Here is a 72,089-nt window from a genome sequence, read left to right as displayed (position 1 = left end):
ATACTCTGGTCACAATGAATGACCCTTGCCAATTTGGGGCGAACTTGCCTTTCGCTTCAACCTGGTGTGGAAGGATACATTTCAGCACATGCTGGCCTACTTCAAACTTTCTGGGACGTACCTTTTTGTAGTATGCTCTTGCCATTCTCTTTTGATACAACTGGCCATGACACACTGCTGCTAATCTTTTTTCATCAATCAAATTCAACTACTCCAAACGGGTCTTGACCCACTCATTATCATTGATTTTAGCCTCAACGACAATCCGAAGGGATGAGATTTCAACTTCCGCATGTATCACTACTTCAGTTCCATATACCAACAAATAAGGAGTCGCACCTACTGAAGTACAGACAGTAGTGCGATAGCCCAACAACGCAAACGGTAATTTTTCATGCCATTGCCTGGAACTTTCTACCATTTTCCGAAGTATCTTCTTTATGTTTTTGTTGACGGCCTCAACTGCTCCATTCGCCTTGGGGCGATATGGGGTAGAATTGCGATGTGTAATTTTAAACTATTGGCATACCTCTTCCATCAATTTACTATTAAGATTAGCACCATTATCCGTGATGATCACCTTTGGGATGCTGAATCGACAGATGATATTTGAGTGGACAAAATCGACCACTACTTTCTTGGTCACTAATTTGAAAGTTTTGGCCTCAACCCACTTGGTGAAATAATCAATGGCTACCAGAATGAATCTATGCCCGTTGTTGCTGTTGGCTCAATTGGTCCAATGATATCCATGCCCCAAGCAACGAAGGGCCATGGTGCCGACCTCGTGTGCAATTCCGATGGTGGAGAATGAATCAAATCTCTATGTATCTGGCATTGATGACATTTGCGCACAAAATTGATACAATCTCACTCCATGGTAAGCCAATAGTAGCCTGCTCGGAGAATTTTCTTTGCCAACACATACCCGCTCATATGTGGTCCGCAGACTCCCGAATGTACTTCGGACATGACAGTCGTAGCTTGTCTAGCATCTATGCATCTTAATAATCCAAGGTCTGGTGTTCTCTTATACAAAACTCCTCCACTTAAGAAGAATCCATTTGCCAACCATCGAATTGTTCTCTTTTGATCCCCCATGGCTTGCACTGGATATACCCACATTCTGATGTATTCCTTGATATCGTGGAACCATAGTTCGCCATCAAGTTCGTCTTCAATCATGTTACAGTAAGCATGCTGATCTCGGACTTGAATATGCAGAGGATCAACATAAGCTTTGTCCGGATGGTGCAACATTGATGCCAAGGTAGCCAAAGCATCGACGTTCTCATTATAGACCCTTGGAATATGCTTGAACTCCACTGATCGAAACCGTTGACAAAGATCATGTAAACATTATCGGTATGGTATGAGCTTCAAGTCTCGCGTTTCCCATTCTCCTTGAATTTGATGTACCAGAAGATCCGAGTATCCCAATACCAAGATTTCCTGGATATCCATGTCTGCAGCTAGCCTTAGACCCAAAATACAGGCTTCATATTGAGCCATATTGTTGGTGCAATAAAACTGAAGCTAGGCCGTAACGGGATAGTGATGCCCTGTTTTAGAAATAATCACAGCTCTTATCCCGACTCCTTTCATATTGGCAGCCCCATCAAAGAAAAGTTTCCAGCCTGGTTTTTCAATTTGCTCCAGTTCATCGATATGCATCACTTCTTCATCAGGAAAATAAGTTCTTAATGGTTCGTAATCTTCATCGACCGGGTTTTCAGCTAAATGATCGGCCAATGCTTGGGCTTTCATCGCAGTCCGAGTCACATAGATGATGTAAAACTCTGTGAGAAATATCTGCCACTTCGCAAGTCTCCCTGTCGGCATAGGCTTTTAAAAGATATAATTCAACGGATCCAAACGCGAAATGAGGTAAGTAGTGTAGGATGACAAATAATGTTTCAATTTCTGAGCCACCCAAGTTAGGGCACAACATGTCCTTTCCAGATGAGTGTACATAACCTCATAAGCCGTGAACTTCTTGCTAAGATAATAGATGGCCTGCTCCTTTCTGCCGATGATGTCATGCTGCCCCAGTACACAGCCAAATAAATTTTCCAGGACTGTTAAATAAAGAATCAAAGGTTTTCCTGGTTCTGGCGGAACTAGCACGGGTGGGTTTGACAAGTATCCTTTTATCTTATCAAATGCTACTTGACACTCATCAGTCCACTTGACCGCAACATCCTTCTTCAGCAATTTGAAAATAGGCTCATAAGTTGTCGTGAGCTGAGCAATAAACCTGCTGATGTAGTTGAACCTCCCTAACAGACTCATTACTTCAGTATTGTTCCTCGGAGGTGGCAATTCTTGGATGGCTTTGATCTTTGATGGGTCCAACTCGATGCCTCGCCGGCTGACTATGAATCCCAACAGCTTTCCCGATGGAACACCAAATGCGCACTTGGCAGGGTTAAGCTTGAGGTTGTACCTGCGAAGTCTCAGGAAGAATTTCCTCAAATCCCCAACGTGGTTGGCCTGATGGTTTGATTTTATGATCACATCATCCACATATACCTCAATCTCCTTATGTATCATGTCATGAAACACTATAGTCATTGCTCTCATGTAAGTTGCCCCAGCTTTCTTCAAACCAAATGGCATCACCCGGTAGCAATAAGTTCCCCACAGCATGATGAATGCCATCTTTTCTGCATCTTCTTCGTCCATTAGAATCTGATGATACCCAGCATAGCAATCCACAAAAGATCCTATCTCATGCTTGGCACAATTATCGATCAAAATATGGATATTGGGTAATGGGAAGTTGTCTTTCGAACTAGCTTTGTTAAGATTGCAGTAATCGATGCATACTCTGATCTTGCCGTCTTTCTTTGGTACAGGCACGACATTAGCCAACCAAACAGGATATCAAGTGACCTGAATAACCTTCGCATCTAACTGCTTGGTAACTTCTTCTTTAATCTTCACACTCATATCAGTTTTGAATTTCCTCAACTTTTGCTTGACGGGAGGGAACGCCGGATCAGTGGGCAATTTGTGGACCACTAAATTAGTGCTTAAACCTGGCATGTCGTCAAATGACCACGCAAAAACATCTTTGTACTTGATGAGTGCTTTGATTAACTCCTCCCGGATTTTTGGCTCGAGGTGGACACTTATTTTAGTCTCTCGAACATTGTCTGTGTCCCCTAAATTGACGGCTTCTGTGTCATTCAGGTTGGGTTTGGGTTTTTCTTCGAAGTGAATTAACTCCTTACTAATTTCTTTGAAGGCTTCATCCTCATCATCGTATTCTGATTCGTAATCACAATCTACTTCTTGAACTAACATTTCAGAATCAGATTGATTTTTACGACTAGGCTGAGGAATCCTTATGCATACCGCGTCATTAGAACCATCGTAAAAAGAACTGTATAGAAAAGAAAGCAAAAAAAGGAAAACCATCAGGAATGATGAAGAAAGGGAAATTGTATTTTATTGAATGATAAAAGATAACAAGGTTTGCACACTCAAACAGACTAAAAAAATAAATCCGGATTACAACCCTGGAATAATCCGTACAAACTTAAAGGAAAATCAAAGCAAACTACCAAGACTCCTTCCGAGTAGGGAGAAGAGTAGCCTTCCAATTATTAAGCTTTGTTGTTGGCCCGACAAATTGCACTTCCGCGTTGCTAGAACCTTCTCCAATTTCCACCATGTTCACACTGTCGAACAACTTCTCAAATATTTCCATTAACTCCTTGTCTGGATCAATCACAGAACTAGGAATTGATGTCACTGGGCGACTCCTCGTACCGGACTTGACAAATGATTTGGAAAGACGTGGGACCGATTTTGGAAGGACCCATGTCCTCTATTTCAATTTCCTGGCTCTTTTTATGTATGCGGTTGTGGGCTTGAATCCCAGACCAAATGTTCCCAAGTTTTCAGGAAGAGACACGGGTTGTATGATGCCTTGCAGATCTGACCCCAAACCCTTTCCTGGTACAAAATCATTCTTCAGCATTTCATACGCTACCATGACTGATGCGGCGGTTATCTTTGGATTTGGGATACACTTCCCCTCTGGAACTTTCTCGACTGACATTGTGTCAGAAACTTGGTAGACACATGGTCCCTTGTCATCTTCCACCTCAATAAATGGCACAATGGTGTTGTTGTGAGCGCACAAAGTATCTTCGCCGTGCACAACTATTTCCTGTCTGTCCCATTCGAACTTGACCATCTGATGGAGTGTTGATGGTACTGCTTTAGCGGCATGGATCCATGGTCGTCCTAATAGCAAATTGTAGGAAACAGCTATATCCAGCACTTGAAATTCCATTGTGAATTCTACTGGACCTATAGTCAGCTCCAACATTATATCCCCGACTGAGTCTTTACCTTCGCCATCAAATCCTCGCACACAGATACTGTTCTTATGGATCCTCTCATCTTCTAATTTCAGCTTGCTTAGAGTGGAGAGAGGACAGATGTTTGCGCTTGACCCGTTGTCAACCAATACCCAGGTAACTACGGAATCCTCGCATTTTACTGTCAGGTAAAGGGCTTTGTTGTGCTCAGTACCCTCTATGGGCAATTCATCATCGGAAAAAGTGACTCTGTTTACTTCAAAAATCTTGCTGGCTATCTTTTCCAGATGGTTCACCGAGATATTGTCGGGAACATGGGCCTCATTTAGGATTTTTATCAATGATCGACGGTGCTCATCTGAATGGATTAGCAATGAGAGCAATGAGATCTGAGCGGGCGTTTTCCTCAACTGCTCTACAACAGAATAGTCATGCACTTTCATTTTCCTCAAAAATTCCTCTGCCTCTTCTTTAGTTACAGCTTTCTTCACCGGCGTTGGATCATCCTTAGTTCTTCTTAACTCCTCGGGAGTAAAACACCTTCCTGGGCGAGTCAAACCTTGTGCTTCACAAACTTCTTCCTTGATTTCTTTTCCTTTGTAAATCACCGTCACCCGTTTATAATTCCAAGGAACAGCTTTGCTGTTGATCACTGGAAGCTGAGTTACTGGTTTTATAATGACAGGCTCTGTGCGAGCCCCCTTCACGACCACAACAGGTTCACTTGTAACCCCTGGTACTACCACTTTAGCTTTCTCGAGTTTCACTTTAACAATGCTTGACGTCCCTTTCTCGGCTACCACAGCTGGCTTATTGTCTACCCCTTTCAACTAGACCATTGGTTTACCATTAGTTACCTTTTCCTTTGAGCTAGTTTCACTGGAACGGACCATCATTACCGTCTGCGAGGGCTTCTTGGGATCCCCTCATTTGTGTATCAACTCAATCATATGGGTCTCATGGTGAGCTGGCAGTGGATTCTGATTGATATTTGGTGCTTCTGGGGCCTGAACCTCGATCCGATGAGTATCAATAAGCTCTTGCACAACTATTTTCAGTTTCCAACATTTCTCTGTATCATGCCCCGGGGCTCCTGAACAGTACTCACAACTCACCGAGTGGTCAAGATTTCTAGGAGGAGGATTTGGCATTTTAGGCTCAATTGGATTCAGCATGCCCAACTGCCTCAACCTGTGGAAAAGACTGGTGTATGATTCCCCCAGTGGAGTGAAAGTCTTTTGCTTCTGTAACCTTTCGTTCTTGAAGGCTTGGTTTGGTCGAAAACCCGTTCCGGGCGGATTTCTGTAGGCTCTTGGGGGTGGATATGTATTTTGTGGAGCTGGGTATGGATTTGGTGGAGTCGGCGCACACCATTGTGCGTGTGCCGGAGTTTGGGTATAGGTGTGCATGATGGACGGAAAAATGGGGATCTGGTGATGGGTAGTAATGTTATGGAGGGCTATATGGAGTGTGGGGGTAATTTTGGTAGTAGGGTCATGGTTGGCTATAGTAGGGTGACGGGCCTCTAGATCCGAACCAGGCACCAGATTCAACAGTCGTGACATCTTCTTTCTTCTTCTTCCCAAGTACACCCCCAGTGCCGCTTTGAATGGCCTCAGTGGTTGCCTTGATCGCTGAATAACTCATGATTTTGTTGGACTTAAGCCCCTCCTCGACCATGCCTCCCATTTTTACAACCTCATTAAAAGACTTGCCAATTGCAGACACCAAATGACCAAAGTAAGTTGGCTCCAAAGCCTGCAAAAAGTAATCAACCATCTCGCTCTCTTTCATTGGGGGATCTACCCTTGCTGCTTGCTCCCTCCACCGGAAACCATATTCTCTAAAGCTTTCACTGTGCTTCTTCTCTAGTTTAGTCAAAGATAGTCGGTCTGGAATGATCTCAAGATTATACTGAAAGTGACAAGCGAATGCTTGTGCCAGATCATCCCATGTGTACCATCTTTCGTGATCTTGGCGGGTGTACCACTCCAATGCTGCTCCGCTCAAACTCTGACTGAAGTAAGCCATTAGCAATTCATCCTTTCCTCCGTCTCCCCTCATCTTACTGCAAAAACCTCTCAAATGAGACACCGGATCACCGTGTCCATTGTACAAGTCGAATTTGGGCATTTTGAACCCTGCCGGTAGTTGTACATTTGGGAATAAACATAGGTCTTTGTAAGCCACGCTTACCTGACCTCCTAGCCCTCTCATATAACTGAAGGATTGTTCTATGCTTTTCATTTTTCTGAACATCTCCTCATGTTTGGGATTTTTGGTTGGTCTCTCAACTTCTCTCGGGAGATCAGAACGTGGATCGCAGGGGTAGGTTTCGGGAGCTTTGAAGGTTGGTTCCGGGGGATAATACTGGTTGTCCTGAGCTTGGAACATGGGTTCACTCAGGGATCTATAGAGTGCAGCTGGTGGAGATGCCGCAAAGACAGGGGTGACTGGCGGAGGAGGGCATGGAATCGATTTTGGTAGTGGAACTTGCGGCATATGAGAAGTAGTGCCAGGGTAGTATTGATAAATGGGAAAACCTGGATTGGTGGCGGGATGATCCTGAGACTGAGCTAATGGTGGGGTAAAAACCGGGTTGGCTGGGTAAGACAGTGGTGATTGCCCTTGGGACCAGGCCTGGTACATTTCGACCATTTGTTGCTTAAGCTTGAACATCTCCTCTTTCATTTTATTGACGTCCAACTACTCTACCTCAACACTAGTGTCGACCTCCGGGATAGACATGATTTCTGGTATTGGTCCCTTTGATCTGGTTTGGTAATGATAATGTGTCAGTATCCTCTAAATAAACAAACTGCTTGAACTTTCTGGAAAACAACAAACTTGTTAGTTCTTAGAGTTTAACACATATGTAATTACACGTTGGGATGCAATGCACCTAGGCAATTAACCATTTTCTATCATGCATTTGCTTCAGTTGCGTGCGTCATCCCGGCCTCTCACAATTATGCCCCTTCTTTTAAGCTTCTTTTATTCTATTCTTCTTTATTTCCCCTTTTTCTTTTTAGTGGTTGTCAAATCCTATAGAGATTGCCTACGTATCATGTCCCCGCATGAATCAGACCGTGCGTAGTACTATCAAAATAAGTGCGAAAAGCAAAGAGACAATTTTTTGGAAATTTTCGATTTTTCATTAATAAACATTCTATTACAAACTAGACGCTTTCGGAAAGGAAAATAACAGACTCGAAACCAAACCAAGTACGAACTTAAGAACTTCTGACAGACTCTGATGCGAAAGGAAAAACAGACTCTAACAGACAACAGACTCTAAGGAAAAAGAAAATGCAGACTCGAACTACGAATACATTAAAGTTTTAAATTTGGGTGCCCGCAGGGCGTCATTCGGCCTTGCCGCTTAGGTGTAAGGCCCCTTTTCCAGCTGTTCCAATTCATACATGATTTGCTTCACAAATATCATCACTGCCAAGAAGAAAGTAGTGCGGGTCATGTTTTCACAAACCCGACATTTCCTGGTAATAGCATGAGCAATAGTCAAAATCTTTTCCCTGGTTCGGTCTTTCTCTAGGAGTAGGTGTTCTATCTGATTCCCTCTAGCCTTCAAAACCCAAGAATCATGCAGATGTTGTTTCTGTAACTGCTGTATTTCATCTTCTATCAAGGCTATTAGATCATAGCAGTGTTTACTTTCGGTTTCAAAAGCCTTGGCTTGTTTAACCGCCTTGCTCTCTAGGGTGGTCACCTTCCTTTTTAGACTGGCAATGGTCTTTTCATAATCCTTCCTCGCCTGCTGTAAGTACTGTGTGTGCTCTTTTGTTCTTTTTGCCCATTGTGCCTGGAGTTGTGCTATGGTACCCTCAGATTTCTTCAAATCATCCTGGCACTCACTGATTTCCTTTTTCAACCCTTTTATTAACCGCTCATCCGACCGACTCCTTTGTTGGTTGTCAGCATCTATCCTTATTTGTCGGATTTAGGCTTTTAGCGCCTCATTTTCTTGGGCCAATTTGTTCTTTTCTCCCTGATCGACATCAACTTGCAGACTATTTTCAAATTCCAGGTCTCTAATCTGTTGCTTCAGCTTGCCTATTTCTGCCCTCTAACTCTCTTCTTTTGCTAACCAACCCCATTGCTCTTGTGAATCATTAGTAAACTGTTGGACATGGGCTCTTTTGGCGGGCCTTTGGAGAATCTGGAACCTTTTCCCAAACCACGCATTATACTTCGGGTCCACCTCACCTTTAGCCAGATCTCGGACCATAGTCTTAGGCTCGAGGAACCGGCATTTATTCCACAATTTGCGAATTTTATCTTCCGGGAATGTGGCTCTCGGACTTAACTCAATGACGTGCTTGCTCAAATCTTCATCTTTGGGGATGACTTGAAACCTTCCCAGTTGGCATAGTACCCAATGGGGAGCATACACGGTTGGATACTTCGAACACCTATTAAAAGAATATGACACTCTCCTGCTGACATATATAGCACCTCGGTAACGGGAAACCACCCAAATGCCCATTCAATTTGATCGGCAGTCAATGACCTCAGTCGTATGAGCCAAGCTTCGGTACCCTCAGGAAATGCAATACCCCTTACCTGCTTTTCAAATTCTTCGATACAGCTTAACCCAGTCAGCCCATAGTTCATGTACCCCGCCCGGTGGCACAGATGTTCTTGCATCCACAATTGAAGTAATAAATTGCAACCTTGGAAAAAATGTCCACCCTCCCTGCAAACAGTCAATGCTCGGTAAATTTCTGACAAAATCAGGGGAACTATAGTTCTATCTGCCCTTTTAATTGCAACATCAACCATCCCTACGAGACCTGCCTCTATTTCTTATCTACTCGTGGACAAATCACGATTCCCAAGAATGCCATTATGAACGCCAAGGTTCGTCTTGCTTCCCATTTACTTCTGTTCCCAGCATGGGTTAGTCCCAGATTTGGTTCTTCGAAACCCCGAGGATTACTATAACGCTGATACAGGAACTGAAGAGTGCAATATCCTCCCGACAAATCATCATTCTAAACACTCCCGCTGATGTTTAGCAAATCCAAAAATTTGTGCGGAGATACCGGTCTTGGTGACAGCAAATATTGACCCCTCAGATTTCCATTCAGACCCGCATAACCCGCGACTTCCTCCAGCGTGGGCGTAATCTCAAAACACCTAAAGCGAAACACATTGTGGGTCGGGTCCCAAAATGATATTAAGGCCTCGATAACATCCGACTTTGCACTACTAAAAAAACCAGGGTTTAGCGACGGACGAAATCTGTAGCTAAACAGAAAAATCCGTCGCTAATCTCATTTAGCGACGGATTAGCGATGGATTATCAAAAGATTCTTCTAGCAACGAGCATTTTAGCGACAGATTAGCGACAACGTTCGTAGCTAAATCCAATTTTTTTTGTAGTGTTGGCTTGACATTTAGTAGACCGACAAAACCTCCCAGGATTCTAGCCACTATTTCTATGTTGCCTTCTCCCAGATTATTCCACCACATGTGGAGCTGGAGGGGGACCTCATTAAGTATGGTGAAAGATTCATTTGCATTTGTGCTCATCCTGCACATTTATTAAGGTGATTAAGAAAAAGGTAAATTTATTTGATTCAAAACAAAACTACTATTTTTTTTTTCAAACTAAAATGAAATACCCGGTTTTTCAAACACGGCCTTTCAGCACTTCGGAGACGAAGATTTTAAGGCTGTGTGGATTAACCGATCAAAATCTTAAAATTGACCAAAGGTGGTTCTTCATGCAAAATCGGCCTTCCGGCGTCCCTTTTGGGGACATTCGGCTATTTTTGACAAAAACAGCATCACCTGACTTATTTATGACGAAAATTAAAATTTAACATTTTTGGCTATTTTTGCAAAAGGGGAAGTTGGACCCGATGAGGGTTGCCTACGTATCTCACATCCGGTGAGAATCAAACCTGCGTAGTTCGGGCAGAGAAACTAGCTATTTTTGAAAACAAGATTCTTTTTCCTTTGTCCCTTTTATAACAAACAAACAAACTATTTTTCTTCTCCGTTTTTGAAAACAAGACAAACTAAAATAAAAGACTCTTTTTCACGTATTTTTGCTTTTTGAGTAAAACAACCAATTTTAAAAACATAAAATATTTTCTTTTTATTTTCTTAAAATTTCGGCAGAGTTTCGACAATATTTGGGCATTGGTTTTATTCCAAAAATAGGTAATTAACTCTCTACACTGCTATTTCCTCTCTCTCCTTTTTCTTTTTCTCAAATTTCTGATATTCCCGAGATTCAGAAGCCGGTCAGCATGCGAGTCCGAACAAATAAATACACAGAAAACAAGTAGGATGCATCAGGATGGTCTTTTTCATTTTAGGTTGTTTGTCCTAGACGGACCCAACCCCTGTGTTGAGTCCCCTAAGTCAAATGCACATGATGCAAATAAGCGTTCCTACTAGGGATTCGACATGAGGTTGAGTTATTCTAGGTTCAGAACCTGGGTGTTTTTTCTAGACCTGGCTTACCCGAGCGGACAGCTCGAGCCGGGGGGGGGCAATGTACCGGGAATACAGAAGCTTCACCGGCTTTGCAACTTATCCGAACCTCGTTCTAAAATTGGATAAGACTCTAGACAGAAGAGAAGTCACACGAAGTGCACACTCCTCTATGATTTAGAAGACTCAGAAAGAAGAAGGGTTTTGTAGCAGTTCATATATATTTCACAGAATATCAAAGTGGTAAAAGCAACACTTAGCACATTAGGCCCAAACATGTAACAAAATCAGATAATAAATAAATCCAACTATAACAATTCATCTAAGCTCGAATTTTGAACCCTGAACCAAAGATTCTGGGTTCGGTTCCCCAGCAGAGTCGCCAGAGCTGTCACACCTCCTTTTTCACTACACCCGCGAGGGCATAAAAGAGTTTTTCCTGGAAATGAAGGAAGGAAGCAGAAAAATGAGGTATCAGCAGTAACCAACAACAGCAGTAGTATTCAACACCAGAATGTGAACCAGCAGACTAATTCTGAAACCAAGAGATATGATAAAATAGTCCAGACCCTAATTTCAGTCTTAATGAATCAACAGACCCCAAACCAGACTCGACTTAAACCCTTTTTATTATCAGCTAACCAGAAATTGCTTCCATACTAGAGGAAAACTTCAGAAAATACCAAATGACTCAATGAAACAATGTATTTTTCTGAAATTCTGCAATCGTTTCTGATTTTTTTTTTGATTTCTCTATCTATTTCTGTGTATCTCCCTTCCTATATCTCTCTCTGAATGTCCTTCTTCCAATCTCTCTCAGTGTATATTTCTCTATTTTCCAAGTACTAGCCTCTCTTCCTCTCCTGAAATTCAAATCCCTTAAATAGGCATTCAATTAGTGCATTTTCCACTACCAATTTAACTTTCATTTCTTTAATGCTCCACTCCATTGTTCACTCAATTATCCACTTAATTATTTAATCCATTAGTGCAAATACTACCCTACTATCCACTAGAAACTTCTTAAGTAGGTGAACACTTAAATAATTTCCACTATTATCTTAAAGTTTCTGTTTTTAAACTTGAAATTCATGGGCCAGACTGAACTCAATTCATATCATTTTAGGTTATTCAATCTTTATACAAATAAACTTTCCCAGCAGACTGCCTAATAGTTCTTAAAATGAAATAATTTCAATAAAATTAACAAGAATCAATTCAAGAACTACTGTGAGTTTAAACTACTGAGAAACAAAACAACACCAAACAAAATCAACAAACAATCTATTAACTAAAAACATAGAACAATAATGACCAAATAAATATTCTAATAACAGAAAGGAGTAGAAGAAGATAATAATAAAAAAAATAGAAAAAATTAAAATCAGGAAATCTACCTCCAAATATCTGAATACTGTCTCTAATTAGGCCTTTGATTTTCTTCGAATTTGTGGCTGGAATAGACCTTAATCGAGTGTTCTCGACTGAGAACACACAACTAAGGTCGATTTCGATTTCAAATTTTCAAGCATCTAACGATTTGGATTTTTGAGATTTGGGGTTCGTTTTTTTTCTTTCCAATCCAGATTCGAGGGGGCTTCAAGGGTATTCAAGGGAAACTGGTGATGTATTAGGTATGAGGGGGTTAAGGCGGTTGTGTGGTATTAATTTGGGAGGGATTGGAGTCGGCTAGGGTTCAGAGGTTTTGGGATTTGAAACTTAGATCTAAAATTCGAGAGGTTCATGCAAGATTCGAGGGGAACGAGTCATGGATTTGGAAAGAGGGGGTTGGGGTGGTTCTAGGGTGTGATTTTGGAGGGGAACGGAGCCGGCGCCGCCACCGGAAGGCGGTGAGGAATGGTGGCGGCTGGTCTCTAGGGTTTGGGGTGAGGGAGACGATAGACGAGATGGGGGGGGGGGTCTGAGGGGGACGGGGTTTGTTTGGATGTATATATACTGGGGTGGAATTGGATCCAGGCTGTTCGATCAAACGAGATCAACGACTTGGATCATTTGACTAAATAAAGCGACGTCGTTTGAGTGAGCTGAAGACCGGATCCGTCTTAGATTAAATGGGTCGGATATGGGTGATGGGCAAAGCTTTGGGTCGTTCGATCAAATAAAATTGACGGCCCTGATCAAAGCGTGTCCAAACGACGTTGTTTGGTTCTGGTAAGGGCGGACCGGGTTGGGACGGGTCTGGGCTGGTTTTTGGCTGGGTTTTGGTTTTGGGCTTCTTAAATCAACTTAAATTTGGCCCAATTCTGAAAACTTAAAACCAAAATCCTAAATTAAATTATAAAAACACCAAATTAACTTAAAAATACTAATTAACTCCAACTAATAATTATCACAAATAATTAAATGCCAAATTAAAAGAAAATCACAACAATTTGACTAAAATTACAAAAAATATGTTATTATTTTTTGAATTTTCATTTTTGTAAAACATCTAATTATTAATTAATTCCAAAAAATGTAAAAATCAAATCTTAAATGAAAATGCTATATTTTTGTATTTTTAATGCATTAATAAAATTAAACATGCACACAAATATATGCGAACAATCAGGGAAATCACACAATAATTCCTAAAAATAACACATAATTAAAGAAAAGACCTAATTTTGGGAATTATTTTGGAGTAATTCGTATGAGGCAAAAATCACGTGCTCACAGTATGTTTAATTCATTTTATTTTTATTAGCCAATTATTGAATAAAAATCTAGCTTTCGAATAAATATTTTTGTTGCTTCTAAAGTTTTAAGTTTTGTATGTTGTTTTATTAGATGGAATTTGTAAAAAAATTAATTTAAAAAGATTGATTTTCTGTTTGCTTTAGAAGTTAGTCAAATTGACCTTAACATAAAATTTATAAACTAAATATTTAAAATTAATGAATTAATAAGTTGATCCTTATGAAACTTTTAGTCTCATTATACATGTATTTGATAGAGTATAATATAGTTTTCTTCATTATAGTTTAGTGTTGAACTTATCTGGAAAAAAAATAGTATAATTATATTTCCAAGTATTTTTAGGTTATTAAGTCTTTATTGAATCTAAGCAGTTGTGGAACAGTAAATTTTATCAGAAAGAGATAGTTTAATATTGCATAATGATATGATAAAATTAGAAGTAAATGTTCTCTTATTATTTTTTATCAGCAAGTAGGTTAATTATAAATTTAATATGATAAGTAGAACATAAATTCCTTTTTCTATTTGAAATATTTACGCCATTTGTGGTTATTTAACAAAAAACTTGATGATTTTTTTTATTTAAAAAAACTAATTTATAAACTTTTCCAAAAAAAAATTAGTCACATTATTTACATATAATGGTAATTCAGTATATACTAATTACAGAACCAAAAGCTAACAGATCAATATAAGTGTATGCAATTAGTAAATAGTGACAATTGTAATAATATGAATGGTTGGAAAATGCAAATGGTGAGAGACGGTTTAGGTGGGGATTGGGCGTGGGGTCCACATGGGGAAGAACAGAGTAAAGCTACTATGAGAAGTGTGCAATGACAGACTATGACACAAACAAAGGTCAATTTCGTCAAGCTACTCAAAAGTTTACATAGCAGCTACAATAATATTCCTTTTTAGCCAACCATAATATTTTATTTTACCCAAAATGACCAAATTATCCTTACAACCCCAAGTAGACCTGGTCGTCCAGCTGTGTGCTAACTCACTCTTATTAGATAGTAGAATACATGAATTTTATACTAATTAAATTTAATTTTATACATTAATTATACATATACTATATATTTATTGGCCATTTTTAGTTCAAGCGGCCGGATAGACGGCTATTTAGGTTAATTCTTCTAAAATGTAAAATGTAGCAAGTAGTAAGTGTGTTTAAATAGAGAGATGTAACAAAGAGGGGAATTCGGAAAAAGAAACATAGTTTTTGGTCATTTACGATTCAAACTCTCTAATAAACCCCTCTCTAATAAATCCCTCAAAGTTCTTGCAACTACAAGCACTACAGGTGTTCATAATTAATTCATAAGAGTAAACTTCAGACTCATTTAACTGATTTTTATTCTTCAGGGATACAGAATGGCTATCAACCCGAAGACGGAATTGCCGGGTGATTTCCTCTATTTTTTAATTTAGCCTTAGATCTTTAGGATTAAGACGAACCTTATATCTGTTTGCTTAGTTAAAGCATCTCACATTATTTTTTTGTGCTCCATCCATTCTGTTTCAAGTGTTGAAAAATGAATTTTAAACTCCCTCTGGCCCAAAAAATTGACCAGGTTTGGGTAACGTGTGAGTTGCTCAATTCGGACCTCAATTCGAACATCATGTAAATCATGTTTGTAATTAGAGTTAAATTGACAGTTTTACAGTATGTGCAATGATTAAACATATACTTTAGGAAAATTTTCATTACCTACGCGAAATGTTAGATGATATGGTTCTAATTCAGTTCAGCGTGATGAGGATTTTATGTTAACCCTATGAAAGTTGTGAATCTCATTTTTTGAATAATGTTCGGGGTGAGCAAACATTTTCTGTTTCATTTTGGTGCCTTTTGTCGTAATGTATTAATTATTTAGAGTTAAGGCACTTTCACCTGCCTTCACAATATGGAGGCAGCACCACTGGGGATATCTCACAAAGTATTTGCAAAATTACTAAAGTTGATTGTAAGATCATCACCGTGCGCAAATTTGTATTCCAAATTTTTCTTGCTAAAAAGAGAGAAATATAGGGGTATACTTAGGTGCATACTAGTGTTGTGAAGAGCGTGAAGCGAGTAAAAGCGATAAGTCCATTTTCGCTTCTCGCTTTAAGCGAATCACTCACTTTTTTAAAGTGAAGCGGAATTTTAAAAAAATATTAAAATAAATACTGTATAGACAACACATGTAACCGTAAGCAAATGTTCAATACTTCAATGTAAAAACTAAAGAGTAGTATCAATTAGAGCACAAAATGAGTATCCTATTCTTCTACAAGATTGTCAAATTCTTGTGTTCCACTGTCATTATTATATTGCTAGTCATCTTCTTCAACTTCTTCTTCTTCATCAATTAGGGACAAAGTTGCTGCTTCTTTTCCCTTCCTGTGTGAACTTGAAGTTGAGGTACTCCCCCTCAAACCATAAATCCTCTCCCTAATTTCACGTGCCTCCGCAACATTACCCCAAGTGAAATCAGAAGTTTCCTTAAGTACTTCTTCATCTGCATAATCTTTCGGGACTCCAGTTAACCATTCATTAGCATCATCGATGTTGTCCAAACTAATTGGATCAATTATATTGCGAGCGTTCTAACAACGCCTCAATGTTCTATTGTACTTAATGAAGACTAGATCATTGATGAGACGCTTCAAGGTTAGTTTGTTCCTATTTTTTTGGTATGAATCTGCAAATAATAAGTAATTAGTAAGATTAGAACAATTGAGATATAATTTAATTATATCAATATACTAAATCTTTCTTCTTAATTCTTAAATGTTCAAACACGCTCCAATTCCTTTCACACCCGGATGAGCTACACGTTAGACTTAGAACCTTGATGGCATACTTTTGTAATTCTGGAGTGGAATGACAATATTGCTTCCACCATTCAGCTGTAGAAGTAGAACAAATATTCAAAACATAATATTTATAAAGAAATAACTTATTAACTTTAAAGCAACATATAAGCACTTGCTACCCTGGTGACTTCATCTTTCTTTGTCTAATAGCCATGTTTTTTCCAAATGTTGCTCAACATTCCTATAAGTACTAAATTGCTCTGTTGTTTTATCTTGCACGGATTCTTCCGGCATCAACTTCTCAGTAAATTCAATGTATCCATTCCACAATTCTTCATCTCCTATAATCCTATCCTCATTGTCATAAAATAGTTCCGGGTCCAAAACAAGTCCAGCTGCATGCACAGGGCGATGAATTTGATTCGTCCACCTTTTATCTATGATCTCAAAGACTCTTTTATATTTTTCTTATCACTAAAAGAGTCTCGAATAGCCTCCTTTGCCCTATCCATTGCTTCGTAAAGGTAGCCCATTGCTGGTCTTTGCTCTCCACCCACCAAATGAAACACTTTAACTAAAGGATCACCAATTTTCAATGCATGAACCACATTATTCTAGAATGAAGTGTAAAGCATAATATATGCAGATTCTCTCCCTCGAGCTTCCCTTCCATAGGTTTTGTTAGTGTATTCATCTGAAATAAACAATTTCTTCAAATTGCTTTTTTGCTCATACATCTTATGCAAAGTCAAGAAAGCGGAAGCAAATCTTGTCTTTGGAGGTTTAACCAAGCTTCTTTGTTTAGTGAATTTCTTCATCATATTCAATAATAAAGGCCTCTGAACAATATAGGAATGCACTCTAATTGCCTGATTAAAGGCTGAACTGAAGGGTCATTCCTTGAAAATGTTACCGAAGATCAAATTAATGTAATGTGCTGCACATGGAGTCCAATAAATATGCGGGTACGCTACAGACATCAAATCACCAGATTTAACATTTTCACTGGCGTTGTCCGTGACAACTTGAAGAACATTTTCTGCTCTAATAGAGTCTATTGTACTCTTGAACACGAAGTACATTTTGATTGAATCAATAGAAGAGTTGCTTGCATCAACGGACTCAAGAAACAAGCTTCCCTTAGGAGAATTCACCAAGATATTGATGATCATTTTTCCATTTCTTGCCATCCACTTATCCATCATAATGGAACAACCAAACTTGTTCCATTCTACTTTGTGCTCCTCCACGATTTCGTTAGTCTCTTCCACCTCTTTTTTTAGATATAGACCTCTAACTTCATGATAAGTTGGAGGCTTCATTCCTGGACCATATTGGCCTACGACCTCAATAAAAGCAGAAAAAATGTCAGTTTAATTAACACAATTAAAAGGAAGACCTGCATCATACATCCGCCGCGCAAACATTGCAACTGCACAATCCCTCAAAATCGCTTTGGCATCAATTTGACGATTACCACTTTTCCCTTCCATATCTCCTGGTTTTTGCAGGAAATAACAATCCATAGGACCTTTAGTCTTACCAGTAGATCCACAACTTGAAGACATTGTTTGTATCCTTCCTCGCTTTTGTGATTTTAATGGAAGCGACGAACCATCGTCACCTTCTATCGCATCATCGTCATCGTCAAGATTATGTAGTTGTTCTTGTTCATGATGCATTTGAGTCTTTGACTCTTTTTTTTAAGGTATGCTTTCATTTCTTCCTTCACAGGCGGCGGAACTTTAGGACAAGATGCGACGTTTGGATCACCACCGATTAGATGAAATTTTTGACGATAGATTCCCCCATTCGAAATCTTGTCATAAAAAAGACATCTAATTTCCATCTTGTTGGTCTCGCTAACTCTTACAAAATAAGCCCAAGCCGGCTCTTTCCTATCTTCTTTTTGTGCCACTAAAAGAACAACTGAATAACACATACAAAAGATAATAAGAACTAAGAATAAATAATATTAAAAAACTGGCAGTAAGTATACCGAAAAAATGGCAGTATAACTGAAACGAAAAAATGGGCAGCATTTCGCTGCAATTTATCACTGAAACAGTGAAAGAAAAAGAAGAAGAAGAAGAGAATGAGAAAAAGGCCTGAAGGGAAAAAAATTTGCCAGCATTTCGATGCTATTTTGAGACTGAAATAGTGAAAGAAAAAGAAAAAGAAGAAGAACAAGGAGGAGGAGGAGGAGGAAGAAGAAGAAGAAATCACATACCTGGGCTTGAACTTGATGATCTTGAAGTTAAAAAGTGCAGAAAACTTGAACCCTAGTCGCCTCTGTTGTTCTCTGCTGCTGCCTGCTCGATGGTCTTTTAGAAAAAGAGAGCCTTTTTAATTTAATAACGTTGGCAGCCAGTTATAAAGAGAAGCACTCGCTTCTGTCGCTTTTTCGCTTTCACGCTTCTCGCTTTTTTTGGAGAAACGATCGCTTTAGGTAACCTGATACGCTTCAGATCAGAGAAGCGCCAAAGGTCCGCTTCGCATCGCTCGCTTTTAACAACACTGGTGCATACAAGAAGGAAAAAGAACTCCATTGATGACCGAATATGAAAAGATATCCTTCTATCTATGCTTGTGCCACTGCCATCTACTTTGATAGTATTATGAAATTCACATATATAGTCTGTGTTGCTAGGAAGGTAGAAAACAAAGAAACGAACAAAAAGACATATTTCAAAGCGCACACGTAATGAGTTTGAACCCTGTCACAGACAAAAGCCTGGTATTTAAGTAGAAAAGGGTAGAGGGGCGGGCCATTATTCACTGAGTTACGAACCGTGCACCATGGCCATTGGGGATTTCTCGGTTATCAAAAAAATATATATTTCAAAGCATTGGAAAGTGCCTTTAGGTTGGCATGTGTGCTTTCCTTTTTCACTTGACTACATTGCTTGCATATTTAATTTTCCTTATACCTTCCACAGGTTTTGAAATGATTCCTTAGACCTGTACAAAAATTTAAATAAATCAGATAATTGATGTTCCCTTTTGCCACTTTTGATGATAAGAAAATACTTCTTGCAGGAGATAGACTGAATTCGAGAGCAGTCAACTTGCACAACATGTCAAAGAAACCCGTTGCATCAATCAGCAAACAACAGACACCACTTGATCTCTTACGCATACTATATGGTAAGTTATCTTAATTCTTTGGATTGATAGCCTGTGCAAGATGTTACCACAAAAATTCTTGGATTGATAGCCTGTGCAAGATGTTACCACTATAATTTCTGGAGTTTTACTGGTGAGCTCAAGCCTTTTAACTTTATAAAAGAGTGACTGAACCTTTTAATATGAAAATATCAGACTCAAGGGTAAAACTTTTTCCTATCCCTAGAGCAAATTAACATCATCTTTATTCTGCTTGCATTTGCATTCAGTTTTCACTTTCTTGTAAGATAACCACAATGATAGCAAGAATAGATACAAAATTATGAATTTTCAAGTGATACAGAATTTGTGATACTTGCAATGTCTGCAGTATCTGCACTATTTCACTGACATGTGCAAATGCATCATGCAAACACGTGCAGATCACATTGTGCTTGGGAAGCTAATTTGTGTCCTTTATTAATTGACCGGAATATGTTGGAGAGTATTTTGAAAGGACTAAGAAAAATAAAGGATGAAAAAGGATCCTATTTAAGAAGACTAAATTCATCTCAAAAGTAGGAAGACTATATATCCGGCATCATTTATGTCTTCTTTGTCATCTTATTTCCTCCTTAGGGAAAATGGTGATATTTTATGCTTCTCATCTAATGCTGTTGCACCATTTTTCCGATTCGGCTGGAAATAGCACTTCTTAAAGCTCTTGCTAATTTGTGCTACTGCTTGCCAGAACTAATATCCTCCATGTATAAGATTTCTACGTCTAAAGATTGACTCTAGTTACTTTATGAGTAAAAAGGCATCACCTGAATAAACTAGAAAATTCTTTGAAAGGACTAAGAAAATAAAGGATGAAAAAGGATCCTATTTAAGAAGACTAAATTCATCTCTAAAGTTGGAAGACTATATATCCGATATCTTTTATGTCTTCTCTGTCATCTTATTTCCTACTTAAGGAAGCTGGTGATATTTTATGCTTCTCATCTAATGCCGTTGCACCATTTTTCCGACTTGGCTCGAAATAGCACTTCTTAAAGCTCTTGCTAATTTGACCTACTGCTTGCCAGAACTAAAATCCTCCTTGTATATGATTTCTATGTCTAAAGATTGACTCTAGTTACTTTATGAGTAAAAAGGCATCACCTGAATAAACTATAAAGAATTTTCTGAAATCTGAAACGAAAAATAACAAAAGAACGGTAGTAAGAATCTTTCATTAGTGCTCTCATGCAGAGTTACCACATTCTATTGGATTAAGAAACTCAAAGTAACTTAAATAGGTGAACGTAGAACCAAACACATATTTGTCATCACTAAGCTGGGAATTAACCATCTGGTACATACTTTTGTTGGACATTCATGTGTGTTCTATATCACTACTATATTCCTTTCAATTGAAATTGCATCATTCTCCTTCCCTTTACAATTATATTAAAAGCCTAAAACTATGTCCACCTATTGAGAATTAGCACTTAGCTTCTCTCTGATATGATTTTGTTAGTCTGGTGTCTTTGTAAATTATGGACAGCATTACGTCTCTATTTTGTATGTTCAGTACTGAAATACAAAATGTGTCTTCTAGCGCCATTGTAATTAATGGTGTTGAATCCCATTACTAAATTGTCATCAATATGTTATATAGTCACACCGGGTTACCAACTCAAAGGGATGCAACTATTAATAATTATTGAAGTTTACAAGAACTGATCCCCATATCTGGCTTGAACAATTGCTCAAAATACATACTGAAAATGCTTTTTCTTATAATGTTAGAAATATAGTACAAACTTACTAATCAGCAATAGCTTGTAAATATTTTTGGTTTCTTTGTCTCAGTAATAATTGTGCACTTTTGGATTGTAGATCATGAACCTGGTTGACTCTATACCTTCTAAGCAGTGCAGTTGATAGTTATACAGCTTTGTGTTTCCGAAGCCTTCTGATGTGTTGATTTTGAGATTGTGTACATCAAATGATAAATTCAAAAAAATGTGCATGTACTCTCTTTTATTGTAAATGTTTTTGCAGAGGGAGCTATAACTGGAGCTGCTGCTGGTGTTGTTGTAGAAGCTGTTCTGTATCCAATTGATACAATTAAAACTCGACTACAAGCAGGTTTAGACTGTGTAACATTTCATGAATATCACCTATAGTTGCTCTTCTTCCTTCCTACTACTTTCTCCAGTAGCACATACTGACTGTTTATCTGGATGTTTTTCACTTGATATTCTGACTAGTTTTTGATAAGGTTAGCTCTTAACAAAAATTTTAACAGCTTTGCACCCTTTTATTTCTCATCCATCAAACTGTCATACTGGAGTGTAAATTTCTTCAAACTTGTTTTTATTTATACGAGGATCTGCTGGCCTTCAGATTAATGTAGCTCATCAGCTCTTATAGTATAGTTGATTTGACCAGCTGTTCATGGTTTAATGTTAGGCAGTTCGTGGTGGGGGACAAATCATTTTGAAAGGTCTTTATTCAGGATTGGCTGGAAATCTTGCTGGTGTCTTACCGTAAGTAGTGGATTTTGAATACTTCACTTTATGAATCTGAATACATGGATGAACTTTATCTTCAGTGCACATTTTGCATTATAAAATTACACTGAGGTCCTTTCTCTACATATTATGTGTTCGAAATCTTATCCTGTCCTAAGACTTAATTGAACTGAACAAGGCCTTGAACTGTGAAGCTGAAATTTGTTTGCTGACAGGTTATGCATTCAGCTTCAGCATCACTAAATAGTCTGCAATTGCTTGACATTTTGGATAATGACAAGTAATTTGGATGTGCACTTGACAGAAAGCTATAGAAGGGCTGGAAACTGATGGAGTTTAGTGCGAGCTGCCTGCTGAAGCCAAACTAGTTGTCTTCTCCAGAACCTCTATTGCCACCCCCCCCCCCCCCCCGTGAAATGATTGTTATCTACAATTTAGCGGAAGAAAATGTGAAAGGACTCATGTTATTCTAATTGTTTGATTTATTTTCAGTGATATAGCTGCAACAAATAAAGTAAGCTGTATGTTGACCATCCGGTTAATGATGATAAAAATTTACCTATTAGGTTATAGAAAACCTTTTAATATTTATGTGGAAGAAGAACCTGAAAAATTACTGTGCTGCACTTGTATCTTTCAATAGAATGGTAACTAGATCTTTGTTTGTGTAATTAATCTTCTATATATCATGGGTTTCTAAAACCAACTTACAGCTTTCAAATGTTGTACTCTCTTGGAAATCTGGAACTGCTTTCTTTGGAATACATTACTTTTGTTCACCAAAGTAGATTGGTCACTAAAATATTCTTCTGTTTCAGAGCATCGGCAATATTTGTTGGTGTATATGAACCTACCAAGCGAAAATTGTTGGAGAGCTTCCCTGAAAATCTTAGTGCCTTAGCTCATTTGGTAAGTATTTTGACTGATAAACTGTTAGGCCAATCTTCTTCTTATTTAGTCCTACTTTATTTTAAATTCTCAGTGATCAGGGCCCAGGAAATCTGTGGACTGCGAATTATTATCTACTACTAGACTATTAAATCCTGGGTTAAAATACCATCCTGAAGATGGAATGGAACTCCTTAACACTCATTATTCTTATTTCTGGAAGTAGCTTTGCAATTAACACATGTAAGTGGATTTAGATGATATTTGTGGGATGATAAGTTTAAACTGTCCATTGCCGTATTTCAATCAACTATGCAGTTTCAGTGAATAAATTAGGAGAACGGCCAGCAATAAAATGTTCCATATTTCAAATATATTGAATTACAAAAGCTTATTTACACTTCATTTAAATTACAAAAGCTTATTTACACTTCATTTAGACTGCAGGTGCTATAGGCGGAGCTGTTTCTTCTATTGTCCGTGTACCCACTGAGGTAATTGAAAACTTAATTCGCACATCCTAGGTTTTGATGTTGCTTCAGAGATTTAAGATATGAATAACTTACAGGTGGTTAAGCAAAGGATGCAGACTGGCCAATTTGCTTCTGCCCCTGATGCAGTCCGGCTTATTGTTGCTACGGAAGGGTTTAGAGGCCTTTATGCTGTAAGTAGGTGTCTTTTTGGTGAATTTGTCAGAAACTGACATCCGTTTAAAACACTCCTGTTTATTTACAATCTGGACATTTCAGACAAAATTTAGAAAAAGAAAAAGGAAAAATATGTGAAATTTGATAGAGAAATTCACTAGTTGAATGATGGGTTTCTTTGTCCAACCTTTTGAGTGCTCCATTGTGTTCTTGCTTGAGTGCAGGGTTATGGCTCTTTTCTACTGCGGGACTTACCGTTTGATGCAATCCAGTTTTGTTTATACGAGCAACTGCGGATGGGATATAAGTTAGCTGTAAGTTGGCTGCTTATTGATGCTTACATTTCATCAATTTCAATCAAAATAAAAGTTACTGGTTCTGTCATGCATGGCAAATTCGAATCATAGCTATGTTGTCAAAGGTCTGTAGTAACAAAATTCACCATCTATCTTTGAACCCAAGGACCACTAGGAGCTGGCAATTACAATGAAACTTTCCGGTCTTTCTTTCTATGGTGCAAAAGTGGGAAGAATTAACCTAAATAGCCACCTACCCAGCGGCTTAAACTAAAAATAGCCGACAGATGTATAACATTTGTATAACCGTATATAATCAGTGTATAATTTATATAAATCGGCTAGAAAAATTAAATAGTGAATCTGGCCGGCTATTTGTGTATAGATTCCATTAACTGTCTAAAATTGAAGCACCAGTGGAGCATGAAGATTTCATCCATTTATATATTTTTCTATACGCATTGAGCTCGAACTGCTCAATTTAATTCTGCTTTTCACTACAAGATTTCATTAAGTTTTGCCCAAGGATTATATATAAACACTTCTTTCTATCCAGAAAACTATAAAGTAATTTTTTATATTCTTTCTTCGAAGAAGAGACATGATTTTGTTTTTATGCAGGCAAAAAGGGACCTTAAAGATCCTGAGAATGCAATGATTGGTGCCTTTGCAGGTACCAACATGTCTTATATTACTTCCAATCTTGCTGATATCATCTTAGTTATTGAGCTTTACCCTGTGATATGCAGAAATTTTTATCAAGAACCAATCCATGTATATTCACTGTAATTTTTAAAAGAGTGAAATAGTCCATATATGTCCAAACATGAACATGTGCCATATTAGGATCACAAGAGCCTTTTCCTTGTAGTCTATGGAAAATTCTATGGATTAATCTATGTGAGAGATGCTTAAATATATTAGGGAAAAAAACTGTGTCAGTTGAGACTTGAATTCTAGAGAAACATATTTACTTTCCCTTCTAGCGAACTCTTACTCTTTTGGCCATTATTGAAAGTAATATGCTTGACCTGCATGATTTCCTTTTTTTTTTGGTATGAGACAATCTATGTGCTCTATGAGTTGAAGATTATCTGTGCCATGCTTTATAGAGTTCCCTATTCTTCCGTCCGTTTGGATCACTAGCTCAGTGTAAGGATTGCGCAAGATCATATAAGGAGACAACAACCCATATTCTCAACTACAGTAGGCCGGAGCTGGGCATTAACATGGGGGCCCAACGTTGGGTAAACCAAGATAGGGATGAGTTTGACTCTTCCATGTTAAAAAAATAAGCTTTAAGCCTAATTATACTGCAACAATTAGCTCATGAGGTGAGGATTACCCAAGAGGCGAAGACTATATAAGGAGCCTTCGTCAATTTACTTCTGATTGTAAAACCCTTTATCCATTAATATCATGGCAATAATTTCTATTCGGGCATCTGTTACATTTGAGTATTACATCAAATGCAGGTGCAATAACTGGAGCCATAACTACTCCCCTTGATGTGATAAAAACCAGATTGATGATTCAGGTTTGGCACCTTTCACATCTCTCTAACTACAGTTCTCTTATTCATTATTGAAAACACGACACCTGCTTTTGTTTATTTATATTACGTGCAGGGTTCAACAAAGCAGTATGAAGGCATTTTGCATTGTGTTAGCAGTATCGTAAAAGAAGAAGGAGCCTCCACTCTTTTTAAGGTCAGCACTTTGCATCCTGTGTTTTCTGTATGTTTGATTTTGAACAGAGTGGCTATAATGTTTATTTTCATCTTGTCCTTCCGCAAAGAAAAGAGTGCAGATGATGGATTGACATAAACTTTCTTATACTGATTGAGCTACAAATTTTCAGAATAGCCTCCGTGTTAGCTGTATGTGATAGAAGCATCATCTTCAGTCATTCCCTCTTCTTTTTATGAGCAGTGACATGATACCTGACATCTTTCATCTCGGGGGTGGGAAAGAAGTTCCAAAACAATACCAGTTCCTTTGAACCTTTAATCTCCTCAACAATTTCATGTAAAAAGCACTAGGACTTTAATGTTGAAATGTGGTTCAGCTTGGACTTCTCACCGGAAATAATTTTATGTGGCAACAGAATTATCCTGGAATTCTCACGGGAAATGATATCTATATAAATAACGTTGATAAATAATTTAACATAGCTGTGATAATCAACCAAACAAAAGCTAATTAGAAATTAAGCTAATTCTAGTCCATTGTATATTGCAGGGAATGGGGCCAAGAATACTTTGGATAGGTATTGGAGGATCCATATTTTTTGGTGTTCTTGAAAGGGTAAAGCAACTAGTTGCTGCTAAAGACCGTGTTGATTAAAATTTGAATCCTTCGAAATTGTTCTATCTTCATTGTTGCTACAAGACCAGAAATAGTTTTCTTAAAACATTTCTTCATTTGTCTGTAAATTATGGTTGGCTGAACCCTGTTAAAAATCAAAGGGGTATGGCATTATGAAATTGTATACGACGCAACATGGGGCGAGGGATCTAGAGCCACGGCATATATCGAGTAAAATCGATAGTCCGAACCGAGAAAGCTTATTGGATTATTGTTATTGGGTCAATGGTTAGATAACGGTTTAGTGTTATTTGATTATTGGGTTATCGGTTCAGGTCTCGATTTGCCCAATATTATTAACGGTTTAACCGATAGCTCAATAAACTTTATCAAATTTATAATTTTACCCTTAGGTATATAAAGCCACCTTAGGGCTTTATTCTCTATTAGTATTACATTTGGACTTCTTGATATTTTTTAAGGTGTAATCGCTAGTACTATTTTGTGTTGTTTCTACTTGCTTTGATTACTAGAGTTGAGCAAATCTCTTAATTCCTAATATGAAAGCATCTTTTGTAATTATGAGCAATTGTTGGATCAATACATTTCACGTATCAGTATATTTAATATTTCTCTCTTAAACAATAAAACATCATTACATTTGATGAAAAAATTAATAATGAGTTCTTCAGTCAATGTTTTGATAGGATGCAAGTTAATATGGTGAAGCCATCCTCTTTCATTTCATAATCTCATTGATGTTCATTTGTGTGTGAATATGTGAAGTACATTTGAGCATTTTTGTTGTTATTTGCAATTGAACAAACTTTTTGAGGAGGGTAGATATGTGTCCTTGAAACTTTGCTCACTCCTTAGAATATAACTGAAAGGGGTCAAGGTTATAAGTCAATTAGTGTGTTATATACTATATTTCCCCCTCTAAATTGAGTTATTTTATCGGGTAAACCGATAACTAACTAACATGATGGAATAAGATTCATGATCCAATAAAATATGAAGTTAGTTTTGCCACACAGGAATAAAATGAAAGCATGATTTGTATACTTCAAGATTAAACCATTGTTTTATTAAATAGAATTTGAAAGTCTAGGGAGATTTACCGCATGACATTTAAAATTAATGATATAGGCGGTGTATTATTTCATGATGAAATCTAGAAGAATATATGTACTATAAATCACCTATTACAAAGTTGACATGGCTTGTGCACCTTCTTCATCAACCAATTGTTTCACCCGACGAATCAAAATGTCAAAATCATGCTGACTCTATCAAGCTGAGTCGAACGTAACGATCTTTTGCAAAGAAGTTGTTACCTGGACGACCTATGATTTTTGCTACTCTAAAAATTTCTGTGCAGTTTTTATCTTCTTTTCTCTTACACTTCACCCACGCATAAGCTGCCATCAACAGCACAACGATTTCTTCTTTAGAACAGCGAACACTCGCGCGCACACAGTGGCCTAGGATAATGTTGCGAACATGATGTAGGCCTACATATTGTTTAAATTTTTTTTTTTGTCCAAAGTTAACGTGCTTGTGCCAAGATTTTAGAAGGAAAAAAAGTGCGTAGAAGCAGAATTTTTTGTTGAGAAATGAAAAAAATAGCTTCTTCCCAAAAACACTTTTGAGAAAAAAATACACGTAGGGCTTGTTTGGCCATAAAAATTTTATTTTTTCCTCAAATTATTTTCACTTTTTTTTCCGAAATAGGTGTTTGGCCATGAAAATTCCAAATATCACTTGAAGTTGAATTTCGGAATTATTTGCAATTTGAAAAACTCAAAAAAGCTATTTTTTAAAATTCTTTTCAAATCACTTACAAAAATTAAAAAACAGCTCCAAATTGTATTCATGTCAGGCACAAATCTAATTTTCACATACCATTTTCAACTTGAGATTTTTTTCCGAGTTTTTTCTGGAATTTCACAATTCTTGTGTTTAAACGCCCACTTAGATGCACTTTTTAAAAGCTTGGTCAAACACTAATTACTGCTGAAAAATATTTTTCAAATTAACTATCTAAAATAAGCTGATTTTAGAAGCTATAAGTATGTGATTGTAGTGGTTTTAAGGTTGTATTTCCCGACTCAATCTGATTTTTACTTTTAAGAAAAGGTTAAAATAAAAATCCTTTTATGTATAAGTTTTGAAAAGTATTTTTGAAAAAAGTACTTTTTAAAATAAGCTGATTTTAGAAGCTATTAGTATGGGATTGTAGTGGTTTTAAGGTTATATTTCCCGGTTCAATCTGATTTTTACTTTTAAGAACAAGTTAAAATAAAAATATTTTTATGTATAAGTTTTGTTGAGTGAAAAAAGTCACCTGGAGATGGTTCTCTGACCGTCAAGAAATGTGCAATACTGAGTTGGAATGCGTTGGAGGCTAAAACGTTTAGTTAAAGAGAAGATGTGAATCATTTTTTCCCAACGGCCCCTCATGATTTCATGTCCAAAATTGAAGATTTGCTTGCCATCTCCTTGAGCAACAACTTTCAGTAGAGTTAAGGCTCTCAATTGGAGAACCCCATTTCAGCCAGAACAATATAGTCCATCATTCTTTTATACACATTCACGTCCTTCACAATAGCCCACCTACAATATTAATTATTAAAAAACGGTGAGCGGTAAAACAAAAAATAGAGTTGGTTTTAGCCGTTATGTGTCCATGATGGAGGGAGAGCCGAACAGGGCGGGTCAAAGAATTCAGTAACTTTTGTCCGAAGCTTGTATTTGTCTTACGAGTTTTATTTATAAATTATTATTTTAGAACTCAATAACTCATCAACAAGGGTTGTGATGGAGTGGTAAATACTCCTTCATCCTTAACCAGAGTCTCGGGTTCGTGCCCTGGGTATGGAGTCGTCTTTGTTATAGAATGCTTTTGCCCTCCAATGTGAGACTTCCCGGCGCAAATCTAGATTTACTCGGGTCCTAATGCAGGTACCGGATGAAAGCCAAAAAAGACACCGGATGAAAAACCAAAAAAAATAAATGAAAAGAATCAGAATCAAGTTTCAAATCTTGGCTCTAATTCTGAACACGTCCAATGTTCACGTAGTTGCATACGTGGGTTAAATATCCATAAATTATGTTGCCTCTATTAACAAACAGTAATTTAGATTAAATATTGAATATATATTACCCAAATCTGCTTCAAGCATGACCAGTGAGCTTAGATACTGAGAAAAGCATGAGATCTTTGTCAGCAGGAGCTGGAATTGCTGTGTAATGAGGCCAATAATAGGCATGGTCATAAATTGTCTTCACATTGGCGCCTTTTAAAACTGCGACTTCTCAAGTTCCCATCTGGATTATTTGGTGAAGTCACAAACTCAATCACATCCCCAGCAAAATCAGATTTGTTTCTTAAAATGGATGAATCTCCTTCAAATTCATAATACAGTGTTTGAAAGAACTCTGTTTGAAGCTTATAGGGCTGAGAAAATTAAATCAGATCAGTTTCAAGTGCATTCAAGAAATAATTTTGTTTCTAAAGTGTATTGGGAAAACAAAAGGTTACCAACGAGAACAATTATTTCAATAATTTAACTATGTTTTGATAGTTAAATTTTTCTTATTTACTTTTAGATCACTTAATAGGTTACTACTAAATATCCATAATCTATACAAATTGCATATTATTAATCTAGAGAACAAGTAATATACTATAACTAGTTAAACTGTAGTATAATGTAAATAAAAATGGGTGAAAATCATACTTCCCCTCCAACTTTATCTAAAATAAATTATCTTATATAGTAGAAAGATAATTACATAGAAGAGGGATCGAAAATATCAACTCGATATTTTTCCCATGGCTACGAGTTGTTACAAAGAAATCAAAATATGGAGATAAATATAATTCCATAAACCACAAGGGAGAGTAATGTTACAAAGAGAAACATTGGGAGAAGGGGGTCTCTAAATTTAATCTATTACATTTGATATGTTTTATTAAGCTAAATAGTTACTTTTTGGAGTGTCATGTCATAATCCCAGTATAAAATATAAAAATTCAAGTGATATTTAGTACCTTTTAGTTAATTTGGCTAAAGTCGGATGACTTATGTGGCAAAAAATAAAAAAGTAATTTTATGTTACAAACTCAAAATTAAATGACTTTTATGTGACATAGAAAAATAACTTTTGTATTATAAATTCAAAGTTGAATGAACATCGATGCAATTCACTCGAATAAATAGACATCACTTAGGATTTAAGGAGAAAATGCCTATTGTCCAAAATGGGAGTGGGGTTCTGATATTTTAAGAAAAGTTAGAGGGGACAAATAATTTTCATCCAAATAAAAATAAATATATTATCGAATATATTAAAGTTACGTAATATCTGGTACAACAGATTAAGCTGTATGGAGGGGATAAATAATTTTCATCCAAATAAAAATGGTTATACTATCGAATATATTAAAGCTACATAATATCTGGTACAATAGGCTTAGTCATAGGATAGAGTAAAATAATATTAACATTATCATTATGTATAATCTCTCTCTTCCGTATATTTTTTTGTTAACATAGCTAGAAGAACAACTCAGTTAAAGAGTGAGGGGTCAATGTGTAATCAGTTAAAACTAGAAGGAGTTAGAAAATAGAAGTCTGTTAGAGGGTAGTTAGTGCGCTGCTTCTCTATATAACAGTGTACACTTGTATCAGTTGAGGTAATGAAAAATGATCTCCTCTCTTACTTCTCTCTCTCTCGTTTGTTCTTTGCTACTGAGTCTGTGTGAACTGATTTGCATGTCTTACTTAGGAACCTCCATTGTCAACTGGTTTTCATCTCTGTCCAGCTCAAGTTAACATGGTATTAGAGCGGCGATCGTGAATTACAGAAGCTCCGGTGTGTAATCTGACGAAATTCCGGCAAATTCAAGTCATACGAAGCCCTAATTTTTCAAACATAGCAGAGAATAAGGTAACCCTACTCGAACACAATCATCCACTTTTTCTACAAGCATCTGATGCTCCAAGACAAGTTTTGATTCCTACTAAACTGACTGAGCTAGAAAATTATGCCCTGTGGAGTAGGGCAATGAAACTAGCTCTTAGGAGTAAAAGTAAGCTTGAATTTGTGGATGGAAGCTGTGTTAAGAGTATGTATAGGGGAGAATTGGCAGAGCAGTGGGAGAAATGTAACGCGATTGTATTGTCATGGAATTGAGTACAGTTGCGAGTGAGCTAATGCCAACCATAGTTTTTGCATCTAATGCTAAGAAAGTATAGAGTGATTTCAAGGAAAAATTTGACAGGTGTAGCTTAACAACGATTTATCACCTTTGGACTGGAATAGCCACACTAAAACAAGGCACTGATTTAGTGACTACCTACTACTCCAAAATGACAAATTTGTGGAGTGAATTGGATGTGTTGGCACCTAAATCGTCTTGTAATTATGAAGAATCTAGACCTTTCTTGATTCATTTAGAGTAGCAAAGATTGCTTCAGTTCCTTACGGGGCTAAATGAGAGCTACAACAATGTGCGGAGTAATGTATTATTGAGAAGGCCAGTGGTGTCTGTAAATGAGGCATATGTCATTGTTACACAAGAAAAAAGTCAGAGGACATTAGGTGTGACAGATACTAACAGAGATCCTCTGACAATGTTAGCGGGGAAGACTCAGGGATTTAAGCCTAAGAAATTGGGTTGATCTGATGAACATTATGGATACAAAGGTCACTTGAAAGAAAATCGTTATAAGATAGTTGGATATCCAGCTGATTTTAAGAGCAAAAAGAAGCCTCAATTTGGTGGAAACATAACCTATGCCAACACTTCTAGTGCAGATGATACTGCTGGAGCACTAATCAACCACAAGGACATTATCTCACAGAGGAACAATACAAGCAATTGGTGGGACTTCTGAATAAACTTGCAGGAGGTGAATGTTCTACTAATATGGCAGGTATTGTATCCTTGTTGTCCAATGCTACTATAAGTAGTTAGGTGGTAGACTCAGGAGCTACTCACTATATTACTTATAATAAAAAAGCACTAAACAATGTTAAAACAAGTAGAAAATAAGGAAGTAATGGTGTGCAATTGCCAACTGGAAACAAGGTAGGGATAACACACACAGGAGATGCAGTAATTCTAGGAGGCCTGTGCATAAAAGATGTACTACATATACCAGATTTTAAGTTCAGCCTCTTATATGTGGCTAAACTCACTAAGGACCTCACTTGCGCAGTCAAATTCTATCCTGACTTTTGTGTGCTGTAGGGTCTCTAAAGTGGCAAGGTCTTGGGAATTTGTAAGGAATCTAAAGGTCTTTACATATTGAAAGAATGTGCAAAGGCAGTAGGAATAATAGTGTGTGCTGTAAGGAAGGAGGAAAGCACAAAGCTATGGCATCTTATACTAGGACATGATTCTAAAAAATCTATACAACATATAGTTTCACTACAAAATGATGTTAGTGGAAAAGAATTGGAAAATTACATTGTTTGTCCTTTAGCCAAACAATATAGATTATAGTTTCCTACTAGCACTACTAAGTCCACCAGTATATTTTATCTTGTTCACTTAGATGTCTGAGGACCTTATAAGACTCCAACCTATGATAGAAAATAGTATTTTGTTACTAGTGTTGATGACTTTAGTAGGTATACTTGGGTCTGTTTGATATAATCAAAGATTGAAGTCTATGTTGTTCTGAAGAATTTCATTTCTGTAATAAAAACTCAGTTTGATGTGAATATCAAGATTCTGAGGAGAGACAATGGTACAGAATTTTTCAATTTCAAATGTAATGAACTGTTGTCCTCATTTGACATTATTCATCAAAGCAGTTGCTCCTACACACCTCAATAGAATGGGACTATGGAGAGAAAATACAGACACATTTTGGAGGTAGCTAGAGCTTTGAGATTTTAGAGTGGTATGCCTATTAAGTTTTGGGGTGAGTGTGTTAGAACAACAGTCTACTTGATCAATAGGCTACCTACACAAGTCCTAGAAGGAAAGACTCTTTATGCTATGTCGTATGGGAAAATACCAAACATAGATCATCTGAGGGTGTTTGGATGTCAATGTTATGCTAGCATATTGCCCAGAAGGGACAAGTTTGCAGCTCGAGCATCAAGGGCAGTATTTATTGGGTATTCTGAAACCCAGAAGGGTTATAGATTGTATGATCTTGAAACAAAAACACTCTTTGTCAGTAGAGATGTCAAGTTTCATAAGTATATATTTCCTTTCCTAAATGACTCTCTTGATAACAAGAAACTTTTTCTACAACTCTCAAAGAATGCTCAATGCCCAGAGCTATCATCCACTCCAATTCATACCGAGCAAAGTCTACCAGCATCTCCTGCCATTTCACCAGAACCTTATGCACCTCATCCAAATTCTTCTGAACCTCATGAACCTTCTTCAGCAGATACCTATACAGCCTCTGCAGAAGAGGATTCAATTCTAGACAATGCAGAGATCACTGATCATTCACTACCTTAGCACATTGATACAACTAGTTCTTCACCTACTCCACCAATAGTATTGCCCTCATCTCAGTCACCTTCTCCACCGGCAGTGATTTCTTCTAGACCACACAAACATATATGGCCTCCAATTTGGCTCAAGGACTACATCACTACAGGCAGCCTACCAGGAAAGAGCAAATATCCTATCTCCAGTCATGTTACATATGATCACTTGTCTCCAACATATCAGTCCTACTTGAAGGCCTTCTCAGTTGTCATTGAACCAAAGACCTACAAGGAGGCAGCAGCTGATCAAAATTGGGTTCATGCAATGGAACACAAAATCAAGGCCCTTGAAGATAACCACACCTAGGAGATAGTGGATCTGCCTGCTAACAAACAAGCTATAGGCTCTAAATGAGTTTATAAAGTTAAACATAAAGCTAATGGTGAGATTGATAGGTGCAAAGCAAGGTTAGTGGCTAAAGGCTACACTCAACAAGAGGGGCTTGACTACCATAAAACTTTCTCACATGTGAAAAAAATGGTAATAGTGAGGGCAGTCATTGGTGTTGCATCATCCAAAAGTTGGCCTCTGTTCCAAATGGACGTCAATAATGCATTTCTCTAAGGTGATCTATTTGAGGAGTCTATATGCAGCTTCTACAAGGATTTCACTGCCAGGGGGAGTCCAAAGTATGCAGGCTGCTAAAATCCTTATATGGCTTGAAACAAGCCTCAAGACAATGAAATATCAAGTTGACAGATGCACTTCTTCAAACTGGCTTTATACAGAGCAGTTATGATCACTCCTTATTCACAAAGAAGACCAACAAAGACATTGTAGTTTTCTTGGTGTATGTAGATGATCTTCTATTAACAAGAAGTAGTAACAGTCTCATTGAAGAGGCAAAGGAAACATTACACAGGAACTTCAAAATGAATGATCTAGGTGAGCTCAGATACTTCTGAGGAATTGAGGTAATGAGGTCAGATAACGGCATTCTCCTAAACTAAAGAAAGTATGTATTGGAGATGACTTAAGAGGTTGGGTGAGTGGCTGCAAGCCAGTCTCAACACCTATGTAGAAAAATCACAAACTTACCACTTTTGATTATGATAAGCATGTTGGTAATACTGGAGATGCTCTGCTGGAAGATATATGTAGTTATCGAAAACTAATTGGTAAACTATTGTATCTGATAATTACAAGGCTAAACATATGTTTTTCAGTCCAAGTGCCGAGCCAGTTTATGCAGTCTCCTAAGAAATCCCGTATGGAAGGAACATTAAGAGTGGTCAGATACATCAAAGGAAGCCCTGGACTAGGGATCCTGTTGAGCAGTAAACAGACCGATACTCTCACAGTATACTGTGATTTAGACTAGGCAGCATGCCGAAATACAAGAAGATTTGTCATAGGTTATATGGTTAAACTGGGAGACTCATTGCTATCTTGGAAGTCAAAGAAACAACAAACAGTGAGTAGAAGCTCAGAAGAGGCAGAATACAGAAGCATGGCAGCAGTAGTTGCAGAAGTAATATGGATGACATGTTTACTAAAGGAGCTAGGCAACAATGTAGAAGAACCTGTACACCTACATTGTGATAGCAAAGCAGCTTGCAAATAGCTGTCAATCCAATTTTCATGAGAGAACCAAATATATAGAAATACATTGCCATTTTGTTAGGGAAAGAATCAAGTAGGGACTGATCAAGGAAGAGTATATACCTACAAAACAGCAACTTGCAAACCTAATGACTAAAGGACTGGGGACATCTCAACATGAGTTGTTGATCTCCAAGCTATGAGTGTTGAATGTTTTCCACCCTCCAACTTGAGGGGTAGGGGGTATTAAAATAGCTAGAAGAACAACTCAGTTAAAGAGTGAGGGGTCAATGTGTAATTAGTTAAAACTAGAAGGAATTAAAAAATAGAAATCTGTTAGAGAGCACTTAGTGCGCTGCTTCTCTATGTAACAGTGTACACTTATATCAGTTGAGGTAATGAAAAATGATCTCCTCTCTTACTTCTTCTTCTCTCTCGATCGATCGATTTTTCTTTGCTATTGAGTCTGTGTGAACTGATTTGCATGTCGTACTAAGGAACCTCCATTGCATCTCTGTCCAGCTCAAGTTAACATTCATCTGTCTCTTTAAAAAAAGAATGATATATTTTTATATCTAGAGATGATTTAACATGCTTTTATAGCTACTTAAATCTCATGACATGTTTAGGACCTTAAATTTCAATTTTTATAATTCTTTCTTAAATTCCGTGAACAGTCAAATACCACCCACATAAATTGAAAATGGATCGGAGGGAGTAACATATTTCAAACTCAAGATTATTAGAACTTTGAGATTGTGTAGATATGTATCATAGAGGAGATCAACGAACCCGATAATAAGGGATTTGTGCAACCACTTTTGCAGGGAGAGGAGAGGAAGAATTCTCCACGGAAAGAGCATGAACTGCAGCATTTAAGAGCTGAGTAGAGCCTACTCCAAAAATAATGTATCTTCCATCTGTGATGGCATTCTTGGCAATTGCATGTATCTTTCTTATGCTTTTCTCAAGCTCCTTGGAAATGTGAGATTGATTAGGAAAGGAATAGCTCATTCTATGCCAACCTGATACCACTACTGCACTACTAGCTGCATTTTGTATCCAAAAAGGTTCTAAGAATAGGGGATCCCCACTGTGTATTAAACAACAAACACATTAGCAACTTTTTGAAATTTGTTTTGTTTATATAGAAAATGGAAAAGGGCCAAAAATGTCTCTTAACCATGGGAAATAGAATAACTTTGTCCTTGGTTTGAATTTGGTTCCAAATATTTGCCCTTATCGTTAGTGGACTCTCAAATTTACCCTGCAAAACTAACGAAATTTACTTCTTCTATTTTTTTCGGGTCAAAGGTTAATTTGAATTTTATCTACTAAAACGACAAGAGAAAGAATGAAAAAAAAAAAGAAAGAACACAAAGTCTAAGAAATTAAATAAATTTTTTGACACATGTGGTCTTAAATATGACATAAATAATTAAGACTTTTGAAACTTATGGTCTTAAGCGTATGATAATATTTGTAAAACTATAAAAGTTTGTCATTAAGGGTAAAATAGGAAGGTTTATTTTAATTATTTTCAAGATTAAGAAATATGCCTTTTTTGGGAACAAACCGAAAAGAAAATGCTATCACATAAACTAGAACTGAAGTAGCATATGATTTTTATTGGTGGAAAGCAATAAGTTCAGTTGAACTATATATGAACTCGCTCTAGATTAATTCGTCTAAGGGTGGAGGATGTGGAAATGGGAGCAGAATATTACCTGTCAACATTAACATGACAGTTTGGGTAGAATAGAGAGCAATCAGGGCCTCCATAACAAGAATAGCATTCACAAATAGGCTTTCCATCTACTACAATCCCATCAAGATACACTCTTCCATGGCCTGAGCAAGAAATTGAGGCCACTGCTTCTGCTTCCTCTGCTGCTCTTTGGCTCCAACTCAATTTCTGCTTCTCATAATACATTTTTGTAAAAAAGAATATATTCACAAGTACCAAAACCAAGTGACACATAACATACCTGAACCTCTGAATATTCTTTGCCATTAATTATCTCTATTCTCTCTTCTTTCTTTCTTTGAGAATTAAGTTCATGACTTATTGCAGCTAATTACAGTTTATTAGGCATGCTGTCGTGATCTCTAGTTCTGTTTATTAAATTCAACTTGATTGACTTGAAACAAATAAATCAATAATTGACCAATTAAAATCGAAGTTTAGTGTCATTTCAATTTTAAAACCAAAATGAATATAAAGTATATATTCAAATGCTACCAAACCAGGCCTTGTGTTTTCGACATGGGAAGCATAATGAGATTATGTAAAGGCGTGGAGCATTTAAAAGCTATATAAGTGAACAAAACAAAAAATAATGGGAAAATGCATAACTACCCCCGACCTATTTCTGGATTCCCAATTACATATTTTATCTTTGCGGGAATCCTATTACCCCCCTAAACTTTTTTTAAATGGAATTGTAATGACCCGACCGGTTGTTTTGAGCTCTATCGCCCCGTACAGCAGTTTGAGGCCATGAGCATGTTCACTTCAGGTATTATGACTTGTACGCGTGGTCAGAATTGAAATTCGGGAAGTTCGGAGCCAATTTGGAAAGAGAATTCTCATTTCGGAAGCTTTAAGTTGAAAGAATTGACTAAGATTGGATTTTTGAGTAAACGACCTCGAAATCGGGATTTGAAGGTACCAACAGGTTCGCATGATTATTTTGGACTTGGGTGTATGTTCGGATCGGGTTTTGAATAACCCGGAAGCGTTTTGACGCATATTGTGGAAGTTAGCATTTTTGGAAGAACTTTATAAGTTTTGGTTAAAGCGCATTTCAGTGTTATCGATGTCTGTTTGGGATTCCGAGTCTGAGAATAGTTCCGTATGGTGATTCTGGTATTGGAAGCGCGATCAGAAGTGAATTTGGAGGTCCGTAGGTCATTTTGGAGTCATTTGGCTAAAGATAGAATGGTATTGGGAGCGCGATCAGAAGTGAATTTGGATGTGGAAGTTAGAAGTTCAATAGTTCCTTAGGCTTGAATCGATGTACAATTAGTAGTTTTGATGTTATTTGGTATGATTTGAGGCCTCGAGTAGGTCTGTATTATATTATGGAGCGGGTCGGTGTGATTGGACGGGGTACCGGGAGCCTCGGGTGTGTTTCGGGTTGTAATTGTGCTCTTATTTGATGCTTCATCGTCATTTCTTCAAGCTTAAATAGTGCCACATTAATCAAATGAGCTCCAAATTCAATTTTTATTGAACCATTAGATCCGTATCGTAATTACGGAGCCATAGCAAAAAGAATCGTCGAATTTGGAAATCGTATGAGGAAGTTATGCTCATTTCTGTGTCGGAAAAAACTGCTGGTTTCTGGTGTAGTCGCAATTGCGATGCCCAGTTCGCAATTGCAAACTTTTTGTTTTGTCGCAAATGCGACCTTTTCCAGCCCTTCCTTGTTTGCAATTGCGAAGGCTTTCTTCGCTTTTGCGAGGGTTCGCAATTAGCAAATGCGAAATCTGCAGCTTGTTTTCAGCTGTGTAACTCGGGTTTTTGATTTATTTTATTATATTTTGAACCCTAGGTCCGAGAGTGGGCGATTTTGAGAGAGGATTTTCGTATCAAATCATTGGTAAGTGACTCTAACCAATTTTCAATTATATTTTGTGATTATACCTTAGATTTAACATCAAAATTCGTGAGAATCTAAAGGAAAATTTGGGGTTTTGAGGAAAAAACTAGAAATTGGTGTTCTTGGATTTTAATCACGAATTTGGGCATGAAATTGAGAGCAAATTATATATTTGAGTTCATGAAGTTATGGGTAAACTTTATCTTTAAAAAATTTCGAAATTCGGGTATGTGAGCTCGAAGGCGATTTTGTCAACTTTTCGATCGGGGGTTAGAAATAGTTATGAATTGGATTATTATGAGTAATTTGGCATAAATCATTGGGTTTGCATAATTATTGGCTAGCTTTGAAGCGTTGTGCATTGACTTGATCCTTCGGAAGGGTGTGGAATGTCGGTTATGGAGCTTCAGAGCGAGGTAAGTCTCCTTTCTAACCTTGTAAGAGGAAATTGTCCCCATAGGTGAAATAATTAATTAAATGCTACTATTTGTGGGGGCTACGTACACACGATGTGATGAGAGTCCGTGCGTAGCTACTATTATGCTTAAGTCCGGGTAGTCTAGGACCCAAAAGCATGCTGTACTTGGAATATTTGTAACCTTATTGATAATTCACATTGCTTAAATCATATCAAATTAGTAAATGAATTATTCTAAAAGGTTTAACTCCATTTACTTAACTGTTACAAGGGAAATTTCCATTTTTCCTGGATAATTGTTCCCTAATGACTTCTTGATTGACTATCTGTGTGTGTTTATTTTTGGAACGGGCCGAACGCCTCGGCAGATTAAATAGATGCATCTATGGTTCGAGCCATTCGACCCTCTGGCAGTGCACAGTTTAAATATTTGTTGGATCGGGCAGTACAACCTCGACATGATTTGCGCATGCTTGTGATGCTTTCTTGAGATTTACAAAATTGATGTTGCCTCCCTGGTTGGAGATAAATTGATAAACATGATGAGATAAAAATCATTGAGAATCTATTATTATTAAAAAGGAATTGTTTACTTGCTTCAGGATTTATTAGTTTACATTTGCCCTATAAAATCCCTGATTATTTACATTATTAATATATTACTATTGGACCTCTACTAATTGTCGAAGTCGACCTCTCATCACTACTTCTTCGAGGTTAGACAGGATACTTACTGGGTACACGTTGTTTTTGTACTCATACTACTCTTGCTGTGCATTTTTGTTGCACAAGCGCACGTATGACTAGTGGCCTAGTTAGGCGCCGCGACATGGTAGATATAGAGACTTAGGTGAGCTGCACCTCTCGAGATGACCTGCAGCCAGCAGAGTCTCCTTAAGAGTATTGTAATGTATTTTTCCTTACTCTCCAATTTGTATTCCGGACAGTTATTATATTACATCTATTTCCTAGAAATTGCTCACGCACTTGTGACACCGGGTTCTGGGATAATTTAAGGATTATTCAGTAGATAAATTTTGTAAAGACATCATTATTTATTCAGTGAAGTTTATTATTTATTGTTTAGTATTTAAAATAAATAATTTCAAAAATATTAAAACGAGAATTTTACTAGTTATTGGGTGTTGGCTTGCCCGACAATAGTGTCCGGCGCCATCACGACCCTTGGTGGGTTTTGGGTCGTGATAACATGGTATCAGAGCACTAGGTTCCCTTAGGTCTCACGAGTCATGCGCAAGTCTAGTAGAGTCTTGTGGATCGGTACAGAGACGTCTGTGCTTATCTTCGAGAGGTTACAGGATTGTTAGGAGCACTTCCCTTCTTGATTCCTCATCGTGCGGTTTGATTCCTTTGAGTCTTGTGCCCTTATTTCCTTCTTATTCAATCCTACACGACGTGAAGCGCTTGTTATCAATTGGGAACTGAGGAATTGTAATGATACTATAGATGTGGTGCAGGATGTTTCTACCTGCGTATTTGATTAGGCTATTATCGTCGCCTTGCGGAAGGCCGTCCTGTCGTTCCAGCTCAGTATCAGTATTACCTAAGGTTTTGAGATTTGACATTGACTGTTATGACGATTCATGTGTTTCTATCGCATAGTGTTTGCGTAATAGTAGGATGCTTGTGTATGTGCCGAGACAGTGAATGACTTGAAAGAAGGTCCACTCAGTGCGTGATTCAGAGATTCGGTATTTTGTTTTCGGCAGAGGAAGGGCAATCAGACCATGAATGTTCAGGTTTGAGTTGATGGAGTAACGAGACTTAGTGTGTTCAAGTGTGGTGGAATTTTCACCTGCGATGTGATATCGTCGTCCTCGATTGAATACGTTAAGTTCGCCAGTGTTATGGTTTTATTCAATTTGCCTTTGGGGCAGGGTATTGTGGAATGATATAGGAGAAGCGACTGTTAGAGATTGCGGTGTGCAGTGGTTCAGGGCTGAACAGGTGTTTCTAGTGTTGATGGCTCGAGAAAGATGATCTTCAGGGAGATTTAAAGTTAGTAACGATCTGTTGGTTCTAATGTTACAGAGATAGAGATTGAATCAAGGCAACAACTGGGCGGCGAAGGATGAGGAAGGACATGTGGGAAGTGTCCAGCGGTGGTTAAATCTCTAGAAGGCCAAGTATAAGAAGTAAAGGTCGAGTAGTTGTTTAAAGGAGTGAGTTTCGCCAAAGTGGGAAAGTGGCGGAGTTGCATATGGGTTTTGTGGTCGGATGACTATGCACCTTGAGAAAAGTTTGGAATAATTTGGGAATTTTAGTGGTCAGTGATTGGTTCTACGGATCTAATCTGAAGTATTGGCTATTATACGGTGGGAGATTGGATATGACGGAGAGGAGCTACTTGATATGAAAAACGATACAACATAACTTTGAAATGGAAGACATTGTCGTACATTTAGTTGATATCCACAAGGAGTGAATAGACTGTTACAACTGGTGAATGAGAACGGGCTCAGGATGGGTTATTGATGCCGTAGTGAATGTACCCCGTGTAGCAACGTTGGATAATGTCGGCATGTAATTTTCATAGGTGGGTTATCTCCTGTGGCAAGGTCAGCGACCACATAATTGGCAAAGCTTTTGCGAAGAATTCTATTGACTATCCAGTAAGAGGCCGAATATGTGAATATTGCTAGAGATGTAGAGTATTCATGAAATGCTAACGGAAGGATTTCGAGGAATTTCGTGGTTTGATTGTGCAAGGTCGTGTCAATAAGAGATAAGGACTCTTGGTGGGTTCCAAAGTTATGTAATAAGTGGCTTCAAGCTAAGTGGGAGAGTCCCATCGCTTATAGTTGGATTGCATGGTCGCCTATTTGTGAGGTTTCGGGTTATCAACGTATTGATGAGTTATTTCAGCTAAGGGAAAAGAACATAAGTGGTAATTGAGCAAGGGAATTGTTAAAGGTGTGCTATAGTTGGCCTTATTGACCTATGTTCAGGATGGGGGAAGGTTCATGATTTATGCTTTGTGTAGGTGCGGGCTTCAAGGAAAGTGATTCGACGGGGTGCTTCGTCGAGAGGGTGTTCATGCGCTAGAAGATTCTTGGAGTTGATTATATTCGGGACCAAGTCAGAGTGGGTGGCTCTCAACAACGGTCCTAGTGGATTCAAAGGTTAAAGTGTGGTGTCTAAGGATTTCGAGTCCATAAGTATGGTTAAGAATCGAGCCTTTGCAGCGAATTATGAAAAGAGGCTTGGAATGTTCTATGATATTTTCGGCTTGCAGTGTAACATTTGGGGGAATGAGGGGAAATGACTTCGGATTCGTAGGAGGGTTATCAGAATGGGCATACCAGTTGAGAATGCGAATATGCACACAAGGAAGGTGTGAAATGGTTCGTGAAATTTGAGACAGCATGGTATCGTGCTACAAGGCCACTCGGGATGAGTGCAGGTTGAGTGAGTTATGTGTTGAATGGAGTTAGTATTATTTCTAAAGCAATTAAGGATAAATTAGAAGAGGTTGGATTGGTTAGCCATGGTTGGATTGGCATACTAGTGGCAGTGATCAGTTCCTTCAGCATAATTAAGTTATGCATGTGATTTGTGACGGTATGTGTGAGGCTTGATGGCCGCCATGATTGATTTTATCGGAAGTATTCAAGTATTACAACCTGTTACGGGTAGGCGGATCTCGGAAAGATTATGGAGGGTTAGACCACCACTTGAAGATTTGCATATTCTACAGTTATGAGGATGCACTCGCGTGTTGCTATGGTTCCCCTGAAATAAGTTAAGTGAAAAGTTTCTATATGGTGAAGTATTAACCTACTAGTGGTTCAGGAGTTATGATGAATATCTTGTACTATCGCATGTTGGCATGTTAGGTGCAGTGAGTGGTATGGAATTTGAAAGTGGGGAATCAAGGTTGTCGTTCGGCATTGGCAAGGATGTCACGAGCTCGGATGAGCAGGAAAGGAATTTGAATGTTTAGAGTAAGCTGGTATTGTCTTTAGCGTCACTTGAGATCAGTGCCTTGCACAAAAGGCTTCGTGTATTGATTTGCAGATTCTTGATTTGCTTTATAACCTTAGCGCGGCTGGTCGTATGAATGTACAGGCTTGTTACCTGGTGCGGAAGGTCGTGGGAGCGTATCCCACGGGAAGATTATATAAGTGTGACATGTAGTCACTTGAGCGATTGAAGATTTAAACCAAGTATGAAGATTTTGGTAATATCACTATTTGAGAATTTATGCCTGGAGGGCACTCGGTTTATTGGGTTGTGGGCTGTGGAGGTTTGCTCTGGTTATGATGGTTGTCCTTGTGTGTTATGGGAAAATGGGGGTTATTATGGACCCATAAAAGGTTATTATCCTAGAACGGTGTGATCAGAATCGACTTGACGTCTTTTGATGAATTTAAACATGAAGGTGGGCTCTATATCAGGCCGGATGTGTTTGTTTCAGCATAGCACTCCTTATGGAGGAGTATTCGGACGGTGGATGCTATTTCATCATCGGCTTTTTCAGGTAATGCTATATTCTGCCGTGTGTTGTGAAACAACTTGATAAAATTCTTAGGCTTTGAGGTTTCGTGTAGCGATGGTGTTATGTGAGCAAGATGGCTCTTGTGATTTAGATCATATATCACACCTCGATTGTTCTTGAGTTTTGTAGCTTATGGCGCTATCTGTCTCCCCAAGGATGGTATTATGCACTTAGCGTGCTTGAGACCGACATTCGGTATATTGTGGTAATGAGCAATTTAGCTCGGTGTGTATCTCCTTATGTGAATTTTATGTACGGATCGGGTGGCACATCGCCACGGGTATGTTGTTTGGATCGGGTTGCACGTCGCAACAGTGTGATGACGAGTACAATTTTTATATTTTATTTTTATGTGTTTTGTCTACCATTTTCTGAGAAAAGTACATATTAGTTGCGTGAGTTGAGTAGTCCCTTCCAGAGTTCGTCTTCCTTATGTATCACGTTCGAGTTCATAGCCTATTGACACGTTGTGGCATTATATGGGACTTTTGGTCATGTCCGGGGTAGCTTATGGCCTGAGCAGTTCGTACTGGGTGAGACGAGATTATTGGATCTAGGATCGGTGCGGACTATATGAAGTATATTAAAGAGCAAAGATTATTATTTGGTTCAGAATGAGGTAATGACTCTTGTTAAAAGTATAGACTCAATGATTTGTTGACTCGATAGTTGGTTATGAAATTCTGCACATCTCTTCCGTCGTGGCGGTAATGCAAAGGTTGGGACGAGACTTGTATAGGTCATAAGATGCATTGGGACATCAGATTTGTGGAAATTTGGCTATTATGTTCAGAGAATATTATTATGGTTGAGTGAGTTATGGAGGGCATAGTGTGAATTCAGCAAAAGCATGCAATCTTGTATCGGTGCATCGTATGGTGATTGATACGGTGTTCACATGTTGGAAGCAGGCCTGACAGAGAATTTCAGATGTTGAAATTGGACTCTAAGGCTTACTTGCCTAAATAAAAGAGAATATCTTCACATTTAATCGGGTTAATGTGCTCAATTGAGTTGTGGTAGTATGGGTATGTGCTCGAGGTGTTAAACAATGATTTCGGACAACTCAAGCACAATTCTTAGCACGTTCGAGGACGAACATATATTTAAGTGGGAGAGAATGTAACGACCCGACCGGTTGTTTTGAGCTCTAGCGTGCCGTTTATTAGTTTGAGGCCATGAACAGCTTCACTTCAGGTATTATGACTTGTACGCGTGGTTGGAATTAAAATTCAGGAAGTTCGAAGCCAATTTGAAAAGAGAATTCTCATTTTGGAAGCTTTAGGTTGAAAGATTTGACTAAGATTGAATTTTTGAGTAAACGACCTCGGAATCGGGATTTGAAGGTACCAACAAGTTTGCATGATGATTTTGGACTTGGGCGTATGTCCGGATCGGGTTTTGGATGACCTGAAAATGTTTCGGCGCCTATTGTGGAAGTTAGCATTTTTGGAAGAATTTCATAAGTTTGGGTTAAAGCGCATTTCAGTGTTATCGATGTCCATTTGGGATTCTGAGTCTGAGAATAACTCTGTATGGTGATTCTGGTATTGGGAGCGCGATCGAAAGTGAATTCGGAGATCCGTAGGTCATTTTAGAGTCATTTGGCTAAAGATAGAAATTTAAAGGTTTTTGAGAAGTTTGACCGGAAGTGGACTTTTTGATATCGGGGTCGGATTCCGATTTCAAAAGTTAAAGTAGGTCCGTAATGTCAAATATGACTTGTGTGCAAAATTTGAAGTCAATTGGACATGATTTGATAGGTTTCGGCATCGGATGTGGAAGTTAGAAGTTCAATAATTCCTTAGGCTTGAATCGATGTGCAATTAGTAGTTTTGATGTTATTTGGTACGATTTGAGGCCTCGAGTAGGTCCGTATTATGTTATGCAGCGGGTCGGTGTGATTGGACGGGGTCCTGGGGGCCTCGGGTGTGTTTTGGGTTGTAATCATGCTCTTATTTGATGCTTCGTCATCATTTCTTCAAACTTAAATGGTACCACATTAAACAAATAAGCTCAAAATTCAGTTTTTATTAAACCATTAGATCTGTATCGTAATTACGGAACCTAGCAAAAAGAATCGCCGAATTTGGACATCGTATGAGGAAGTTATGCTCATTTCTGTGTCGGAAAAAACTGCTGGTTTCTGGTGTAGTCGCAATTGCAAACATCTTTATCGCAATTGCGATGCCTAGTTCGCAATTGCAAACTTTTTGTCGCAAATGCGACCTTTTCCAGCCCTTCCTTGTTCGCAATTGTGAAGGCTTTCTTCGCTATTGTGAGGGTTCGCAACGCAAATGCGACATTTGCAGCTTGTTTTCAGCTGTGTAACTGGGGTTTTTGCTTCATTTTATCCTATTTTAAACCCTAGGTCCGAGAGTGGGCGATTTTTAGAGGAATTTTGTCATGACCCAATTCCCGAACCTGGTCGTGATGGCGCCTCTCGTGAAGACAAGGCCAACCAGACCAAAACGGAACACCTCTTTGATTAGTTAATTATCATAAACAATATTAAACATAATATAATATCCATAGATTGCGAAAATTTAACGATAACAAAAGTGGAAACCATCCCGAAACAGCCCAAACTGGGGTGTCACAAGTCATGAGCAACTAAGAAATCCGGATACAAGTCTACTGAACACTAATTCCGATACAATAGTTCTAAAAACATGAAAATGATAAGATAAGGGAGGCACAGGGCTGTGAACGCTAACAGCTACCTCGTAGTCTCCGAATCACTGCCTGAACTGGGAGAATCAGCACTCAGAAGCGGACTCCGCGATGCCTAAATCTGCACACATGATGCAGGGAGTAATGTGAGTACTCCGACTCAGTGAGTAATAATTATAAATAATGGCTGAAAGTATGAAAACACATAAAGGCACAAAGCAATTCCATATCAAGCAGTAAAATCACTTAAAGCAGTAAATCAGTGAAGAAATCAAATGATATTCCTTTTTAAAACAAGTAAAACAGGTAATTTAACAGGTAAATAACAAGTAGAAATCCGCCCCTCGGGCACAGTATCAATCGCTCAGCATAGTATCAGCCCCTCGGGTTCACTCTCAGTACAGTATCAGCCCCTCGGGCTCAGTATCAATCACTTAGAATAGTATCAGCCCCTCGGGCTCACTCTCAGATCATAATGGGTACCCGCGCTCACTGTGGGTGTGCAGACTCCAGAGGGGTTCCTTACAGCCCAAGCGCTATATCAAGCCACCTCGTGGCATCATCACTCGGTACTCGGCCTCACATCACTCAAGCCACCTCGTGGCATATAAAGTATCTCAAGCCCTCAGCCTCATATCACTCAGCATATCCTCACATACGGCCCTCGGCCGTACTCAGTCCAAGAATCATCACAAGCCCCTTGAGCATTAGTAAAACAGTAGTTCTCAACCCAAAACATGATGTAGAAATATCATTTAAGTTTCAAATCTGAGTAAAAGTGGCTGAGTTTGTAACATAGTAGATATCAACAGGACTGAGTTCAAATAATAAGTCAAGCAGTGAGGAAACAGTGATAAAAATTCCCAAAGGGTTCAAATAGTTGGCACGAAGCCCAGATATGGCAATCAGCCCAAATCATGATGGTAACAAATGAATTTCAGTCAAATACGCGGTAAAATCATCAATCGGGACGGACCAAGTCACAATCCCCAGTAGTAAAAGACCCCACGCTCATCATCCAGCGCGTTTCTTGCCTCAATATAGCACTACGATGTGCAATCCGGGGTTTCAAACCCTCAGGACATCATTTACAACCATTACTCACCTCGAACCGGCTAAATCTCTAGCTCGCGACGCCTTTGCCCCTCAAATCGGCCTCCACGAGCGTCGAATCTATCCAAAATCGAAACGAATACGTCATAATATGCTAAGAAAACAAAGCCCAAGCAAAAACAATCAACAAAGGGCACGATTCCCGAAATTACCAAAACCCGAGCCCTTGGCTCACGTCTCGGAATCGGGTAAAATTTACATTTTTAGAATCCTCATACCCTCACGAGTCTATCCATACCAAAATTATCCAATTCCGATACCATTTGGTCCTTCAAATCATCATTTTATATTTTTGAAAGATTTTACAATTTCTTCCCAAATTCCATCCCAAATCACGGATTAAATGATGAATTCAATGATAGATTCATGTAAATCTGAGTTAGAATCACTTAGTCGATGAATTTCTTGAAAAACCTTCGAAAAATCGCCAAAATCCGAGCTCTCTAGGTCAAAATATCAAATAAAATCCAAAACCTCGTATTTATAGTGTACCCCTCAGATTTTAACCTCCGATAGCCGCACAAAACCGACTGCGGTCCGCACAAACCATTGCGGTCTGCACAAAAGCGACCGCGGCCGCACATCTTTCCTCTGCAGTGACATACTTTAGTATTTTGGCCATAACGTTTGCTACAGATGTCCAAATTGCAATATCTTTACCTTTCTGGAAACTAGACACGAAGGGCTACAACTTTTGTTTAAAACCATCTTGAAATTCCTTGTAGATCAAAAGATATGAGCTTCCGAAGTTGGACCGATGACCTGCGGATCTTCATGATCGCGGACCATTTTCCGCGCCCTGCACTAAACCACCGCTCCCAGCACTAAGAGGGTGTTTGGCTAAGCTTATATGCTGGTCAAATTGGCTTATAAGCACTTTTTAGCTTATCTATGCATTTGGTAAAATTAAAAGAGCTTATAAGTTAAGTGCTTATAAACCAAAAGTAAGCCAAAAATCATAAGTTGGTCTCCCCCAACTTATCAAATTTCAGCTTATAAGCACTTTAGATTTGACCAAAATATTTACTATTCTATCCCTAAAATACTTCTTTTTAAAATAAAACTCTTCGTATAGTTTTCTTCAAAACGTAAACAGTCGTTGCCTTCTCCAGCCGTGCCTCTGCAACAGTAGAGAGGTTGATCTTATTGCTTCCTCTATCACGTGGAATTCCCATCTTTCGTTCTTCTCTGCTTGTAGATTGTCCATTGGTGACTCTGCTCGTGGCTCTAGGTGTAATTGATTTATATGGGAACACACATACACAGGTGTTGTAACACATATTAGCTTTACTCTTTACTTCCAGACTATTCTTTTAATATGTTGAGTTATATTATTTCAAAATATTACTGATTAGTTACATGCTATTGTATGTTCCCTTTATGCGTTTTGCACTCTATATTTTTGTTTTACAATCTACCGTTACATTAGCTTGTACTTCTCATGAAAGTCCCCATGTGACTATATTAAGTGCATGTTTCTTCCCTACTGTGCATTATTTAAGGTTTTTTTTCTTAACTTTTGTTAATTTATACTCCACCTGTTCTAATTTATGATTATATATTTATTATAACTAAATTATATATCATCTAATAATTTTTATAATTAAAATAACATGATAAATAGGTCATTTTTGTATTTGAATCTATGTAGAATCTAAAATTTTGAAAAAAAATAACGTTTTTAGTAGTGTAAATTGTTATAAGGTCATTTAAGTCATTTTAACATAAAAATAGTTTATCAGCGCTTTTTAATCAAACAACTTCAGTCGCTTATTATTAATTTCATCACTTTTACCAAACACGTAACTACTTATTTATTAAATCAGCTTCAGCACTTAAAAGTAATTTTCAGCACCTAATGCTTATCAGCTACTCTAAATCAGCTAAGCCAAACGGGCTCTAAATCCACCGCGCCCAGCACTAAAACTTCTGCCCCCATCCCTTTTCTAAGTTCAGGAATATTCAGACTCGCTCAAAACCCACCCGAAACACACCTGAGGCCCTCAAACCTGAACCCAAACATACCAACACCTCCCATAACATCATTAACACCTTGTCAAGCTTTCGAATCACTCAAAACAACATCAAAACACCAAATCAACTTCGGATTCAAGCTTAAGAACTTAGAAATTTCAAATTCCACAAACAACGCTGAAACCTATCAAATCAGGTCCGATTGACCCCAAATTTTGCACACAAGTCATAAATGACATAATGGAGCTATACCAACTTCTTGAGTCGGATTTTGATCTCGATATCAAAAAGTCAACCCCTCGGTCAAATTTCCAAACTTTGGCTTCTCATTTTCGCCATTTTAAGCCTAATTAAACTACAAACTTCCAAATAATTTCCCGGGCACGATCCTAAATCCAAAATTACCATACGGAGCTAACCAAATCATAAAAATTCTAATCCGAGATCATATACAAATAAGCCAAATATTGGTCAAACCTTTCAAATTTTAAGCTTTCAACTGAGACTGTTCTTCCAAATTAAATTCTGATTAACCTAAAACGCAACACCAACGATTTACATAAGTCATAATACACCACACGGGGCAAGTCATGCCCGAGAACTGGCGATCAAAGTGCAAAAGCTCAAAATGACCGATCGGGTCGTTACATCCTCCCCTACTTAAACATACGTTCGTCATCGAACGTGCCAAGAGTTGTTCCAAAAGCCAACCAATTGCTGAATAACCTCACCATGCACATGCCCGGGGGTGATCCCACGTCACCCTATCTCGCATAGGTTTGATAACACAATATAATGGAAATTTCACAGTCCATCCTAGTCCATAAACCATGGAACCACATTTCCTCTTCTAAAATCATCGACACGATCATAATTTCACATTTATACTGTGAATAAGTCCGAACAAGTTGTAACAAACCATATATGCTATCTCCGGTGCAATCACATGATATACCATATAACTCAACACTTGTAGTGATAACTTCTAACCACAGCAGTTGCACACAACATCCGCATACCGATAGAAAAACTCTTATCAACTAAAGTCTCATCCCAACACTTTCATATACTGCCAATGATCACTAAGACACACGGTAAGCCATAGCCATTTTATAGATCAACCATTCATGAAGCCACTTCTTCCTTGGCAAATACCACAGCAAATTTCCGAACCGAAGCTCGATACTATCTTTCCAACATGCTGAAATCACATCCATTCGTATTTATTAATGATCCCCAACGATCTCCTCTAATCCAACACATTACTCTGGTGACATGACACATCCATACAGGCCTAAGCCACAACTTGCACAATACACGCATCAATATGCAATAGTCCGAACATACTCAAATCATGAAAATGACTCAAATGAAAGAGCTATACCTCAAGCTCACCGGTACCACCACAACACAAGGCTGAGAACCCATCTCACATCATAGGAACAGAACACACGAGTATAACCCGCAAGGTCATACCTCTACATAACTTCGCTACGAATGTGCGATCCTATCCAATACTGCCACACATGAACCACCTTAAGTCACTAGCTCGAAATTGATAACCACGCACAATTTGATAGCTGGAACCAAAGCAATTCATCATACTCACGGTGAAGTAAATAACATATACCATGCAAAACCGAAAGGACATAACCGATACGCCATTCATCGAGCAACACCCAATTACTCTTCCCGCTCGACTTCCACTACGAGACCCCAATAGGACCGCACCATATGTACCTATAACCAACAAATCATAACATCTCACAACACAGAAAGGTAACTCATGGATCTCCCCAGATTACTAATAAGCTCAATAACAATCGAATCAATACACCCCTCAACAGTACAATTCAGAGCCAACCAAGCCGGCTCAAATTAGAACACGCATTCACATTGTCTTGCCAACGAGCTCCTTATCACAAAAATCCTGGAGTTGCTCTTCAACTCCTTTAACTCTGCCGGTGCCATACGATACAATGCCTGACATCAAATCAATACCGAAATCAACAACCTTGCCCGACGACATGCCCGACCACAAGAAACATATCCGAAAAGTCCCTCACCACCGGAGCTAAATCAATGGTAGGAGCCTCTACACTAATATCCGTCACAAAAGCCCAAATAAGAAAGACAATCCTTCCTAGCCGTCCGCTGGGCCTTAGAAATATAAAACCACTCCACTAGGGCATAATCCTACGGACCTCGCCACTCAATCCGTGGCATTTCCGACATAGCCAACAACATCGCCTTAGTGCAATAGTCCAGAATGACACAATACAGAGACAACCAGTCTGAACCCAATATCACATCCAAAATCTAACATACCAAGCAACAAAAGATCCGCTCGGGTCTCCAAATTCTGATAGTCATTAAACAGTGCTGATACACACGACTCACAACCTCCACATAGACTGAATATGAGAACTTCCCGTCTCCAACTCCATATGGCCCATGAATCCACATATCTGGTTCCAATTCCGCCGTCTGAATGCATACCACAACTCAAATACCCAATCATTCCACAAGAGATAATCTAGAATCCCTCTGTGCCACCAAGCAAACTCGAGTATCAGCAGTCGTTCTAACCAGAAAAATGTCGCAATACTACCGAAGTATCACCAACTTAATCACATTGCCCTTTTTGAAACATATGCCCTCATCAAATCACCCCAAATTAGCAATACCATTTTCTTAATCATCCGAAGACCCTTCCTCTAATTATCTGAAGCTCGTTCCTCTAATTATCTAAAACTGCCCGTGTTGCCTAAGAATTTTATGACTTTCCATTCAAAACTGAACCGCAACCTCACGCACACAATTCTCAATCATTTACAACATACTGCATAACCCATACCATTCTAGGATAACCATGAGTACTTCATATCCCTTCCGAACCGCAAGCCACTATGCATTCCACTAGCCAAGAACTTTCCATTGATCCCATCTAGCAAAGAACCACTATACATCCCATGCTCCTCATGCCCATACAAAATATGCATCTCCAACCAAGGTAGAAGCCATCAACGACTCTCCGAGTTCCCCTTGCACAAACCAGACCTGCCGGGACTGAATCCTTCTAACTCGACCAAGCTGCGCAAGCCATCAAAACCTAAGATCATTGCCGCGAAATACATGTAGGAACTCATTACCCCGTACACACCCAAGGAACTAATCATATCCTTACCATACTGATCCAGCCTACTACCCAACTATCCCATTTATCCGAGTTTCCTTTTGATTTACCTTTAACTTGATATCCCCTCTTGCTGTAGCACCACAATTCCTCAACCCAGACTTAACACACGGGACCCAAGCATAAAGCCACACCCTCTGAGACCCATAAGCCATTGAATACTCTTTTATCTATTCCCAAAGACACCACATTCAAAATACTTTACTCTGAGGAAACATCCGACGAATCTAAATCCGTTACCTTTACCTTCCTGATACTGATACATAGGATCCCATAATTGTTATAAAAGTGACACAAGTCTTGGCACCCTCTAATGCAAACCTCAGTTTCTAGCCCAATTATACACTTGAAAATCTCCAATTATTACCTGTAAGTCTTGAACCTATTAGAACCATTCCGGAGAGTCATTCACTCTATTCAAACTGTAATTTGTCTGATCAAATGAACCGAACAACCCATGCCTCATTGGCACTCCGACACCGTAGAATGTAACATCATCCCAATACAACCAAGCAACTTCCTGCTCTATGCACCGAGCATTCTCGCCAATAACAACTCAAGAAAGTCTCGTGATTCTCACACACCTATGAAGCATAATATAATCTTCGTCAAAATTTTCCTTTACTCGAGCCATCCTCGATCTCAATTTCTGCAAGCCATAACTGGTTCACCAGCACGCCTCAAATTGGACCAACATAGCACCTAACCGTGCAATCGCCTAATCAATAGCAGGCTCCCCCACTTGGCTCGAAGCCATAGATCAACACACACTCAATAACTCATAATGATTATACTCTATTGATGTCATGATACCATAGTGAGATTAAACTCAAATCTTTTATAAACTTATGAAAACATAGATCATCTAGAATTTTAACTCTTCTGCAAATCTCGCATTCCACTCTCGCAACAGTTACACCCACTCTCTAAGAAACCCAATTTAAATTGCAACACATATCCGTCACTCGCAAATGATATCTTCTAACAGACACATAAGGATCGCACCACCTCAGAACATTTCGCAGGAGACAACCCACATGTTTTGCCTCTAACTAACATTTCTGTATACTTTCCACCATCATAAACTGTACGCAGTCACTTAGTCTTCCTAAGTCTGAACTCATACCGCAATATGAAATTTACTTCACTCACAATTGGGAAACATGAAAAGATCCTTCACACGCCCATAACTCCGGGCTATACCTCAAATCAAGATGTAATTCAAGCACCTAATAGTTTTTCTATCCTCAAGAAGACCTTCTTGTCGCTTCCAAATCATGTGGATACATCTCGCAGTACCAATATACTTATCACATAGTTATCCAGCCTTTACTTCCACTAATAGGGACAATACCGAACATATACGTTCAACAATACTTGCTCACACAATCAGCACCTTGATGCTCAAGCCATAGGCAAAGATCCGGCCTCAAGTCCTCCAGACCGGCCCAACATCAACTCATAAAGATCACATCTCACCTCTAGATCAGGGAATCACAAGCCATCGATGTACATCAGATACTGAGCACTCATGTGCGCATACGAACGTGTGGAAGGAATTTCAAGAGTTATTTTTCAAGCTAAATCAAGGACGCATGATAAGAATTCAAGAATGTGAAGTTTTCCTAAAGGTTCTGCAGCCTCTCGAGGATAAATACAGACGTCTCCGTACCGATCCGCGAGACTCTACTAAACCTGCTCATGACTCGTGAGACCTATGTAACCTAGGCTCTAATACCAACTTGTCACGACCCTAAACCTAGACCCCGGTCGTGATGGCGGCTCTCGTGAAGACAAGGCCAACCAGACCAAAATGGAACACCTCTTTGATTAGTTAATTATTATAAACAGTAATAAACATAATATAATATCCATAGATTGCAAAAAATTAACGATAACAACAGTGGAAACCATCCTGACACAGCCCAAACCGGGGTGTCACAAGTCATGAGCAACTAAAAAATCTGGATACAAGTCTACTGAACAATAATTCCGATACAATAGTTCTAAAAACATGAAAATGATAAGATAAGAGAGGCACGGGGCTGCGAATGCCAACAACTACCTCGTAGTCTTCGAATCACTGCCTGAACTGGGAGAATCAGCACTTAGAAGCGGACTCTGCGATGCCTGAATTTGCACACATGGTGTAGGGAGTAATATGAGTACTCCGACTTAGTGAGTAATAATTATAAATAATGGCTGAAAGTATGAAAACATGTAAAGGCACAAAGCAATTCCATATCAAGAAGTAAAATTACTTAAAGCAGTAAATCAGTGAAGAAATCAAATGATATTCCTTTTTAAACAAGTAAAACAGGTAATTTAACAGGTAAATAACAAGTAGAAATCCGCCCCTTGGGCACAGTATCAATCGCTCAGCATAGTATCAGCCCCTCGGGCTCACTCTCAGTACAGTATCAACCCCTCAGGCTCAGTATCAATCACTCAGAACAATATCAGCCCCTCGGGCTCACTCTTAAATCATAATGGGTACCCTCACTCACTGTGGGTGTGCAGACTCCGGAGGGGCCCCTTACGACCCAAGCACTATATCAAGCCACCTCGTGGCATCATCACTCAGCACTCGGCCTCACATCACTCAAGCCACCTCGTGGAATATAAAGTATCTCAAGCCCTCAGCCTCATATCACTCAGCATATCCTCATATATGGCCATCGGCCTCACTCAGTCCAAGAATCATCACAAGCCCCTTGGGCATTAGTAAAACAGTAGTTCTCAGCCCAAAACATGATGTGGAAATATCATTTAAGTTTCAAATCTGAGTAAGAGTGGCTGAGTTTGTAACACAATAGATAGCAACAGGAATGAGTTTAAATAATAAGTCAAGCAGTAAGGAAACAGTGATAAAAATTCCCGAAGGGTTCAAATAGTTGGTACGAGGCCCAAATATGGCAATCAGCCCAAATCATGATGATAACAAATGAATTTCAGTCAAATATGCAGTAAAATCATCAATTGGGACGGACCAAGTCACAATCCCCAGTAGTAAAAGACCACACGCTCATCATCCAGCGTGTATCTTGTCTCAATATAGCACTACGATGTGCAATCTGGGGTTTCAAACCCTCAGGACATCATTTACAACCATTATTCACCTCGAACCGGCTAAATCTCTAGCTCGCGATGCCTTTGCCCCTCAAATCGCCCTCCACGAGCGTCAAATCAATCCAAAATCGGAACGAATACGTCACAATATACTAAGGAAACAAAGCTCAAGCGAAAACAATCAACAAAGGGAACGATTCCCGAAATTACCAAAACCCGAGCCCCGGGCCCACATCTCCGAATCGGGTAAAATTTACATTTTCAGAATCCTCATACCCTCACGAGTCTAACCATACCAAAATTATCCAATTTCGATACCATTTGGTCCTTCAAATCATCATTTTATATTTTTGAAAGATTTTACAATTTCTTCCCAAATTCCATCCTAAATCACCAATTAAATTATGAATTCAATGATAGATTCATGTACTCTAGCCAAAATCTGAGTTAGAATCACTTACCCGATGAATTTCTTGAAAAACCTTCGAAAAATCACCAAAATCCGAGATCTCTAGGTCAAAATATCAAATAAAACCCAAAACCTCGTATTTATAGAGTACCCCTCATATTTCAACCTCCGCGGGCCGCACAAAACCGACCGCAGTCTGCACAAACCAGTGCGGTCCGCACAAAAACAACCGTGGCTGCACAGCTTTCCTCTGCAGTGACAGGCTTTAGTATTTTGGCCATAACTTTTGCTACAGATGTTCAAATTACAATATCATTAATTTTTTGGAAACTTGACACAAAGGGCTACAACTTTTGTTTTTGAATCATCTCAATATTCCTTGTAGATCAAACGATATGAGCTTCCGAAGTTGGACCTACGACCTGTGGATCTTCATGACCGCGGACCATTTTCCGCACCCAGCACTAAACCACCGCGCCCATCACTAAATCCACCGCGCCCAGCACTAAAACTTCTGCCCCATCCATTTTCTAAGTTCAGGAATATTCAGACTCGCTCAAAACTCACCCGAAACACACCTGAGGCCCTCAAACCTCAACCCAAACATACCAACACCTCTCATAACATCATTAACACCTTGTCGAGCTTTAGAATCACTCAAAACAACATCAAAACACCAAATCAACTTTGGATTCAAGCTTAAGAACTTAGAAATTTCAAATTCCACAAACAACGCCGAAACCTATCAAATCAGGTCTGATTGACCCCAAATTTTGCACACAAGTCATAAATGATATAATGGAGCTATACCAACTTCTTGAGTCGGATTTTGATCTTGATATCAAAAAGTCAACCCCTCGGTCAAATTTCCAAACTTTGGCTTCTCATTTTCGCCATTTCAAGCCTAATTAAACTACAAACTTCCAAATAATTTTCCGGGCACGATCCTAAATCCAAAATTACCCTACGGAGCTAACCAAATCATAAAAATTCCGATCCGAGATCATATACAAACAAGTCAAATATTGGTCAAACCTTTCAAATTTTAAGCTTTCAACTGAGACTATTCTTCCAAATTAAATTCTGATTAACCTAAAACCCAACACCAACGATTTACATAAGTCATAATACACTACACGGGGCAAGTCATGCCCGAGAACTAGCGAGCAAAGTGCAAAAGCTCAAAATGACCGGTCGGGTCGTTACAATTTTCGTATCAAATCATTGGGTAAGTGCCTCTAACCAATTATATTTTGTGATTATGCCTTAGATGTAATATAAAAATTCACGAGAATCTAAAGGAAAATTTGGAGTTTTGAGGAAAAACCTAGAAATTGGTATTCTTGGATTTAATCACGAATTTGGGCATGAAATTGAGAGTAATTATATATTTGAGTTCGTGAGGTTATGGGTAAACTTTATCTTCAAAAAATTTTGGAATCCGAGTATGTAAGCTCGAAGGCGATTTTGTCAACTTTTCGATCGGGGGTTAGAAATAGTTATGAATTGGATTATTATGAGTAATTTAGCATAAATCATTGGGTTTGCATAATTATTGGATAGTTTTGAAGCATTGTGCATCGACTTGAGCCTTCGGAAGGGCGTGGAATGTCGGTTATGGAGTTTCGGAGTGAGGTAAGTCTCCTTTCTAACCTTGTAAGAGGGAATTGTCCTCATAGGTAAAATAATTAATTATGTGCTACTATTTGCGGGGGCTACGTACGCACGAGGTGACGAGAGTCCGTGCGTAGCTACTATTATGCTCAAGTCTGGGTAGTCTAGGACCCAAAAGCATGTTGTACTTGGAATATTTGTAACCTTATTGACAATTTAAATTGCTTAAATCATATTAAATTAGTAAATGAATTATTTTAAGAGGTTTAACCCCATTTACTTAACAGTTACAAGAGAAATTTCCATTTTCCCTGGATAATTGTTCCCTGATGACTTCTTGATTGACTATCTGTGTGTGTTTATGTTTGGAATGGGTCGAACGCCTCGACAGATTAAATAGATGCATCTATGGTTCGCTCCATTCGACCCTCTGGCAGTGCACAATTTAAATATTTGTTGGATCAGGCCGTATGACCGCGTCATGATTTGCACATGCTTGTGATGCTTGCTTGAGATTTGCAAAATTGATGTTGCCTCCCTGGTCGGAGATAAATTGATAAACATGATGAAATAAAAATCTTTGAAAATCTATTATTATTAAAAAGGAATTGTTTACCTGTTTCAGGATTTATTAGTTTACATTTGCCCTATAAAATTCATGATTATTCACATTATTAATATATTACTATTGGACCTCTAGTAAGTGTCGAAGTCGATCTCTCATCACTACTCCTTCGAGGTTAAACGAGATACTTACTGGGTACACGTTATTTTTGTACTTATACTACACTTGTTGTGCATTTTTGTTGCACAGGCGCATGTATGACTAGTGGCCTAGTCAGGCGCAGCGGCATGGTAGATACGGAGACGTAGGTGAGCTGCACCTCTCGAGATGACCCGCAACCAGCAAAGTCTCCTTCAGAGTATTGTAATGTATTTTCCTTGCTCTCCAATTTATATTCCAGACAATTATTATATTACATTTGTTTTCTAGAAATTGCTCATGCACTTGTGACACCGGATTCTGAGATGATTTCGGGATTATTCAGTAAATAAATTTTGTAAAGACATTATTATTTATTCAGTGAAGTTTATTATTTATTGTTTAATGTTTAAAAGAAATAATTTCAAAAATATTAAAACGAGAATTTTACTAGTTATTGGATGTTGGTTTGCTCGACAGTGGTGTCTGGCGCCATCATGACCCTTAGTGGGTTTTGGGTCGTGACAGGAATAAATACTACCTTAAAACTAGACAATCAAACTCTTGGCAAGTGGTGAACTACACGCGTTGCCACATGTATATTTAGTACTTTTTTTATTCCTTCTTCTTTTTCTTATCCTTTTTCTTATTTCTTATTATTCTCATTTTTTTTTGTTATTTCATTTTTTCCTTTTTGTTTTGGTCACCGGCGGCATAAAATGGTGATCGTTGGATTTTCCAGGACACCATTTTTTCCGGCAAAATTTTTTTCCGGCGAAAGATTTTTATCCCGATCTAAGTGTGTTTTGCTATATATATAAATTTTTCTTGAAAGTGTCATTTATGTGTAGGAGGAATAGCAAAATAAAGAAAAAGGAATATAAGTTGAGAAGACTTTTTCCAGTTAAAATTCAATACCTTAATATTTCCGGCGTGAGAAGGTTTTTCGATGATAAATTCCCCCCCCCCCCAAATCTAAGCGTATTTTGTTTTGCTTATGAATAGATCTTTTTGAGAGTTTAATTTGTGTGTAAAAAGGATGGAAAGAGAAAAAGGAAAAACAGAATAAATAGAAAAAAAAATAGTTAGACAAAGTCACCGGTGAATGAATATCCGTCGAAATTAGGGAAGAAACCAAAAAAGAAGTAAAAGAAAAAGAAAAAGAAAAAGGAAAAAAAGTAAGAAAAAATAGTAAAAAAGCAAAAAGAAAAATCTAAAAATTATTTTTTCTTACTTCTCACTCTCCCAAGGAGAGTGAAATACACACATTTTGCCACGTCAACTTTAAGTGTGCAAATAATTCTATTTTAAAATAGTTTAGGGAATAATAAAAATCCTGCAAAGATAAAGTGTGTAGTTAAGAATCCGGGTATAGGTCAGGTGAGTACTTATACATTTTTTCAAAAATAATTGTTGAAGCTTTTCTAAGGGCGGATGCGAATTAAGACTATTTAAAAACTTCTAATTGTAGTTAACAATTGTGGAATAAGAAAAATTAATTGATAGTGTTCTCATTCTGTAATTCGACCTAAAATTCTACACATTTTGCTAATTTCATACTTAAATTCTAAGGCGTTCACATTACCTCCTCAACTATACTTTTTCTTATTTAAAATCCTTCTAGAGTAGCAACTGAAATGGATAGTGGAGCCCTAAGCACATCGCCTAGCGGATTTGCTAAAAAAAATGGACAGTGGCTTCACTCCCTTTGTGACGTGTGAGGTAATATATTAGCCAAAAAATAATAGACGAGGTATTTTTTATTTTCTCTTATTAATTAACTAATTATTATTTATTATTCATTATTTATTCTTTTTTATTTTCTGTCCCTTGTTTTCTTATTGTCAGTTTTCTTGAACTCTTTTTTCTTCTCCAACACATCTTTTGATGATAGGAGTATATCTAGTTGAAATCCATAAACCAAAAATAGCAATAATAGCAAAGAAAAATTAATCAAGAAATAAACCCAGTTGCAAATCACAACAAAATTTTCTTAATAATTGTAAATCAATTAAAAAGCAATAACTCTAAAATAACAATAACAGAAAAATAATAAACATCAAAATGAACAAAAATTAAAGATTAAAATGTAGAACAAAAAATTCCTATATGTTGTTGTTTACCCTAAAAACCGAGTAACAATTAAACTTATATTGTAGTTTTAAAGATATGTGATTTAATCCAATACCAATTGATAAACAGTTAATTAAATATATAAATTGAAGAATAAAATAGATCAAGCCAGTGTGCAAGTTAAATCTCGACCTCAAACTATGACAGTCTTGAGGTGGGATAGTAAGAATAGCAAATTATAAGGCAACTCTAATGAACAGTAAGCAAGAAAGTGATGAACATATATTTTCTTTTCAGTCAACCGTGTGTTACCAATGAATGGGATCCCCCTTTATATAATAGAGAAGTCCTAAATAAGGTACACTTCTAATTACAGTAAGAAATCATATTTGACAGCTGTCTAACCGTCGAATACCAATCCATTCCTAAATTTACGCTGTAATCTTCGGGTTGTTACGGGTATCTCGCTCTTTCCGTTACTGAATCATAACGGTATTATCTCAAAGCATGCCTTCTTCCGACCTCGGTAAATGATATCAACCTTAGCATTGGAAAGGAGCTTCGACTCCGAGCTCGGTGTCTTGGCCTTCCGACCTGGTATCACTTTCTCCACTGAAGAACGAAATCGGGTAGCCTCAATTTCTACCGTATACAGGTAATCCCCTTGTTTCTTAGAATGAAATGATAAGAAACGACATGAATCTCGATTTTCTGGAGACCCCGATAATGACATCATCCCTGTGACTTAAACGCTCGGGATGACCGAATCGTCCCATCGGTTTGGTTTCCCAAAACATTAAGGGGTCGTTTGGTAGGAGGTATTAGAAAAAATAATGCAAGCATTAGCTCTATGCATTACTAATACCTTGCTTGGTACATTTTTTCAACATGTGTATAACTAATACTTGTATTAGTTACACATCATACTTGGTATTATCCTATGCATTAGTAATGCATAGAAAACCATTGTATTAGTAATACCAAGGCTATTAATGCATGCATTAGTATGTTTAAAGACAAAATTATCCTTAAAGTCCTTTAAAGCTAGAGAATATGGAGGACATTTTTGTAAATAACTATTTTTCTTAAAAATTAAGCAATACATTATAATTTTAATACACCACACCAAACAGTAGATAAGAAATAATATATGCACAATTAATGCTTGCATTACTAATCCATGCATTACTAATACACCTTATTCCCCACTATTCTTATACATCCTACCAAACCACCCCTAAATGCTTGCCAGTGACAGTCGGCCACTAGCGCCCCCGAACCATCGCTGTGTACCTATAAATACAGGTTCTCTATTTGAATCAAAAACTTTGCTTCCACCTTCAAATTTTTTTGACCTCTTTCTCTCTTCATCTTTTCTCTTTCACTACCTGTTGATTCAATCCTTTTAGCACATAAAAAACACAAAACTCCACCTTTCCCGCTTCATCTCATCTAAATTAATGGCGAAAACCTCCAAAACTACCCCTCAAAAGGAGAAAGCCTCTTCTTCTTCTTCTTCTTCTTCTTCTTCTTCTTCTTCTTCTTCTTCTTCTTCTTCTTCTTCTTCTTCTTCTTCTTCTTCTTCTTCTTCCTGGCCAGCCGGCCCTTCACGAGATTGTTCCAGGCCCTTGTGTCCTAAAAATCAACTTTAAAGTCGAGAACCCTCCATTTGTCCCTGGTCGGTGTGAACAAGTATCGAGGTATATTTGCTCGATAATGGCGAAACAACTCTATGCCGTGAAAGAAGACTGCAACTGGGGCCCAGAGGTCGTGGTACAGATCCCCGCCCCCGAAGAAAGCATCACAACTCATGTTGAGGGGTTTCTAAGTGTTTACACTTATGCCTTCACACTAGGTCCTCTTGACCCAGTCATCGTCGAATTTTGCGAGATGTACCAGGTTACCCTCGGCCCGGTGCACCCCTTATTCTAGCGACTAGTGATTATGCTCTACTTCTTCTCTGGTAAGGCCAAGGGGTTGGAATTCACCCTCAGCTTTATCGACCAAAACTTTATCGAGTACTAATCAAGCTTCAATGCCAATCAACGAAGTCCTTCTTTGCAAGCATCAACGAGGACAAGGACCAAGGTTGGATGAGCCGGTTTGTGCGGGTAAGGACTTGTGACCTCATCCCCGATGAAAAGCTATCGTTCCCCGAGAAGTGGAACCCCAAAGGTAGTGTTGCCTAATGATCTTCGTGTTTTATTTTTTGCTCTGTGTTGCATTTTCACTTATTATGCAGTGGTTGTCAGGATGCCTCACGCGGTCCCCGACCTTGAAGATTGGGTTCGAAAGCCGGCTGCAACTTTCTCCCATGTCGAGCGCTGCTGGCGTGACTTAGCAAGGGGTATATAGGAGGCTAAAAACCACAGTAAGTTTATCCTACATGCGTTCGACGTCTTTCTCTATAACATTCCTTTTCGCATATACCTGACTTCCTTTTACGCAAGCCTTGGAGACGTCGCTGAATTGAGCCCCCCCTCTCCGGGGAAGAGGTGGTTCCCAAACCGGCCAAGGACAAGAAAAGGAGAAGGGCCTCGCCTTCTGACACCCCGGAGCCTAAGAAGAGTAGGGCTCATAAGCCAAAAGATGACTCTGCTACTTTGTCTGCCGGCGCGACCTAAAAGCTACGAGATGATAAGGAGTATGGGGAGGATGCCGGTTGTGAATTGGTGCCTCAAAAGAGGGGAAGCGTCGAGGCTTCTAAGGCAGTTGGGCTGGTGATGGTCGAGGAGACTCATCCTTGAACCGCGTAGATATCGGAAGGTACTACGAGCAAAGTCCCCGAGTCATCGGGGGCCAAAGAGATTTCCCACCGCAACGAGCGAATGGCGAGTGTGCCCGAAGGGTTCGATAGTGGGTCTCTTCAGAAGGGAGAGAGTGCCCCAAATGACTTGTATAGGGCAATCACTATTGATGATTCGCTGCCCGGCCCTGAATTTTCTGAAGGGCAATTTCGGGATGCTAGAGCAATGGAGAGCCCCGATGTGGGAATGACCTATGATAGGGAAGACATATTCCGTGGTTGTATTGCGAGGGTCGATGATGTTTCTGACTAGATGCGTCGATGGTTTTTGACGAGGCCCATCGCATCCTAAACCAGGTAAACTTCATTCCCAGTTATCACGTTTGATTTTATTTCCTTCTTGATGACTTCTTTCCATTCTTCATAGGTCGTGGTGTTTCATTGGGAAGCATTCAACAAGTCCCAAGCCAAGATGAGCCGGTGTGAGGCCGATCTCAAGAAACTTACCGAGGAGATGGATGCCCTCAAAAGCCTCTATGTGAAGAAAGAACAGGAGACCAGGGACCTCAGGGCAGACTTTGCCCAGGCACGTAAGGAAGAAACCGAGCTAGATGCGTAGGTAACTATTATTGTGAAAGAGTACGGTCTACTCAACCCAACTGTGGAGGCTAATACTTCAGTATCTTTGTTGCAGCAAAAACTATAGAGGATCGAGCTGCTTTGAGGGGAGGTCGATCAGATCAAGGCTAACTACAATCAGTAGAAGGAGAACATGGACCGTCTTGCTGCGAAGAAAGAGGCTCCCTTGGCCATACTGTCATCGGTTAAGGTCCAACTTTGGGGCATCAAAGAGAAAATTTGGGCCAGGCCAAAAAGATCAAGGAGCTCGAAGCCGAGCTTGCTGAGGCCAAGGTAGAAGTCGGGGAGACAAAGATCTCGGCTGACAAGTCAATAGCCGTGTATTTGGCTGATGTCGAGGCTGCCCAAACGTAGCTAAGGGAGGCTTCCGATCAAGAGCAACAGAGTAATGACTTGGCGAGGTGACAATCTCAAAGGGAGACCCTCGAGGAAATCCACGCTCGAGATTATGAACTCTCTAAGGAAATATCTCAAGCTAAGGCGCTTGAAGCTGATGCTAGGTTGCTTCTCTCCTCCGACAATTATGATGACGAAGAAGTTAGCCAAGACAGGCCCGATAATAATAAGGGGCCTGAAGGAGAAGTAGCTCCCGAGGGAGAAACCAACCCCGAGCATAGTTAGGATTTTAATTTTTGTTTATTTTTTTTAAGACCTCTGACAGTCTCTTGTACACATCCCTTTTCAAATATATAAAAGAAAATTTCTCTTGAATGCCTTCCCGATCTTCATAAATCTGTTTTTTGCCTTGTAAAATTCTTAGCACAATCTTATGCTTTGAACAGCGTGTTCGAGTTCCTGGGTGTCTTCCTCGAAGTCACCATAGTAGAGTTTGAATAAGGTTCGAACTTGAGGCGTAGACACTTAAGGGTTTGTGTTGGATAATGGTGAGTCTTCGAGCCATAATCAAGTTATTACTTTTTTGGGCTCGGGATAGTCGAACCCTTGGGTTCGGATGGAGTGAGAACAAGATCTCGAATTCTAAGTCTATTGGCCCTTAGGCTCTTTAGATCGTGCCGATATAGCCTCTGAAAGATGGCTACTATTCCCCTCTTTTGGCTTAAAATACTTAGTGAAAATTTCTTTATGCCTTAGCATGTATTTTTCACCCATTGGATTTTTTAAGGGTTCGATGTCGACTGAAACCCTTCTACTTTTTGTGCCTTAGCACTTTTGTGTTTAGATACTTTGATACCTCTTAAGGTTTTTTGAGGGCTGATTTTATCGAAGCCACTTTTGATTATTTGCCGAGGGTAGCCTTTTTTAACGGTTTTTCAAAGAATTTGAAGGCCTATTGTGATTGCAGGATTTGGACATTTCCGAGCCACATTAATTTGGATGTAGCCTTTGGGTATGCCTCTTAGGCTTATTTCCCAATAACACTTCGAATAGTCCCCAAGGATGATGGCCTTGGCCTATAGATCGAGGGGTTCCTCTTTGAGGTCTTATGAATTCGAATTTAGATAATTCGAATATGTCAATCGTCGATGACAGTCCCCGAGTGTTCGAGGTATATCTGCGCTTGGCCCTTGAGCCATTTCACAAAATCTTAAGTACGGAGCTCGTATAGTAGAAAGTTTTCTTTGAGACAAAAAGTGTTTGATATAGAAAGAATGCTCCTTGAAATAATTTATACATGCGTACATGTTTTTCCATCGGGGCTTGACTAATCAATATGGACATGGTTCTTTGACCGTTTGGCCTATTATAAAGTTTCCATATCAAGACCCTTTGACATGAAGTATTTTCCTCGAAAATATAACCTCCGAGGGTGATGCCCCCAGTATTCGAGGTTGATTAAAAAAATCCTTGGATACTGTTGAATTTTTCTCAGGTAGAACATAATTGTTGCCTCGTAAAAACCTCGCTGGAAAAATCCATTTGGGATTAAAATCGATCTAAGTGAAAACAAGTGCAATGCGTGTTTTAAAACCTAAAGTCTTGGTGTTGACGAGTTTTCTCGACGTCTTCGATATAACACCTGAAATATGTTAGTATCAAATTCAAATGGAAAAGGAAAAAGTCATACCTTAGCAATAATACTGTTTAAGGAGTAATACATTCCAATTGCTTGGCAATTATTCGCCCTCCATTGTGCCAAGTTTGTAAGATCCCGTTCCGATGATACTGAGGACCCGATATGGTCCTTCCCAATTAGGGCCTAGTTTCCCTTCGTTTGGGTATCGAGTATTGAAGGTGACTTTCCTTAGAACCAAGTCCCCGATTCCGAAGTAGCGAAGGTTGGCTCTCCTATTATAATATCTCTCGATTCTTTGCTTTTGTGCAGCCATCTGAACAAGCGCAGCTTCTCGTTTTTCATCCAATAGTTCGAGGCTAGTACTCATAGCCTCGTGATTTGATTCTTCTGTCGTATGTCGAAATCGAGTACTAGGTTCCCCGACTTCGACCGAAATCAATGCCTCAGATCCATACACTAAAGAGAATAGGGTTTCCCCGAACTAGACTTTGATGTTGTTCGATATGCCCAAATAACCTCGGGTAGAATTTCTCTCCATTTTCCCTTGGTGTCGTTTAATCTTTTCTTCACATTCTAAATGATAGTTTTGTTCGTGGACTCGGCCTGTCCGTTTCAATTTGGGTGATACGGAGTCGATAAGATCCTTTTTATTTTATGTTCTTCGAGAAACCTCGAACCTTGCTGCCGATGAATTGCTTTCCGCTGCCACATACGATTTCGGCAGGTATCCCAAATCGGCACACGTTGTGATCCCAGATAAAGTCTATAACCTCTTTTTCTCTAACTCCTCGAAGGCCTGTGCTTCCACCCATTTAGAAAAATAGTCAGTCATAAACAGAATGAATTTAGCTTTACATAGAGCCGATAGCAGAGGGCCGACAATATCCATCCTCTATTTCATGAACGACCATGAGGACAGAACTTAATGAAGTTGTTCTCCTGAATGATGGATCATCGGTGCAACCTTGACATTTATCACATTTTCGAACAAACTCCTTAGTGTCTTTTTCCATGCTATCTCAGTAGTACCCTGCTCTAATAATTTTGTGAATCAAAGATTCGGTGCCGGAGGGGTTCCTAAAAGTGCCTTCATGATCTATCGTAAAACATAATCGGTGTCCCTCGGCCCTAAACATACTGCCAATGGTCCATCGAATGTCTTTCTGTATAATGTTCCATCTTCATCCAATGTGAATTGAGCAACTTTGGTTTGTATGACCCTCGACTCTTTAGGGTCCTATTGGAGCTTTCCGTTCTTCAAATATTCAATATATTTATTCCTCCAATCCCAGGTCAAGCTTGTAGAGTTTATCTCGGCATGACCCTCCTCGATCACAGATCTAAATAATTGGACGACAGTCCCCAGGCTGATCTCATCTTCCTCGACCTATGATCCTAAATTTTCAAGGGCATCAGCCTCACTGTTTTGTTCTCGAGGTACATGGTGGTCTAAAGTCCACTCCTTGAAGTGATGCAAAGTTACTTGCAGCTTGTCCAAATACCTTTGCATTCTATCCTCTCGAACTTCAAAGCTTTTGTTTACTTGATTCACCACCAATAAAGAGTCACACTTGGCTTCAATGACTTCTGCCCCGAAGATTTTAGCTAGCTCGAGACCTACAATCATGGTCTCGTACTCAGCCTCATTGTTAGTCAAACTAGAAGTTTTGATAGACTGCCTGATAGTGCTACTTGTGGGCGGCTTCAAAATAATGCCTAGCCCGGACCCCTTCACATTAGAAGCACTATCTGTGAAAAGGGTCCATACCCCCGATGATGTGCTTGATTTTAACAATAGTTCCTTTTCAACTTCGGCTATGAGGGTTGGCATGAAATCGGCCATGAAGTCCGCTAAAATTTGAGACTTGATGGTTGTTTGGGGTTGATACTCGATATCGTCCCATTGAGTTTGACGGCCCATTTGGCCAATCGGCCCAAAAGTTCGGGCTTGTGCAAAATATTATGAAGTGGGTAAGTGGTTAACACACATATGAGGTGATATTGAAAGTATGGTATTAACTTTCTAGAAGTGCTTATTAGTGCAAATGCCAATTTCTCTAAGTGTGGATATCTAGTTTTTGCTTCTCCTAGAGTTCGACTCACATAATAAATGGGAAATTGCGTACCTCGCTCTTCTCAAACTAGGACACTACTTACCGCGATTTCTGATACCGCCAAGTACAAGTAAAGTTTCTCATCTGCCTTTGGAGTGTGAAGCAGTGGCAGGCTCGATAGGTATCTCTTTAATTCCTCTAATACTTGTTGGCACTTCGGGGTCCAGGTGAAATCTTTCTTCTTTTTGCGTAAAGAGAAAAATCTCTGGCTTCGATCCAATGACCTCGAGATAAATCGACCTAAAGCAGCTATCCATCTAGTTATCCTCTACACGACTTTTACGCTGTCCATGATGGTGATGCCTCGCTGGACTTGATTTTATCAGGGTTGATCTCGATCTCTCGATTCGACACCATGAAGCCCAGGAATTTTCCTAAACTAACCCCAAAAGCACATTTCTCGGGGTTAAGTTTCATGTTATATTTCCTTAAAATCTCGAACGTTTCCTATAAATGAGCCAAATGGTCCTCTGCGCGCAGGGACTTAACTAGCATGTCATCAATATAATTAACTTACCTATTTGTTCTTCGAACATCTTATTTACTAGATGTTGGTAAGTAGCTCCTACATTTTTTAGCCCGAAGGGCATTACATTATAACAATATGTTCCATACTTGGTGATAAATGAGGTCTTTTCCTGGTCTTCCGGGTTCATCTGAATTTAATTGTACCCCGAAGAGGCATCGAGAAAGGTAAGGATCTCGTGGCCAGCCGTGGCATCGATCATGCGATCGATGTTAGGCAGTGGAAAAGAATCTTTAGGGCATGCCTTGTTCAAATCCTTGTAATCTACACACATTCTAAGTTTGTTCCCTTTTTTAGGGACTACGACCACATTGGCTAACCATTCGGGGTATTTCACCTCCCGAATGGACCCTATTTTGAGAAGTTTAGTTACCTCGCCCTTTATGAATGCGTGCTTTATCTCAGGCTGGGGCCTTCTCTTTTGTTTCACTGGTTTGAACCTGGGGTCAAGGCTTAGCCGATGCGTTGTTATCTCCGTGGGATCCCTATCATGTTTAAATGGGACCAAGCAAAACATTCCATGTTATCAATTATGAAATTGAATAAGCTTTTTCCTGAGTTCGAGTGCTAACCCCATTCCCAGGTATACCTTTTGCTCGGGTAGGTACTCAATCAGTATAACCTATTCTAGCTCTTCGACTGTTGATTTGGTGGCGTCAGGCTCTTCGGGGACAATAAAGGTTTGAGGGGTCCAAAAATCCTCCTCTTCTTCTTCTTCTTCTTCTTCTTCTTCTTCTATCTCCTTCTCTCCCGATCCGGTCAAGGCTGGTGGCTGTGATTGCTATTTGGTTTCCTGTTTACCTTTGATGCTAGACCTTTCCATCGATACCAGTATTACCTTGTCAACCACAAACATTTCCTTTGCAGCATGCTGCTCCCCGTACACTATTTTTACAATATCCGACATCGGGAATTTCATCATTTGGTGGAGAATTGAAGGGACTACCCTCATATTGTGAATCCAAGGCCTTCCGAGCAGGGAATTGTACCTCATATCGCCTTCGATCATATGGAACTTGGTATCTTAAATGGTTCCAACCACGTTCACTGATAAAGTAATCTCCCCTTTAGTTGTTTCACTAGCCATGTTAAAGCTGTTTAAGACTCGAGTTGCAGGAACAATTTGATCTTGCAGGCCGAGTTGCTCCACGACCCTCGATCGGATGATATTGGCCAAGCTACCTGGATCCACTAAAAAATGCTTAACTTGAACTTTATTTAACAAGATAGAAATTACCAGAGCGTCGTTGTGTGGCTGAGAAATGCCTTCTGCTTCTTCGTTGTTGAATGATAAGGAGCCCTCGGGCACATAATCTCGGGTCGGTTTCTCATTAGTAATTGATACCTTAGTGCATTTGAATACAGGCCCTTGTGGAACATCGACCCTACCGACGATCATATAAATGACATGTTGAGGTTCCTCTTGTTCATTTTTTCTATTGGCGTCTTTGTCTCTGAAATGATTCTTGGCTTGATCGCTAAGGAACTCTCGAAAATGGCCTTTGTTGAATAGACAGGCTACCTCCTCCCTTAATTGCCTACAATCCTTGGTCTTGTGACCATGCGTGCCATGATACTTGCATATCAAACTTGGGTTTCTTTGAGAAGGATCAGTTTGTATGGGTCCTCAAGTATCTTTGAGCCTTCCGATTGCCAATACAATGCCAGACGCGTCGACGCTAAAGTTATATTCCGATAATTGTGGTGCCTCTACGGGATTGGCATGCTTATCAAAACCACTTTTGCTCATAAGTCCTTGAGAATTTTGTCCTCGATCATTTCTTCGATCATTCCGAGAGGTATTGCGTCCTAAATCATTGTTCCTTCGATCTGCGGTGTATAGTTGATATCGTTCTCTATTTGACCTTGGCTCTCTGTCGATTTCCCTTGGGGTTTTAACTGTCAACCTGTTTTGATGTACTGACCCGAAAGGGGCTCTTAATTGGTCATCTTCAACCCTGATCTTCGGTTGATATCGATTGTGCACATCTACCCAAGTTACAGCTGGATACTCAACCAAATTTTGTTTCAACTGTTATGACGCTATCGAAATCTGCTCGTTCAATCCTTGGGTGAAAGCTTGAACGGCCCAATTATCTGTGACCAGTGGCAACTCCATGCGTTCTATTTGAAATCGAGATACGAACTCCCTCAGAATGTCATTATCCCTTTGTCTTATCTTGAGAACGTCCGATTTTCTTATTGCGAATTTTATGGCCCCGGTGTGTGCCTTCACAAAAGAATCTGCTAACATGGCGAATGAGTCGATGGAATTAGGTGGCAGGTTGTGATACCAAATCATTGCTCCTTTTGACAAAGTTTCCCCAAATTTTTTCAGCAAAACGGACTCGATCTCATCATCTTCTAAGTCATTTCCCTTTATTCCACACGTGTGTGAAGTGATGTGTTCATTAGGATCGGTGGTCCCATTGTATTTAGGTATATCTGGCATACAGAACTTCTTAAATGGGCTTCAGAGCTGCATTCTGAGGAAAAGGCTTCTGCATGAACTTTTTCGAATCCAGACCATTTAGGATCAGGGGTGCCCACGGTATCTGATCAACTCAGGAGTTGTATCTTTCCACTTTTTTATCGTTATCTTTGATTTTCTTCTCTCCCGACTCAATTCTTTTGTTGAGATCCTCGAGTATTTTCATAATTGTAGGATAAATCCCTGATCCATTTCCATTCGACCTCTTTGGCACTGGCTCGGTACAGTGAGTGATTTCTGGCTCGACCACACTCGGAGTTCTATGTTGACTTTGAAGCTGAGCAATAGCAGTCTGTTAAGCATGTAGCATATCGAATATTACCTAGAGGCTAACTCCCCCGTATCCTACGCCCTGAGTTCTTTGGTCACCGGATCGGTATTCCCTACGCACACTCCCTTCGAGGTCCATGCCTAAGTCTGCATTCAAAGAAATGTGCGAATTGAAATCGACTGGACCGACAACTAGTATTCCCCCAATGTTAGCCAGTGGCACTCTGGCTCCTAGAGCAATTACATTGTCATTATCTGCGTGAAACCCGAGACCATCGTTACCATGTACGAGTGTGTTTGACATGTTTTAACTTGAAAGAAAAAATTCTTGACAAGAACAAGCATGAGATAATGTGTGTTATCAGAATCAGCACTGAACAATCACTATTATCCTTAGCCCCATGGTGGGCGCCAAACTGTTCACCCTAAAATTCGAGCAACAATTAAACTTATATTGTGGTTTTAAGGATATGTGATTTAATCTAATACTAATTGATAAACTATTAATTAAATATATAAATTGAAGAATAAAATAAATCAAGCCAGTGTGCAAGCCAAATCTCGACCTCAAACTATGACAGTCTCGAGGTGGGATAGTAAGAATAGCAAATTTTGAGGCAACTCTGATGAACAGTAAGCAAGAAAGTTATGGACATATATTTTCTTATCAGTCAACCGTGTGTTACAAATGAATGGGATCCCCCTTTATATAATAGGGGATTCCTAAATAAGGTACACTTCAAATTACCGTAAGAAATCATATTTGATAGTTGTCTAACTGCCGAATACCAATCCATTTCTAAATTTACACCGTGTTC

General features: G+C 38.8%; 1 protein-coding gene, 1 long non-coding RNA gene and 1 pseudogene across 2 annotated transcripts; 2 read left to right on the top strand and 1 right to left on the bottom strand.

The window, feature by feature from the left end:
- Positions 1 to 14,723: 14,723 nt before the first annotated feature.
- Positions 14,724 to 26,618, top strand: LOC104218731 (probable S-adenosylmethionine carrier 2, chloroplastic). The gene is made up of 12 exons (XM_009769294.2): positions 14,724 to 14,913; positions 19,350 to 19,457; positions 21,465 to 21,551; positions 21,880 to 21,952; positions 22,756 to 22,846; positions 23,266 to 23,319; positions 23,394 to 23,489; positions 23,697 to 23,786; positions 24,390 to 24,441; positions 25,244 to 25,305; positions 25,397 to 25,477; positions 26,009 to 26,618. Exons 1-12 carry the CDS (start codon positions 14,883 to 14,885, stop codon positions 26,111 to 26,113), a joined length of 930 nt encoding a protein of 309 aa, XP_009767596.1. The 5' UTR covers positions 14,724 to 14,882; the 3' UTR covers positions 26,114 to 26,618.
- Positions 26,619 to 26,715: 97 nt separating this feature from the next.
- Positions 26,716 to 37,260, bottom strand: LOC104218732 (tryptophan aminotransferase-related protein 4-like; annotated as a pseudogene).
- LOC138880471 (uncharacterized) lies at positions 30,053 to 36,146 on the top strand. The gene is made up of 2 exons (XR_011403159.1): positions 30,053 to 32,019; positions 35,972 to 36,146. It is a non-coding gene; the product is annotated as an uncharacterized lncRNA (long non-coding RNA).
- Positions 37,261 to 72,089: the final 34,829 nt, after the last annotated feature.

Source organism: Nicotiana sylvestris, chromosome 10, assembly GCF_000393655.2.
Source record: "Nicotiana sylvestris chromosome 10, ASM39365v2, whole genome shotgun sequence".
Taxonomy (NCBI): domain Eukaryota; kingdom Viridiplantae; phylum Streptophyta; class Magnoliopsida; order Solanales; family Solanaceae; genus Nicotiana; species Nicotiana sylvestris.
The sequence above is the reverse complement of the archived record's forward strand: the minus strand, read 5'-3'. Positions and strand labels throughout refer to the sequence as shown.

What these genes read in the sequence shown, in the direction of transcription:
- LOC104218731 (XM_009769294.2), top strand. Translation starts at nt 14,883, where the DNA reads ATGGCTATCAACCCGAAGACGGAATTGCCGG. An exon ending in TTGTCCGTGTACCCACTGAG is followed by an intron (nt 23,320 to 23,393) that starts GTAATTGAAAAC and finishes AATAACTTACAG; the next exon opens with GTGGTTAAGCAAAGGATGCA. An exon ending in AAACCAGATTGATGATTCAG is followed by an intron (nt 25,306 to 25,396) that starts GTTTGGCACCTT and finishes TATTACGTGCAG; the next exon opens with GGTTCAACAAAGCAGTATGA.